The 72,089-nt window shown below is 38.0% G+C and overlaps 1 protein-coding gene across 2 annotated transcripts; it reads right to left on the bottom strand.

The window, feature by feature from the left end:
• Window positions 1-49,643: 49,643 nt before the first annotated feature.
• Window positions 49,644-55,354, bottom strand: nr2f2 (nuclear receptor subfamily 2, group F, member 2). 2 transcript variants are annotated; one of them, XM_053318615.1, is made up of 3 exons: window positions 54,159-55,354; window positions 52,609-53,154; window positions 49,644-50,575 (listed from the first exon to the last, which is right to left on the bottom strand). In XM_053318615.1, the coding sequence occupies exons 1-3, from the start codon at window positions 54,607-54,609 to the stop codon at window positions 50,301-50,303; spliced, it is 1,272 nt and encodes a 423-aa protein (XP_053174590.1). In that variant the 5' UTR covers window positions 54,610-55,354; the 3' UTR covers window positions 49,644-50,300. The 2 variants fall into 2 exon arrangements, with proteins under 2 accessions (XP_053174590.1, XP_053174591.1); XM_053318616.1 differs by having other exon boundaries at window positions 52,609-53,136.
• Between the last annotated feature and the right edge of the window lie 16,735 nt (window positions 55,355-72,089).

Here is a 72,089-nt window from a genome sequence, read left to right as displayed (position 1 = left end):
AAAAAGAGGCCTGTTTGTTCAAGTCATAAACCATAAACAAATAAAGGTTTAAACTGTTGAATGGGTGCTGAATGAGTACTATGAAAACTTATATTTTTTCACATAATTGCTAGAAATTCCTTTTTATACTGACATGATTAATTGTTGACACTACAAAAAGCTCAAAGCATCTCAGACTGTGTGTGTGAGCATATTTTTCATTCTTATGAAGCTTTGGTTTGGAAATTGAATCCATTCCAACATTTCTTTTTTGTCAAACGAACCCTCGTTTCCTTTGCACAAACCAAATTGACAATTTGTTCAGTAATAAAAGAATCTCTCTTTAATGTGGATCGGTTCATGGCACACAAAGTAGAGAGGAGGCAATTTCTGGACATATCATGAGATTATATCCGTTTGACAGTTGCGTTATTCTATGTGGTTTCCATGACAACTGTGGGTGAGGCCTCCAATAAAACCAACCTCAGCTGTCATCTCTTCACCTAAAAGCTTTGTAATTGCTCTCATTTGCATACTACAATTAAGTGTGTTAGCTCACAGCAAGAACAATCAACCTCCACTAAAGACTGGGGATAGTATAATTATTATATCAGTGGATTTGTATAAAACATTACTGACGAGCCTTTGTTTGACGTCGGTATTGTACTGTCAGGCTTGTTCCCCCATTTATTTTAATAAATATACATATTTCACAGACAGTGATGGATAATGTATAGGCACAGTTTAAAATGTTGTGATTGCAATTTTCAATATTTCGGTGTCGCTTTATTGCCACATAAAGGTGTCTTTTTTATTTTAGAAATTATCTTTTAGGTTTGTGTTGGTCGGTTAATACAGTGAAAGATATTTTTATCTATTTTTGATAGGAGGCTTTTTGACTCAGTGGTGCACTTGACTAGCTAGAAACAGAATGATTTGCAGTAGTGGGAGACAGTTTGAACTGCTGATTGAATGGAAAGGTTATGTGCACGGGGCTCTAAGCATTGTTTCTCTTTCCCTCAGATGCGCAGAGGCTGTAATGAAGAGCTCTTGAACTCCCAGTCAGAGAAGCTGTGACAGGAGTTCAGGAGGATGCCTCTTTGGCTCTACTGGACGTACGACACACACGAACACACACACACACACACACACACACACACACACACAAGCACCCAGAGACACACACAGACAGCAAAAACACAGGTAATACAGGAATCTGAATGGAGCTGTCGTTCATGCATTGTTTCACAAATCATCACATTTTCATTTAAAGTATTCAATGTCCAGGCTTCCTACTGATATTGGAAAAAACATCAAAATTTGCCCCTGTGCTTCCATGCTTTTGCTGTCTGTTTTTCCTTGTTATTTATTTTATTGTTATTTATTTTTATATATATATATATAATACATTATTTATTTATTTTTTGGGCAGGACAGCTCTGACATGAAATTAGAGGTTATAAACTTTATATAAGAAATATCTTCAGATAGGCATACCTTCAGTTTGTGAACTATACAAGCGGCCTCGTTTCCAGCTTTCTAAGGCTTATTATCAAGCCTGTGATACTGCAGCACATCTTTGTCAGGTACATTTTATTTGAAGTTTTTGCCTTCAGGCCCTGAATTGAAATGGAAGACCAAATGGCACAAATGGCAAGTGCACCATTCCTAGCTCTCTGCATCTCTGCAGCCTCCCAACACAAACTGGTCAAGCAGAAATGAGACCTGCATCAATTTTAATTTGTATTTATCCTGCTGATGACCCGCTCCTTTCACTCTGCCGTTGGAGGCACAAATTACACCCATCATAACTCTGATTCTAACAGCCCACGGTGTGCTATCAGAAAATTAACATGGTTATATACCACCGGCGGGTTCAAGGTGTCACAACACAATTATACAATCATGCAACCTGACCAGCTCTGACTGGTCGCCAATGTATGACAACTAAGCTGGAGGGCTACACTGTCTGTCACATCCAGGCGGGTAAGATAAGTTCACTGAAGAGTTGACTGTGCCTCAGTGTCTGCTTCTCTCTATCTAAATCAGTTAAATATCACAGGGCTGGTGCAGTCTGAGGTGATTTTTTTTTTTTGGGAGGGGGTGAGTATAAAGACCTACATCTGAACTTATCTTTGGCTTGTCATGTCTTTATTTGGCACAGCAAATTGAGCTTGCAGAATTTGTAAAAACATAGATCAAAGTGATATAGCATGGGCTGTCTGTGTATCATTAATACAATTAAGTAATCAATGAGGAAAGTTTAATGTTAAGCCGTATACATACTGGGGTGCTGTGTAGCAGCTCACTGTGACTTTCAATCAACCCTAATCCTTGTATCTCATAAAACTTAGACCAAAAAAAAAAATGAAGGGAAGCTCCCCTGCCTGGATCCCCAGTGTGCTCTCTGTGTCAAGCCATTAGGCTGTGTGAAATGAGGTGCCACTCATGAGTTATAATGCTGCACATCTATAGATGCAATGGTAAAATATAGCCCTTCAATGCTCAGTTCTCTGTTGCAGTTGGGAAAATAATTCTACTCTGATAGTGGTCCATCCAGCAATATCCCAATTGAAAGTCACAAAGATATGAAAAGGGCTGCTGGATAAATTCAAAATAATCCACTTCAGGATAGTTGGGAGATTAATGGAAAGATGTGTGTATGTGTGTGTTTGCTTGTGTGTCTGTGTGAGGATGCTAACTGATGAATAAAATATATCAAAACCCATTGTAACACCAAAAACTTCTGCATACTGTAGGATGATATTACTAATAAGATTATCAACCTTGGCAATGGAAAGAAAAGACACACAGAGGAATAAGGAAACTCACAGCTATGTGTGTGCTCCCAGAAGAAAGAAAATGCCCCAAACTATTCCTTAAGAGTCAACAGAAGAGCTGGATATAGGCTTTCAGGAACTCTAGTTGTATTCTAAAGTTTGCTTGTTGAATCCAATTTGAAAGCACGTCAACAGAAAACACACATTTCTACAACCAGTTACAATCAATAAAAGTTTCACTGACTACTGCGATACTTAGAAGCACATAACAAAAGCTTGCAAGCAGCAGTCTTGTTCTCTGAAATATTTACCCAGAGGTACTGTAGATGTAACAATGATAAGGAAATAAAGCTAATAAGTGTCACTTTGATGTGACAACAAATTATACATGGTTCTATCAGATCTCATTTCCATTCCACAACACAGAGACAGAGAATACCCTGAAGCATGGCTGTTAATGGGAGCCTCTATCAGCCATCGTGGAAAGCCTGCCTCATTACTCACTCCAGCACAACTGTGCCCAGGGTGGTCGATTTCCCCAACGGACACTGGTTCACAGACCGGAGAGGCACTGTGAGGCATATGACTTGTTTTTCAATGCGCAGGGCACAGATGCCGTTATGCTGCAATTGTGTGAAATTGTATTATCAGGAAATTCACTTTACACGAAAAAAAGAAAGGATTGAAGAGAATCAACAAAATTAAAAAAAAACATTTTAAAATATTGGCTTAACACTGTTTTTAAATGCTTTATATTGTTCCTATGTTATGTTGTTATTATTGAGCTGAAAATGTATAGTTGAAATTCAGCTTTCTATAAAATTGCCCTACAAATAACCAGCTACCACTCATCTTCTTTGTCATTATATGTCTGATTCTATACCGCCTGATTGTTATTCAGAGAGTATTTTCCATTTGGGAAGGTGCCAAATACACACATAACCTTCTATCCCTTCCAACCTGTGCAATGAATATTTTAAAACCTTAATGTGTATTGGCCATCAGAATTTTCACCCGAGTCTTCCCTTTGTCCACATTATCTTTTGGACCTGTTTCCCACTACTGGGGTTGTAACTGAGCTTCTTGCACTTGGGTTATTCCACTTCACAATTTTGAAATCACTGTTGCTCCCTGGTTTTACTCTCTCTACCCCTGTTTTAGCTTCCCTGACAAAGTCAATAGGGGGCATCCCTCATCTGTCAAAAACAAACATCAGAATACTTCTCATGCTATTGGCCTCTTTTCTCGTCCTCTCTTTTTGTGTAGTCTCTCTTTCCGCCTGTCGCGCTCACTGCAGCTCCGCAGTTTGTCGCTAAGTGTAGATTATGAGATTATTGGTTGGGTTGCCTGGCGACCCTAATCAACATAAGCAAGTAAGAGCAGTCAAAACATATAAGAGAGAAAGTCCTGAAGAAGTAGCTGACCCTCTGGTGACTCTCGCACCCAGAGGGGTGGCAGCAGCACTTGCTGTGTGTGTTTCAGTGCAATCTGTGGAGCAGATGGCTGGAGTCCTGGGCAGAGAGCAGCAGGTCTCAGCCTGCATGTCACCAGGATGATGTGAGCTGGCTCCCTCTGAGCTTTAGTTAATACCTTCCTGTATCATAGACTTGTTAAGGGTCTGGGCAAAACTTACCGATGCCTCACAAAAGAACAATACCCTCTCTCTGTGTCTGTCTCCTCGTCCTTTTGCTTTGTGCTCTCCCTCCCTGGTGGTAAATGCTTACTGGTATGTTTTACCCTTAACTTCTGTGTGAATATATAGATTTTCTGATTAGGTAAGACTCCTTTTGACATGCTTGTATTTATAGAATATTACCAAAATATATATAATTTTATGATATGGTAACTTTTTGATAAAGAATATGTTTCTTTTTTTTGGAAGAAATACCTGACAAATCAAGGAATTGATGCAAAAATTGTATTAAAATCTAACATTGCTATAAAACAGTCCTGCTCATACCTACAATGGACTAATATATCCAGAGATATTAAAGGAATAGCTACCATAGTCTAAAAGGTATGACAAATTATCATCTCACAGCAAAAAAAATAATATCACCCATAGATAGACTTGTGATTGATTAATATGACACACATTAAAGATGTGAAGCAGTATAAACTGACTGAGTAGTGTAGCTTCAATCTACAAAGTCAGAGCAATTACGGACATTAATGCTTCTCTATTATATGATAATATCCCTGACTAAATGGTTTTACATTGACTTTGACTGAGAAGTTCCTTGATATGATAAAATAATTAAAGGGAAATTCCAAGCAAGGTAAACAAATATTCGCTCGACTTTTGTTCATCCCACATTTTAGGCTTTAATCTTGCTTACTGGCAGGTAGAGCAGGGAAGGCCATGCCTTGCGAGGTGGAAGTGGTGCTGCCTCTCCTTCTCTCTCTCCTTCTCTCTCTCCTCATTTTATATAAAGAGTGGCAGCAGGCAGAGTGACAGACTGCCCCAAGAGATGACACCTGTCACTGAGGGGAGTGCTGCTAATCTACAAGCCTCATTTTGTTTGAACTCTTTGTCACCTTGCCGTCAAATCCTCATCTTCTCAGTCACTGCCAGCTTCCCTCCCCTCTGCCTCTCTCCTTGCTCTGCTTTGCCCAATCTCTACACACTATACAGTACCTCCACCATTACCACACATAACACGCTCCTGAAGACAAACCAGTGTTCTCTGGTGTAACATATTGCAGCCTACAAACAGTTATTTATTGTATGAGTATTGTACATGCTTGTATTATTGTGTATTTTGGAATATTTATAGATAAATACAGAAACAGAACGTTCTTAAAAAGTAAAAAAAAAAGTAAAATCTTGGCAGCTCAATGTCTTATTCAGACATGTAAAATTGCTTATGTACCCACAGCGCATGAGAAGATGAGGCGTCCTTGTTCAAATGTTTTTATTTTCCGAACAAAGCCCCATTCATTCATATTGAGATTTGTCTAAGTTAAAGTGATCTGAATAGAAATGCAGTCTGGAGTGGCCCAGTCTCTATGGAGCAGCACACTCCACCCCCTGGCCAAATATCTATATTGTCCACTTCTACAGACTGTGCTTTGTAATTATAATATAATTCATTATGTCTATGCCGCATGTGTCACAAAGGAGGAGTCCTCCCCAAAATCCTCCTGCGCTGTTCAAGCTGACCGAACACATTCTTGTTCCCATTTTGAACGCTGCTGCTTGGAAATACCCTCTCACACCCCCATAAACAATAGATTTTCCTATTTTGCTTAATTGAGATATCACCCGCAAATCTGACAGCTCACACCAGCCCCTTCCTCAGGTTGAGAGAAATCTATAGGAAGTGGACGAAAAGAAGAACATAAATGACAAAGAATATAATCATATTAATAATATAAATATGAATAATAATAACGATAATAATCAAAATATACAATACATCATGCATGTCAGAATATAGAATATACCTCAATACTCACTGCATCTTTAAAAATGATTAAATGTTTCAAAGTACAAATTGTGGTAAACATTCCTGTTCATGTTTTTTCCTCCTTTTTTAAGATAAATTAAGACAGCAGAAAAAAAAACACACACACAATATAATTCAAGTTGCGATGGAGGCATCAGCCAACTTCTTTAAATGCTTCCATTAAGTGGAATTATCTTTTCCAGACACATTTTGTGTGAATGCGTCCAAAAATCCCCATTTCATTTGGATTGCATGGGGTTTAATTTAATCCTTTTGCTTATTAAAAAAAAAAAAAAGATGCAGCATCTTTAACAATAGAAAGGCCAGTCTGCATCGAACACAATGGCTAAGGTTAAATTGAAGGTTGTGTATACCCTTTGCTGTGTTAGAGAGTATTCATATTCAAATAAAAACAGACATCACTGGTCCCTATTGCATAGCAATGTGCAATTTTGCATTGTACACACAAAGAAAACATGCAATGCAGAGTTACAGTTTTATGATATTAAAAAGGAAAACATTTTTAATCCATTTTTTATTTCACAGTGTGTTTAAATTGTTAAAGGCAATCCTAACTTAATGCCTTTCTATGTTATAGTTCTTTAATATCCGGTATATGTAAACATTCAGATAAACAATGGAAAATATTGTAGAAGTCATCATTTTCACACATTTTCTCACTGTCAGCCTGCTAACTGGAGACACATAGCCACGTCAACATCCTACATCTGAATCCTCAATAAATCTTTAAGTCATCCACATGTTGTTGTTGTTGATGTCTGAGATATTTTCAAAAACATGGGTCAAGAATGTGGCATCCTTATAGATAATTGATAGAGATTCTTCCCATTCTCCAGTAAAGTAATGTTTTAGAGCCTGATGTGTGAAATGAATTAGAACTCCTGATAGATGAGGAACTATGAAAAACTATGAAAATCTATCTCTAATCCAGTCTAACTAAAAATATCTTGAACATCTGGATAAGACTTCTTATTTTAGGATATTCTGTGTATACAATTATAAAATATACACATTTAAGCATTTTAATTCAAATTAAACATTTTTATTTTATTTTAATTATACATATATTTATTTTAACAGAAAATATCAATATCTAACATGCTTAACAAATGCAGTCCATTGCTACTGACAGTGATAATGCCTGAATTCCAGCTGTGTTTTCTCATTAGATAGCAGAAAATAATGTTTGTAACCAGTTTGCAAAACAAAATTGAGGAATCTCATTTAGACAAAAAATCTAAATTTAAAAAGGCACTTCAAAAAAGGGGAGTTTTTCCTTTGCCACTGTCATTGCTTGCTTTTGTGGGGATGTTGGTTCTCTAAAATAAAGAGTGAGGTCTGGATGTGCTATTTGTGAAAAGTGTGATTTGGAGCTATATAAATAAAATTGAAGATTGATAGAATTGAAATACGTGTCATACAACTAGTCACTGGCAATATTCGCCAATGTGAATTCAAATGAAATCTTCAAACCAAGTATGTAAAGTCTCTTGCTACTGTATTGGACATCATACTTTTGTCTGTTATAGTCTTACAGTGCAATGTCAGCAACAGGATCAAGTAGCTAATTAATCAATCAAATAACCAGCTAGCTTCAAGAATGCTGCAACTCCACCTTCAGCAGAAAATGACACTTCCAGCATTCATAGTCAAGCTTCGGTCTGAATGATGTTTTCTGGTACCATAACTATTATCATATCTGGCAAGTCGCAAGAATGTGTATGCTAGATGTGCATGTTGAAATGTGTTCATTTTGCATAAAATATTTGATCTTGCAGTACAATATCAGCTCATAGGGACAACAGTATTATTTTTTAGGAATTTGGTTCTTTTTAGATAGCAATTTGACCAAAAGGTTAGACAAAGATCATAATATACATACTGTACATGAATATAGTAAAAGTCATCAATGACTTGATGCATGCGACTGGTGTCAGAGTCCTAAACTTTGGACGTCAACCATCCACCCTATTCTCCTCCCTGCGACTCCGCTGCAGTATATAAATGTAGCACAAAAAAACATACCTCTGAACATAAGTTTTTTAAATTAATAATTACATTCTAAACTTAATTATCACAATGATTATCTTTGTCATCACAACATAATCTGTTAAGTAATGAAGTAATATGTAAACACAATTTCTAGGAGACAGTTAGCATGTGCACCAGCTGTTTTAATCCAAAAAGAACCATGGGCATAACCATTTAAGTTAATTACAGTGTAATATTTAGGTTAAAACACTGTATAAATGTAAATTAACAAAGTTGCATGTGCCAACAGTGACACACAAGCCGTTTAATACCAGATATCATACAATGGTCAACAACTTGCCAGTCGTTACTGCAATGTAGTCAACTGTGTTGTCTTGGACTTAAATAAATCATGCCTCCAAGAAAGCTGCAGGGCATGACAACGATGATAGTATATTTCTTCCTATTATGGCTATTATGTTCTAATTACTGACGGCACAATTACATTTATTAACTAACTAATCACAAATTAGGATCTCACAAACATGTTTGACTTCATATTCTAAGTTATAAACAAACTTGTGTCCAGCAGCATTTCCATACCCATACACACACAAACACAGTGAATTATTACCAGTCCAAATAACCTCCATTTTAGCCTAGAGAGGCTCTACCTTCTGATGCATTGTCTTTCCCATCCCCCTGTCTTTGTGTCTGGGGAAAGTCACGTGGCTGTTGGGAAACAAATAATTTCATTGGCTATATTCAGAGCATGTCTAAGAGGAGCACAGCAGCTTGTCTTGGGAGTCAAGAACTAGGTACAATGTCTTCTGCGATGGGATGGCCAACACAAATGGGCTGGCGCACCTATCCAATTAACACCCTGCCTGCCAATCCCTGTCAGGTCACATGCTGACTCCCATGGCATGCTCTACCTGTCTCTGCTGCTCTCAACACATGCCCAGCTCCAATATAGAATTAACGCCACTTTTCACCTGGTCACGCTTACATGCCATAGATTAGACTGGTGCAGCATGGAGATATGCAAGGCACTCCAAATGAGGGCACCTGGGGTTAAGATTTCAAATGCAGTGGGGCTATTGTTTTGCCACTCCTTTAATATTAATTAAACTCTGAGGTGAAAATGTTCTTTACCAAACTGCCTCTTAATTCTTCCACAAGTGAAAACCTGATAAGAGATTTTACTTAATGACCACCTGGATGTTACAACTTATCACACCAGTAAAGACCTTAATAAGACCAATAATCTACTGGGGCTAAGTGGTTCTTTTGTACTTTAACATTTTAAAGATATATGCATTTTATACAATACTAGGCAAAGATTGTTCTTGTTTTGCTTCTGCTGTACTCCCTAAACAAAAAATAATACAAGTGATTAGTGGCCCTGTCAAAAGACCCCGCATTTCATTCAGTAATTCTCAGAGATCATTTCAGCTCATTTCTGCACATACTTTTGTATATGTAGATTTGTTTGTGTTTGCATAACTAGTCCAGATATGAAGCATTCAGCAGGATGTGTTTAAAATAGTTGAATAAGTTAGAAATACTTTCTTTTGTTTCATATTTGTAGACGCAGCTGTTGTGGGGGGCAAAACAAAAGTTCAAACAGGAAAAGTTAATATAGTCCACTTCCTGTTTGTGTCTACGCTGCCAAGTTTTGGTCCTCTTTCGTATTGAACTAAGCCTTATCCAGGTAGCAGCATGTCTAATAATATGCAAGCAACATTTACTTTAGCATTTGCTTGAGTTCTCCTTGCCAGAACTTCTCGAACATATGGAAAACATGACTGAACAGAACCATGGAGGACAAAAACAAAAATGTGTCCACTAAGCAGGAGAAGAAATCCAAAACAAGATGACAGATACACAGCTCCGGCATATCATGACTGTGTTCACAAACGTGTTTCCACTTAGACATCTTGCAGACAAGGAGCAACATTGTCATCTCATTTGAGATGTGTTTCTGTTCACCTGACAGACGTAAATCCAGTATTCAGTATTTTTCTCTTTACTTAGTCTTCACCAACTCCTGATAAAAATAACTGTCTTTGGCTGATTGATGTTTCACAGTCAGCTAGTAGCTAACTTTCTACAGTGAGTTTATCTAAGCTAAAAAAAAAGAGTTGATGAGAGCTATGAGACTCAACCACATAGTAGATGTGAAGGTTGTAAAACCAGAGCAATGAACTACGCTACAAACCACCATAGACATGTGAGTGATAATTCTCTGTGGTTCTGTCACTGTAAGCTACCTCTTGAACATTATTTGTAGTCCTTTGATTCTATGTTAATATAAAACATATCAACTAATGCAAATTTAAACAGTACACTAGATCTCATCATGGTTATCTACACAAGGTGTTGTTATATTAAAAACTGTCCTTAATTATGTAATACCTCTACTATCTGTCCCTTCCTTTACCTTTTAAGACATAATGCCAAGCATTGATAAAAACTGAGCCTCTTTTTCAAAACTTACATTTCTTCTATAGAATACAAAACTGAAACCAATTTCACATTACAAGATGTTTTCTCGCTTCATACTTAAAATTGTGCCAATTGTCTAGGGGTACTGAACATATTTCTCGAGCAGCATTTACCAACACAGAAAGTTTTGATTTGCAAATTCTCTTCAGTTTCCAGCCATTTATAAATTGCTCTCTCCACCACATAATGGTCAACTTTCACAAGTTAACAATTTTATAACTAGAGCAGGGGTAATATCCACCAAACATACTGTAGGCTATAATAACCTTTTGAGGCAGCTGGATTTGTGAGATCTCAACATCATAAGATCACACGAGAATCCATCATTTCATGCTTCAAGTTATGCTCTTGTGTCCAAACCATCAGTGGTTGGGACAAATCGACGCCCTTTGAAGATCCTTGCTATGTCACGAATCCAGCTGCCTCACAAAGTAAGACGATGATAGACAGTGATAGACAGATGGTTCAGCCAATCACCTTTTTTGAAAGTGCCTGCCCTTTTCCAAACAGTTCCCATGGACAACTTCTCAGTGTAACAAACCATCTGGCGTTTCAGGTTAAGGTTGTATAAGAGCAGTGTGCAACGTTCAGTAGGCTATATTATTATGGAATATACTGTACCTATATTATTTTATGAAAGCAAAATAAACCTCATAAGTTATGTTTCAACAGAACGATAATAATTAAAGTAATGCAATAACTGGTATGAAATCACACTTAATAAAAACTGCAGTATTTGAAAATGTTACATCAAAATACATGTAAATGATTCAACTACACAACTTAACAATATACCCAAAGATAAAGCTGATTAGCACTACACTGAAACTTGCATATAAACATTTTATATCTATGTTTCAGTGCAGTAAGTCCTGAATGGCTGGCAGGTTAGTATTGTATTGTAGGACCCATCAAACTATTTAAGCTAATTAGAAGGAAATCAATCTAATTATTCATAGGAGTAAGCCATGTAAACACAAACAGGTCATTTTCTGAAAGCACAATATAAACATATTTAGAAACTCTCAATGACAAAAGCCCACATTTAGTAAAAATGATGCATACAACCTAAAAATACATACAACCAGCAGGATTTCTACCAGAAAAAATGTTAAGCGCAGTGAGGTGTAAAGGTTTCATTGATAAACAGTGTTCAGGCATATGTACACCAATTACATTAATGGCCCACCATCCCCACCATTGCTTTGCACTTATTTAATAGAAATAAAAAACAATTTAGTTTATCAAATGAAAAAAAAAGATAAACTGAAAGTATCTGGTATGTGCTGAGAGAGTTGCTGCATAGAGTAGTAGACCGATGCTTCTGTCCTCCCTCCTGCTCTCTGCTGTAAACACGCTTAACTTCAAGTGTCTCTCCCTGGATGGCGGGTGGGTTGCTCCTCTGGCCTATCTTCGCATCTGTGTGCGTTGTAGCCTAAATGTTACACACACACACACACACTGTTTCTCTCAACTGCACACTCACTTTGTAAGGTGGTAAACGGAGCTACACCACTTGTATAACACTGTTTAGATACAATACACTGGTTGAAACCCTGACCTGATACCCTGGTTAAGTTCCTGATATTGTTACCCCTAGTTTGTTGTGCAAGTTCCAACAAACATACATGGGCATAGGTGGGAAGCTGGTGCGGGCTCAGGGGAATAAAGTTGGCACAATAACATGTTTTTATCAGTGTTGTTGAACAATGACCGTTTATTTGTTCAAAATGTTGTTCTATAAGACAGAGTTCTGATAAAGTGAAGCTGAAAAATTCTTAGCGACAGACTTGTAATCAGTAAGTGTCTCAGGTGTTTCTAAGTATCTGAGAATTGAACGATCAAATTGGGTTATTAGATCATTCTTATTTTCTGTACCTTCAATTCAGATTTGAGTGGGTATGTTTGCTCCAAAGATTTGTGCCTTGCATATGAGACGAGCTGGTTTTGTAACTGCCTGTGAGAGTATTTGTTCAGTTTTATGCATTTAATTACAGTCATTTTGTATTGGGCTCTGAGCACTTACAGAATATAGGTGACTTACACTCAACCATGTACCTGAACACCTTCTCTGTACCAACTGCTACTGCTGCCACCGCTACATGTGCTGCTAACACTACACTTTCTGTCTAGACAGAGTCAGAGTGTCCATTCTTGATTAAAAGTCATACCTTGTCTTTAACTCTGAAACTCCACCCCTGCCCCTGCCCAGAGCAGAGTTAATTGCTGATCACTGGTTTATTCAAAATGCTTTAATATAAAACATATTATGTGTCCAAATTGCACCAAATTAGACACTTGCACTTCTTTAGATCCCCAGCCATATCCCAAGTTAAAAGTTGATGGGATGAACATGAACAGTTCAAGAGATGCACAAAGGACAAATAGAATAATAGATGTAGACAGATATTCAGACAGAGATTCCTTCCTTTATTAGATAGATTCATCAGAGTGGACATTTGTAAACTTGGATTGGGATACCCTGCATATGGTTCTACTGTCATGACATCTTCTCTGGAGAAAATCACAATATGTTGGTTGCAAAGATCACTTTTACACAACCCACTAACCCATAGACAGACCACAAACACTGGACAGCCCCCCCCCACACACACACACACACAAACGTGCACTAGTATATAGTTATATAGTTATAGATATATAGTTTTCTTTTTCCCCGTGGGAATGGCTGCAGGTGGAAGCTGTGGCCCGCTTTTGTCGGTCATTGTCAGTCGTTACTGTCTGTTTACGGCTATCTCCGTGGATCATGGATGTATTATAATGCCGTGGACCGGCAACAGACTCTCTTCCGGGTGGGGGTACGCTCACGCAATTACGTAATGCGGAAGGGGAAAACAGGCAGGTCGCTCGGTCAATCATATCATGCGGTCCGAATGATATGATTGGTCAGAGTTTTCACAGAACCATATGAGAATGGAATAATGATTCATTTCTATGCCTGGTGGATCTCTCTAACATTTTAGAGTGCCATTAGCGTATTAATAGCATTTTAATCTAGACAAAAAATGTGTGAAAATGTAACAAAGGTAAGGGTAGCTTTAAAGGTCCAGTGTGTAGGATTTCGTGGCATTTAGTGGTGAGGATGCACATTGCAACCAAATGAATAACCCCCACCCCTCTTCTTCTAAGCTTATATGAGAACTAGAAGTGGCCATGAAAGTCACAAAAAACCCTTTTTAGAGCCAATGTTTGGTTTGTCATTCTAAGGTAACGAAAACCATTTTTATTTTTAGGTGATTATGCATTAATTAAAACATATTTATGAATATTATGGTTTATTTCTGCCTGGTCTGTTCCAGTAATATCTGGACCATGGAGTTTTTTAAGTAGTACTGTTTAACTTATACAGTAATTGTTGTTGTTTGGTTCTGTAACTTGGAAGAAGGTAAATAAAGTACCCCCCACCCCCAACACCATCCCCCTAAAAAGCCTCAGGTGGTCCTCTGTGTAGATAAGAGTTGGTAGAATCTGATACACCAGTCCCTGTGTGCATGTGTAAAAATTCAATAATACTTTAACCATGTCTTTTTTCTTTCTCAACTTGAACAAGAGAAATATCATTAGGCCAGGTTAACCAGAGAGAAATTTTGCTATCTTGGGATTTTAACAAACCATTAACATCGAGCAAAGACGTATCACTTTCCAGGACTGAGTATTGTATGTGAAAGACTACACTCACCTCTGTGGATCCCAGTGGATATTAAGCTAACAGTTCTGGATTCCAGTGGACATCTTAACAAAGACGTCCTCTTTATTGCACTGCAAGTCAATGGCAAAAATATGATCTGGCTTTTTAAAGAGAACTCATCCCAGCAGCTTTGTAGGAAGGGGTGCAGGTTGTCTACACTGCATGTAATTTGGGAATTCTTTACGCTGTATTATGTACAATGACGGGTTTGTGATTTGTTTGCACTTCATGGGTGTCTAATTGATTAAGATTAAAGGAGGACGGTTTGTCTGGATGTTGAAGAAAATGCCTGGCTGATTTGTGTTTGCTGTGCCCCTCCTTTTTAAGTGCAAGTACACCCTCTAACTACACACCTAACATGAGCCAACACAGGCCACATGCTGGTCTGCATGCTGGTTCACATGTACCACATGACACAGCAACTGAATAATGCCATCACTTACTTACTGAACAACTGGGCTTGTGGCATTGGTCTCTCTTCCAGGGAGCTGTATGATTTCCACATACTGAACATAATCTGCTCCTAGTGTTATTTACAAAATTGAATTGAATTGGGAATGTGACACAATTTGAAAGGGTATTTTATATGCTTAATGTTTGATATTCATCCTGAACGATTTCTTTTATTAAAAACACATTTCAATTATGAGCAGAGATTAAGTAATCTATAGACGAAATGAAATTACAGTAATAGCAAAAAGTGATCGTATTTCTTGACGATATTAACATTTGCAGTGAGGGCTCTGTAATATAATTGAATGAGCAAAATCCCTGAAACTGTTGTTTTAATTAAACCATACATTTGAAAGGTAGGGATGAAGTGGATTGAATAACAAAGGAAAATATTATGTCAAAGTCAGAGAAGTGGTTTTATTTTCTGCTGCAAGCTAAAGCTAAACTACAAAGTACCAGAACTGAATCCTGTCCTACTTCACTTGCTTTGATAGTGGACCACCGTGTTATAAATAATGTATTAAAGGGTTTACAATGCAAAGAAAGAGAGCTGCTTTCAGAAGAATGAAAGTTCCTTTACTAGTGCATGAAAAAAACATGTTAACTCTTTGCAGTCCGGACCCAATCTGAGTTATAAAAGACTTCATATATTTTCTTTTGTATTGTCCAGGTTAAGAGAGTGTTTGGTTTCCTTTTTACAGTTTGTGGTAGCTTATTTTTTCTGCCAAAAGGTGGTTGAGGCCTACTGGGACCACTTAAAAGTTTATGCAGAGCACTAGCCAAGTTGGACAAAAAAGCCTTGAAGTATACACACACTGGCCCCTTTCTCAGAACCTCTCAGCTCTGGCTAGGGGGAGTGTTGTTGGTTTATGAGAGGGAAAATAGCCCCAGCCTTCTGCAAAAGTGAAATGGGATTAAGGCCTTTGTTCAGCCCACAATGGTGAGGGGAATTAGCAATAGTTGTAGGCACTTAGAAGAGCTCTCACACAGAAGCTTATCCCAGATTTTGCACAATAATCATTTGAATATCAACAGTGTTTTGCAACTACAGCGCTAATGTATAAACCTTCCTCTCTTTTAGATATCGAAATCCCCAAAAAGGATTTTTACCAATGGCTACATCACAAATATTCACGCTCTTTATGAAGAATCATATTTTTGAGTGTCATTATGCTTCATGTAGCAGAAAACAAAATGACTTTATAAAAGTGGTGAGGAGAAGTTAACATTTAAGACAGATTGTTTTTATATATAAGTTATGGTTCAAGCTTTCTATAGAATTCAAATTTAATTAGAATACAGATGCGATTAAGCACAGTTGAAGGGCTTGAAGGGTTTTGTATCCAAAAATGTTCAACCAAACATGACAAATATTGTTTTACATTATTTCAACTATACAACTATATTATTGCCCCATTTCATAGAACTTTTCAATATAAGCAATGTTACCATATAGTGATTTGCTATTTCTTGACAGTATTGCTGACTTTATATTCAAAATAACGTAAGTAGCTATAGAGTAAGATTAGATCTGTAAGTCATAAATATTGAAAGCAACAAAACTCAGTAATGCACCATAATGTGTAACTTAAAGATTGAGTTGCATTGGACATGTTTTTAAAAGTACATTATAAGTATGTTTCCTGTAGTGTGAGATTCATATTAAACAGTGATATCATAATATCCTAGAAACACAGGATTACATACTTTAAGTTTGACTGCATCGTCAGACTTGACTTGGTTCAAGCGGATGCACTGACAAGCATAACTCTCGTAGAGGAGGAATAATTCAGGGCTTCTGCCTCAGTTGAGTCTCACAAGACTGGCCTCAAGGAGTGTGATGGCCTCAGCATTTTTGCCCACACAGTGAAAACGTATTGTCCAAATCACAAAACATTGAGTGAGATCAGCAGACTTGTCAAGAGGCCCTGGCTTGAATATGAATGATGAGAGAAGAGCAGGGTGGTCCTAGTGCTGTTTTGGTGTTAGGCAGGTGAAAATAAGCTCAACTGTCCCTGCCAGCTGCCCATCGCTAAATCAGAAATAGGAGTGCAGAGTTTACCAAATTAGATAAAGGGATGGAGGGAGGGGCTCTTTAGCAGTTTTGTAAATTAACTCCAGTACACAGAATCATCTGCAGACATTGGTGTAATTGTCTAAATGTATTGAATCTCTCGACCATGATAACATATCTTAAGTCCCAACATATAATCATGACGCTGTCTTCCTCAAATTAGATACTTCAGGTAGCACTCGTACTGAAATGAAAAGGCTGAAGGTGGTTTTCAAAGTGAACCCATGCATGCGTTTTCTGTCAAAATGAAGAAATTAAGACATAACACCTCCCCTTCTTTCCTGTCCTTAACACATGCACGCACGCTAGCTCAATTCACTCGAGTGTCTGCATAGTTTCTGCATTCAACTGGATACAATGATGCACAAGATGAATAAAGTTATCTCTGCAGCTGAATGGGATGTTGGTGGTGGGAGGGAACAGGGAGGGTCCCTATACGCTTGGCCTGAAAGGAGCTCAGCTTTGAGGGCCAAAGCTGCAGGGTCAGGGTCCAGCTGCTTTTAGGGGTGAAAGGGACACCAGCGGGCTGGACTGGCTCAAGGAACCTAACAAAACCAATCGTGTCAAATAAAGACATCCCAGATTGGACGTTGACAGATCCCTTCCCGAAGTTGCTGAACACACTTCACACATTCAAACTTTGCTCTGGTTTGTATCATGTGTAACAGTCAGTGTCCAATTTCACTTGTTAAGTTAAAGGTTATTATCTGTAAATTGATATATTTTTTTGGTTTCTTTGTTTTTACTTTGCTTTGCTTTATTTTGTTTTGTTTTCTGCGCTCTGTTACTTTGGTGAAATCAACATTTCTACACAGGTAGGATATATAATTTGAATCATTTTATGGTGCCAATATGTTTTGTTAAACATAAAAGTAATACTCAAATTGTGATGACTATAGACCCACCAGATCAATATAGTCAAAGTCCAAAGTATTTTTAATTTGTTTGATGACCTTGTTCAACACAAATGTTTGATATCAGATTTTGAGGATTATTATCAGATAATGGTTTTGATATGTTTAAGGTTGTTGGTAAAACAACCTTACGCTATTCCAACTGTTATTTTTTGCAAGGTTTATTTTACTTTGGGATGTGCTATGGTGTTGGTGCTACTATTTGACTGTACTTTGAAGAAGAAGAAAAAACACTCTATATATGTATATATATATATATATATATATACATTTGTGTGTGTGTGTGTGTGTATATATATATATATATATATATATATATATATATATATATATATATATATATATATATATATATATATATATACATATATATATATATACATTTGTGTGTGTGTGTGTGTGTGAGTTTACAGATATCTTAGCATGCAAAAATTCACTAAGTTTGAATTTGTGGGGGGTAAGTAGGATAATAATTAGGCCACATTATAAGGAATTGATGGTTCATTTTCCCTGTCAGCAGTAGCAGAGCTTTGCCCAAAGATGTGCCGACCTGTGCAGATGGGGTTCAAAGCCAATTTCCATGTTAAAAACTCTGCACGCTTCAGAAATCCCTGACTGACTCTTGTTGATCAGAGCATGTGACAAGCCTGTCTTTTAAAACAGGTCTGCTCATGTCAGTAGATGGAAGTGTACAACTGTACAACAAACAGCCTGGACACGTTTGAATGTAGTAATAGTGTTGTTTTCATGCATAGCCAGAGGCAATAACATAAAGACAAAAGATGGCTGTGGAGTGTGCTGTCAAAATGGGAAATATGGCCCATTATAAGTGTCATTCAGTAATTACACAAACTGTAAAAAGTATTCCTTTTTTTATTATTTAGTTTTTCTCCCCCTTTCATCAAATGTGTGTCAAGTGTCATTACAAAGCTTTAATTCTTGCCAGAAAATCAGTTCAACCATTCATCATCAGCTCACATTTAAATTCATTTTCCTTCAGGCTTTTTTTTTTTTATGCTTATGTGCCGCATTTACTCAGACACAGAAAATCTGTGAGAAGAATAAAGCGATCATTTGGATGGCGGGAATTTGATGAGTTATGAGATGAACCATTTTTTTTTAAAACAGAGAAAAACATCATCCTCCTCAGCCTGCTGCAGACCACAACGTTTACGTCACTCTTTATCTTGCTGTCCACTGCTGTCTGAATGCTGTGTGTTTGCGCACATGCACAGACACATACTTGTACTGTGTATTGTGCATGGAAGGAGAATTTTACTTGCAAGTTCTTCACATAATTACCATGTCCCAGAAATGTCCTTTTTTTTAGGAGGGGGGGGGGATAAAGCCATCTATCTTAATTGCAATCACATATTCTTCAAGAAGAGAGGCGACTGTAGAACAGTCTCATTTTTTAGACTTTGTTCTTTGTTCACTGTTATCACACGACTCTGTGTAATGGTGTCTGTGCTATAAGCTGCTAGCCTGCTGCTGTGCTGGATATATTATATCCATTGAAATGCCTGCTAGCTGAGCAGAGTATTAAGCATGGTGAAAACACAATCTTGGTGGGGTCTACGCTACTAACAATAGATAGAGGCATGATGACTTATTAAACATAGCCAACCTGCAGCATGGCTTTTCTCATTACCTTTTCAATTCCCAGCCCATAAAGCCTATGGGTCTGGTGACAAAACTCTTGCCATGTAATTCTCTCGCAGGCTGCTTTCATCAGCCGATTTCGTGGAGAAATATGAAGCTGATTTTATCTCACTCTATAAATTCACAAAAGGCCCTGAAGTTGCCCCCATGGAAGACATACCTCATCTCAGTCATGTGCCACCACTATTGCTGATCCCAAGCATTTGATAACAGTACCTCTCCTTTTTAATGATTTGACAGGCATCAGACATGAGCCCTGTAGACACAGCATTTTTAATACACCTTTCTTGCTTGTTTACACCAAGCTGCTCAGATGAAAGAACATATCTATCATCTCTCTCTTAATAAGTTATATATATTAAAACCTACAGCGGCTTTCCACTGATATCAATTGTGCGCTGTTGTTACCCCTAAAAAGGTTTGCAGTAGTAAAAATAATGAACACATTTAATTCTATATCTTAATTTTTATAGAAAAAAAAAATGGTTTCATTTCATCCATCTAAATCTCATGCAGAGTTGTTGTGCTCTACAAGTCTTTGTTCATGCAGATGTCGTTTTATTAATACAAAAACAGGTAAATAACAACAATTCATGGCTGTCAAATCACATGTAAATTATGACACATTACACACATTACAAATTAGTTATTGGAGAACCAGAGGAAAATAAGAAATAATAAGACAGTTACTGTCATATATTGTTAGATTGAAAATGTTTTACCCAGTTGTATTCACTTTCTTCTCATCTACTGTACTTCTCTCATGTGGTTTCTGGCACATTTGCAGTATACTGGCATACAGCAGGGATTGTTTCCTTTGAAATGTTTTGACTATGGTGTCATTTATAAAAACTTTCATCATGCATGGGTACCTAATCAATTGAAATTCAGCTGCCTTAGCCCCCAAGCTTGGGTGTAACTTAGCTCAGCTTTCATCAGCTCAGCCTTTTAAAAATAGAAATCCTGCTATGATGAACATTTCAGTTTGAAATGGATGTTCAGCTTCCCCACTGTGCTGCATTTAAAGCAAGAGTGGTTTAGACAACAATGGTAAACATTAAACTTATAAGTTTAAGTTTCTATACTTAGTTTTATTTTCATAATATTATGTAATTAGCATTGCAAGGACTTGTCTCTCAGGATGGTTAAAATTAGTGGAGATGTTTATGGTTTATGATATGTCAGAATATAAACAAAAATATAGCCTGCGTTAGTCTGAGCAGTTTATTGAGTCTGGTTTTGATCAGTGCATCTTGGAGAAAACATCCCCCCCCCTCAGTCCTAATTAGATGTCCTACATTATAATGTTTGATAATGCCTCAAGGTTTTGGTCCCTTCTATCAAAACATTTCTGCAAATATTCCCTCATGTTAACTCTTTGTGGGCCCGCGTTACATAATTATTTCATATTTGCTATCTTCACCTCCATAGGGAAAATATTATCTGCAATAATCATTGTCATCATCATGATTCTCTTCGTGGTCTGTTGGCTCCAAATAAGTAATTTAGTTGTAAAGTAGCTTCATTTATTTTGCCTATTCATTTTTCTTCCTATCATATATCTAAATACAAATCTTCATTTTATAACTGACAGCTTATTACCTCTGAGCACATGCTGATAAATTTAATTCCAATGAGTTAGCTTCCATTTTCGGATCCCATTATCCACTAATATGGCAGCAGCGTGTGGGAGGATAAAATTTACAGGACAAGGAATCAGAAAATAAAACATATGTCCTTACATATAAATATAACTGTTTTAGGTGTGTGTCTTTCACTTATTATTATTGTCATTATTATTATTATTGTCATTATTATTATTATTATTATTATTACTATTATTATTATTATTATTATTATCATAATTATGTGTTGTTGCACACGTGTAAAAACCTACTTTTTTAAGTGTATCTGACCTTTTTTAAATTAACATAATCTATATATGCTTTATTTTATCTTATAAGGTGAAACATTTTTTATTTCAGGATATTAAAAAATATCCAAATTTCAAGCACAAAATTGAGCGGTGATTTTCAAATTTATTGTTTGTTTTTTTTAATTACTTTTCAAGTTTTTCATCCAACCAAATTGCAGCAGTGCAGTTTTCAAACCCCCATTTAAAGCAGAACTTTTAGTTTTTTTATTTTCTGAAGTGAAACTTTAAAGTGTTTTTTTTTTTCTTTAGGTTACACTTGGAAATATAAATCCCCTTTATGTAAACATATATACCATGAAGAGAGCAGCATTATGCCACTGTTTTGTCTATTTTAGAGAAGTGAGTAAGTAAGTAAACAATTATTATTAGCTTTGATGTTGGCCTGAATAGCACTCAATTAACAATGTAGCTAATGAGCCCATTAAGGATGAAAGTGTTCTCAACAGGTATGAGAGGATACTGCTGTTTTTGGAGTCTCAGTTCTCAGCATTGAATGCAGCATGAATAACGGTGCTCTTTCTCAATCGCTTCAAAGGCCAAATCTCTACAGCCTAGAGAGCAGAGTTAAATAAAGGTTTGCTTGCAATTGAAAAAAATATATAGTTAAGTATTTTAAACATTATGAATTTCAGAACAACAAACATTTTATGTAAATAGTATTATGTCATGTGAATAAATCTCTCTTTTGATTTTTTTCTTTTGCTGCTTGATGCCTCATAAAACATGAGAATTAATGTGTATGTTTTTCAAATTTTAGCTAATTTTGCATTGATTGTGTTCAAGTTAAAATAAATATGATCTTGCCTCAGTCTAATTACTCTGCAGTACAAATAGGGCTTGTCTGCTGTGAGGACACAGAGCTGAAAGAGAGGCTGCAAGTTATTCTGCAGCCCCAGCGTTTTTTCTGAAGGACTTCCCACTGAAACGCACTGAAAGCCTCACGCGTGGATTATCTCCACATTATTTGCTGCTGGATTCCAAAAAGTTCTCGTTAACTAGCAACAACAATTCTTTCATAGGGATATTTTTTTTTTGTTTGAATATTTGTTTTATATCCAGGAAACCTTCTTTTTCTTTACACAAAATAAATATATATATATATGATAAAGTATCATTCCCCCTTTTTTAACCATAAAAAATGTGACCTTACAAAAATTATATTACATGATGGCAAATCTATCAATGTGACTTTTACTTATCTGCAGTAAAGCAATTAGACTCTTTCTGCTAAATATTTAAATCTGCTTTTATTCACATGCAGGTAGAAAGAAACAATTATGTCTAAAAGAAAAAAAACAAATACTGCAGAAAAATGGTATTTAAAAATAGCCAGTGTGCACCAAAAAAATGACAATAAGTAAATAAAATGATACAAGAATATGTTGAATGAATTTATCTATTTGTAAAACCTGCTTGTCTGCACAAGTTTCAGAATGTTATCAGGAGTTTCAGCTCAAGAATAGCTTGAGGTGTTTTGAGTGTAAATCCGTCTAAAGCTGCCAGCACTGACATACACAGCATATGCTAAATACAGATAAGAGTATTTTTAATAGATCTGCAAAAAGTCTCCCCACATAGCTCAATGGATGTGCTTTGAATGTAGTTGATAAGTTGGCTTAAGCTTGAATGCTGTATCCCAATGCAACATTGTGCTACTGGGTGAGTCCATCACAAACTAGCCTTCCAGTAAAGACCACTTCCAGGGGAGGGATTATAGAAAAGCCTTCGAGATCAGCTTCATGTCTTACTAGAGTTTCTGATTATAAATAGTGCAATGTTACAGGAAAAACTAGGCATTGCCAAGGATCATATGGAAAATATTTATTTAAGACATTTATTTACCTACAATGTCAAACCAAAAAGAAAGAGTAGCGTGAGGGATATGTTTCAAATTTTCCATAAAAAATACATTTTATTCTCTTTAACTTAAAATGATTCTAGTTTTGATGATTTACATCTTTTCTTTGTGTAAATACATTTAGTCTTCCCCCTTTTAGAAAAAACAAACATGGTGTGAACGGAGTGAATCTGTGAAGCTGAATTCATTCATAAGAGACAGAAACCTGCAGAAATGAATTCTACGCAATCCAGCCCTTATATTCCCAAAGTTACCATGTGGTCAGACTGTGTATTAATTTATGTCTGCACTCCAAGTTTGGTGAACTCAGGTCATGAACTCTGCCTCCTATTATTTCAAATGTAAGGGAGGGGGTGAATTCTGTTACTTTAGGTTGTATTTCTTTACAATGATTTGTCTTCTTTAAGTCAGATATAAACTCACTGTTAAACTGCCTGACGAGAAGAAGTTACCATGGATTCAACATAGATAGATAGATAGATAGATAGATAGATAGATAGATAGATAGATAGATAGATACTTAGTGTAGTAACTGTCTTTGTTTCTTTTTAGCTTTCGTCAGGTCATCTGATTACGTGGCTGAAGAAATGAGGGGCAGATAAGCCTCTTTTATGCTTTCAAGCCACTTAAAGAGCTGAAGCACCAGCTTCTGTTGCTACACTGTGAGGGAAGAAAACAAGTCATTTGTGTACTAACTACAAAATGGCTTCTCTCTGAAATATGTTCCCTCAAATCCTAAATATTTGAGCTCTGGCTTAATGCTTTGAATTTATAAAAAGTAAGGTTCACTCTCGATGCAGTTTGTGCAGTTTGAATAAGCTTTCCTTTGTAATATATTATATTTATAATTTTAAAATGTTATCGATCCAGAAATAATCAATAACAGCGAGTTTGATTTAATTATTATTCATTATTTATTTTTACATGCCATGTTCTGATGTTTTAAACTTACCTCGTTATAATTAAATACATTTTGGACACTTTTCTTTCTTTTTTCTAAATAATTAACTGTAGTTAATTATTAAGTTCATGTTCATGTAAAAAATTTCATTGACTTTTATTGCATTGCAAAGTATTAAAATAAAATAAAATAAAATAGTATTTTATTCAGTAATATGGAAATATCCTCAGCTCCTGCTGTATGTCATGAGGGCATCGCTTCTCTGCCTTCTTAATAAGGTAGTTCTGCAGGCCTCTACTGTAATATATTTCACCAATAAAGCAATTCCAAAGCCAGCCTGGCCTTTTGACCACCACTGAGAACGTGGAAAGTAGCAGGCTGCCTTTGCTAACTAGGCTTACTCTCTAATATTAGATACCTGTCCCCTGGCTTTTCAGAGGGGGGCTTAGCAGTTGATATTTTCATTTGGTCCTGCCAAGATGCGACACCCCCGCTTTAATCTTGTGTTTGACGTTAAGCGCTCTGTTCATGAAAAGTCTGGCTGAACTTCAACCTTAGGGTGGTGCTGTCATACAAAAATGATGTGGTGGGGGAGTGAAACTGGCTGGTCTATCCTTGACCTCTCCCATTGGCCTGCCAAAGTCTTTCCCCTGCCCTTCTTAATCAGGTGGGACCCTTCCCTTTTAGAGTGGAAGATAGTATATTCTCTGCATCCAGCTGCGGCTTTTATACTAACTGGCACAGATGTCCTCGGATAAAGACATAACAGATACATTTTGATGGAAGAAAGTGATGCTGCTTTGTGCGTTTTCTTAGTAAGAAAAAAGAAAAGAAACCATCAGAAGTCTATAAGGAAAAGATTTATACACACAAAATCAAACCTAAATATTAAGAAATAAATACAGTAAAAGACATTCTTTGATATCTTATTTTCCCCCTTAATATTACATTTTCAAGTATTCATTTAAAAAATCCAACATTAATGTTTTAAAAATATTGCTAATAGGACAAATGAATAGACTGAATTTACTCTACTGTGGAGAGGCACCATTTCATCACAGCTACAGAACATCAGTACACATTTAACATATTTGAAAATATCAGAAGGAAGCAACAGGCAAAGTAAGAGCAGACTAATGAATTTCTTATGATGGGTAACTAACCCTTCATTCAGCTGCAGGCACTGCTGCTGCTTCCATGTTAGCGTTTATTGTGATGTTGAGGACAAACAAGCCACTTCTCCGCAATCGTTCAGATGAGTTTCCCTACTGATTGATGTGTGGAATCAATTGCTCCCCATAGCATCCATGTCAGTCTATTACCACACTGCCTGGTAATGATAGGCTGTTCCCCGCAAGATTATAGAGCTCTGTCACAAAGCAACAAAGACTTGCTTCCCTGTGTCTGACCTGGTCTACTATAATTGAGAATGGCTTCATTTTTACTCTGTAGGTAAACAGAGAAAAAAATTACAATGTTGATGGAAGGATGTTTTTATTATATTTAAAATAGTATTTTTTTTATGGTGTAATGTGTTGAATTATTTACATGATGGAATGACTGAATTAAAAGCCCATTTTTATTGCAGTGAGCCTTTAAAGTCTAAACATTTGATTCTATTTGCCTTGAAAATGAAAACAAAAAGGCAATATCTCAACAATCAGGATGACATGAAAAAAGTCCACACTTTCCAATGCAAACATATTTGAAGTCATCAAAACAACAGGTGTTTTCTCCTAGAAATGCCCCTCTGTGTAACTGTCCTTTTTTTGTCATGTGAATACACTACAGCTCTCTTACTGCCAAGCTGACTACCATCCAAACCAGCAAAGTGCCAGCAGCACTGCAACTCATTTAGTTTGTGGCCCAGAGATGTACCGCACAGCCCTGATCCTGATTACACATGATCAAAGATGAGTTCTTCAACAATTTGATTACTTATTTGAGCTTGAATAAAATTGACATGGCCCAGTGCTACGAAGTGTTCCTCTGAAACGACTAATTGAAAAGACTAAGAGTTTTATAATGGTTTAATACAACAATTGGCGTTTTCTTCAGGTTGACCTCAATCATTGGAGTAGGACTACAGTATGTGCTGCATTTAATTACCTACAGTGAAATTTGATTATCAGAAAATATGGTGCATATCAAGTGATTTCTTGCCCTAAGTAATATTATTCTGTATAGTCAGAGTTGGAAAAAGATGACATGGGAACTTCAGTCAAGACAAAAGGCACAAGCTAATGAGACTGGTTAGTGATTCAAATTTATGGAAATTTTATTAATTACAGGCACCTATCTTTCATCTGTACCATTTGGTGGTGAAGTAATTAAAACCAACAATGACAGTCCCAGCAGTGGAAAAAGCAAACAAGATCAAAGAAAGCGCGAGCAGTCAGGAGAAAGTCCTGTATACTGAACTGGGCCTGGCCGTGGGCAACAGGGCCTCATTAAAGTCAGACTGTGTTGATCATCAATTAACCTGCTTTGTTTTGCTTCTGATTTAAACTTGCGTAACACCATTTTTTTTCCCTCTGCACTTCAATGATTAAGGTTTGCTTATAATGTTTGGCTGGAGGTGACCGAGACACATCATATGGTAAGTTCTGCCTTGTGTCACGGGCGAGTGTTTGATTGGTTGATTGGAGGATAATTGACCCAGTGGAATTAACAGGCCTTGGTATATAAATGGTTAAAATAATATGATTTTGTGAAAAGAATCTGCTCACATAATCTGCTAATCAGTCTCCAAGATGGTATTGTATAAATAAAAATTATATAAGTTATTCGCTTTTTTCCTTCCTGTTGAGAAAATAATAATAATATATTTGAGGAGAACATCATTACACATTTTTTGCACTGCCATTCCAAATCATGTTTTAAAGCGTTCATATGTAAAACAGAGAAAAAATATATGATACAAAATATTTTTTTTCTGGACTGAGTGATGTCATGAACGTTTAGAGCATTCACTGATCAAGATATTTAAGCTGTTTAATTGAGTCAAACTCTGCAGGGAAGATTAGCACTCAAAGCAGACGGAAAGATCACAAAACCTGGCTGCTGACAGAGAGACCCTGCTATATGGGCAACAAATGGACGGCCAGTCTTAACTTTCATTATGAGCAGTGGAGGTCACATTTAAAATGAAAGATTAGCTGCTCATCACAATATTGGTGGATTATCAACTACCTGCAATGAAAGCAACCCCTGGCTCTTGGTCGATAAGAGTTTGACTGCATTTCGAATTAATTTTCCTCAGCTTAGAGAGCCGGACTCCTATCTTGTTATTGATCAGAGCGTTAATCCATAACCAAGCTCATCCTCTCCCCCGTGGAACGAGCAGAAAAATATAAAACGATCACTGTGGAGGACTCTTGACTCCGTATAAAAACTGGAAGAGACGTACAAGTGATTAGAGGTCATTATTTAAGAATGCATTCCCAGACTATTGTTTCATGTGTCACTTCATCTCGTATTGATCGCTATTCATTTGTACTTATTGTTCCTTTTTTCCAACTTTATACCAACATTCATTTTTCTCTGTATTCCTTTGGTCTGAGTTGTGTTTATACATGACGATTGATTGATTTCCCCGACAGCAGGAACACTTCACACCTCAGCTGCTTTCTCTGTTTGTCTTTTCCAACAGAGGGACCTCCACTGTGGATGAAATTTAGCCCCGACCTCTAACCTTTGGGTTCAGCGTTTGTCTCCAGTCCAGTGACCACAAACAACTCCTGGATTGCTGTAAATGTCAGTGCAGCGGTGTCTCCGCCCTCTCCCCTGTGAACCATAGTGCTGCACTCAACCTGCACTAATAGGACACTTTCATGAGAGCTCCATTATCAGTTATGCTGTATTTGATATCTCAGATTTCCTACTGATAATACCTCTATATATTGAACGACTGACATCAAACAAACAGCAATAAGTTTATTTTTTTGGACTTTTTAAATCAGCTCTTTAAAACATAAAATTTGGTATCATCAAAGCTGAGGAAAGTTCATAAAATCTTGAAATGTAAAGTATTGTATGAATTCTGAATTTATTTGAGACATTTCAGATGCAAAACTTTAAAAAAAAAATAGCCTAAAGAGTGCAGGGGGACTTGGTAGAAGTGACCTATTTAGCACACAAAGCAGCTGGTTCCATCTATCATAAGGCTCGGTTATAATAGATTGTAATTCATGTTCTGAAGACATTGGTTGTAATGCATCCCATTTTGAAGCACTTTGGCTCACCCTTCCCCCACCCATAAACACACACGCTCCCTTTTTCTCCTCTCCGGGCCTCCCGAGGTTGGTGTCTCTGCGTTAGGACTCTATTGTTGCCTACCGCTGGATAATGCCCTTATTAATTGTACCTCTTTGTAAGGTGTCAGCTGTAGCCTCAGATTGAGATGGATGGATCTCTGGAGTCTGCTCTCTGGCCCTCCACAGACGCTCTATCTCTGCACAACACACAGATGCAACAGTGAGTGCTTGCCACACTATGACTAAAAGCTGAGATAAAACAGGCTTTTTTTTATAAATTATTACACCAAAAAAAAGGAAAAGGAAACATGTTTCCAAACTGAAAAGCCTATTTCTGTCATTGGTAAGGTGAGCTTGCATGTAATGAGTTTTAATTATCTAAATATCTGAGCATACGATCCATAGCAGTGATGAAATATCTTTTTTTATTGATTATTTTAGTGTGTTGCAGAAATACTGGTTAATTAGGTGGATTGAAGCCTCCGTGAGATCAACAGCATTAACATCAAATCCTTTCCCTCTCATTAAAGGAAACAGAGTCAGTTTAATTAATGCATATTAATCCCCGCTGATGCTCATTTTAGCTTTAGGAAAGCGTGGCAGTTTGGACGTCAGATTCATCCTTTTCACAAAACTCAGGTTTTAATCGCTTTCTGAATCAACCTCAGCCTGAACATTTTGACAGCATTTTTCATCATTTTCAGCTCCCAATAACTGAACTGCAGGTGGGGAGATTGTTTGTAGACATGATCACCAACAATGCTGCAAATTGGATTTTTTTGTGTGTGAATGTTCAATTAGAACTATAGGTGATAATTCGATAATGTGATTTATCGTCTCTGGATATAATCTCAGTAATAAATGCCCATAGTGATATTATGGGCTCATTTTTGCATCTACATAGAAAATATACCATTTAAAACATTAGCTTTAATGGGGAAAACATGGATTTGACATCATCATGTGATTTTATAATTTCTAGTAAATACACTGATATCGAGAAAGGCTGTGATAATTATGACAATATCCATGTTGCTTGTGTTGCCCCCCTCTAGCTTTGATTATATTGACTGGCTTAATTTCTTGTTTGACTGTTCCCTGCTGTTTATTCTCTTAGCGGCTTTATGAATGTCACTGGATGCCACTTAAAGTGACTCAGTCATCATGATCACACAGTTAACCACAGTGGGTGAAGTTACAATAATGATTTAATCTGAAGCCCCTCTGACAACAGATGTGTTTTTTTTATATTCAAAATAAAACCAAAGAGCAACATTTTTAGTTGTTTGTTGGTGTCTAGAGTGAAACAGTCCTCACTTTTCCTGTGTGCTCGTGAGCAAGGCACCTATATGCTTACAAAACCCAAGACAAGCTGTTGTAAAACCAGCCTGCTCCTGAGTAATTCCTCATTGATGTTACAATGAGGAATTGTTATTTGATTTTTTGTAGTGTTTTTTTTTCATTGTCATATTTTGTAAGATTGTTTTTTTTTTTGCATCCACATTTGAGTTAAAGGGAAAAAAAGTAATTTTGTCCTTCTGAGAATTAACAAATTCCTCTCAGAGAATTCAACATATTGTTATTCTTTTAAAGCACTTTATCTGCCATTCTTCTCAGAAATAACATGATAACTGCACAAGCTGGAGACTGAAGAAGGAGAAATGGGGGGTGGGGGGGGGGGGCACAGACCAGAAAATGTAGATCCATTCCTTTCAGATCCCATTTAAGGAGGCCCTGCACATTTTTAAAGTGTCAATTGTTTTTGTCTCTTGAAGTGTAGATGGAATGTTTGAATTCCAGTATTAACTGTAGAGCCTGCTGAGTTAAATTATGGTCCCTGGGCTGTGGGGTGGGAGTAATCAATAAGAATACACGAGGCAGTGTGTAATGTGTCTGCTCCTAGCAGCAGGGACACTGTCCCCCTTACCCTGTCCCCCAGCAGGTTAGATAAATATGATACTGAAACAGGGCACACTGGATTATATGATATCAATGTAGAATCAGGGAAGTGCTATTACACTCCCCTAGCCCACTGTGAGTACTATTGACAAGGTTGGCTTTGAACACGGTAGTGTATTGCTCTCTCTCTCTTTCTGTGTGTGTGTGTGTGTGTTTCTTCTCTTTTTCCTCTCTCTCTCTCTGCATAATGTGAAGAACCACGGGAGGAAAGGGATCTATATTTCACTTTGCTTTGATTAAAATGGCTATTTTATGCCTGTGCCTTGAAGTTGTGTTTGTTGCACTCACAAGTTAATCTGTGAAGGGCATGCTGTGATCATAATTTCTAAATTTGCGGATGCTTCTTTTTGCATAAAGAGCCAATAACATTATGTACAATCAATACACAATTGATTAAATTTCCGTGACATGGTGCTCATAACATTTTTCTATTGATAAGCGGGTCTTTTCTCTTTCTCATGTTTACCCTGTCAAATGTCCTACCAATTAACCATTGTGCTGATGCTGATGCTGTTGGTGTTGTTGCTAGCTGCTTAGCAGTTGCTCATACAGTAACCTCATATCACTGATCTACTCAGAGTATTGATTAACTTTCCCTCTTCAGTGGTGAAAGGATCAAACCTGGCATGTCTAAAAGGCCATTATCAGCATCCACTTCAGATAACCTGCTACAACCTGATACAGCCCTTTCCACAGGTCGCAACCTCTCTGCCCTCTCCAGCCATCTAACCCCAACCCCACCCTCCTAACCATCATTATCATTCTTGTGTTAAATGACACACAGGTCAAGAAACCTGCACCTTGTTGATGTCTCATATGTGAATAAACCATGTTCTTGCAAGACATCTCCTGCAAAATGTCATGCTGCTAGTTTATCAAGTCGATTCCACATTAATGAGAGTGTATTATTAAAGATGCATCACTTTGTCCAAATAAGATGTAATATACTGCATAGGTGTAGGAGAATTGTCATGCACAAGGACAATTTCGAAAGCATGTCAGCTCCTTAAGTTCTTATTGTTTCTTGTACAAAAAACATGTGCATAGCAGACAAAGTAAATTCAATTAAAGGTTTATAGCAGCAACCCTCAGTCTTCATTTGCACACTTCATTTAGACATTCAGTCATTCTATTATTTCAATTAAAACCCTTGTGAGTCTGGATTTGTTGCACTGTAACACTTTCCAAAGTGCATTTTGCATTCTGAGAGGAATCTAGATATTGAAGTATTTTTTTAGGCCAGGTATTAGTGACATTGCGGCTGCTTTCACACAAAAGATTTGGCAGAAGCTAATTTGCATAAAGGTCAGAGTCAAGCTCCTGATGGAAGTTGTGCAGCATCCCTGTCTCTTAGCAACACTCTTTCACTCTTGGTGTCTGTGTTGAATTGACTGGTCCTTGGCACTCATCTTTCACCAAGAAATTCATAATGAAAAGCCACCCTGCAACCTGCGTCTATCACCAAGAGACACTCCTCACTATCCTCTCTGGGATGCAATACTTTTACACTGACATCAGTAGTAAATGTGCACATTGTTTAATGGCACAGTGAAGGAGAATGTCACTGCTTTGTGTTTACTCTTTCTTAGATTTACTACAACTTTGGTTTTAGGGGGGATATACATGTTTATTAAGAATTGTGCCAAGATTAGAGGCAAATTAGCAGGTAATTGGAGGCACCTGCAAAACAAAGGGGAGGAGAGGTGGTAATGTGGTGAGTGATAAAGGAAGAGATTGGGCTTCTGGGCTGTCCTCCACTCCTCTATTGGTGGGGGAGGCATTTAAAAAGAGGGGATTTGGTATGTTACGAAAATGACTTTTGTCCTTTTCCATGGTGACAGGATCCAGATGCAGCCAAGAGATGTTAATAGAGGGTCAAATTTTGGACAATAGTATCCATCATTGCTTTCACAAGTGCTTCCATCCTCCTAGCTGAAGGCTTTCTGTGGTTAAAAGAGGAGATATGCTCCAATTACTGTTTTTGGCAAAGGCAGCCAACCATAAACTATACTGTAATTACCGCTCTGATTATGATTTCTATCATCATGGCCACCTTGGTCATATGTGGTCCATGCCCAGCACATTTCAACTTTCAGTGAAAGGTCAAATCCATACACACTTATCGCCCACTCACTTCACTTCCTCCTCCTCGTGTCTTTGTCGTCGCGCAGGTCCTCTTCTTCTACATCCTGCTCGTCAACAACATCTAAGTCAGTGACTGGTGCTGGGCGGACATTAAACCTGCTGTTTTCTGTGTCCATGTCCGCCGTGTTTCACGACTCATTTCCAAGCAAAGTGGAACAAGAAACTGGATCAGAGCAGCCTGAGGAAATGTTTCTGCACACTGGGAAAAATTTCAGCTCTCCCTGCAGCTGCACCCAGACACACGTCACTGCGCTACTGAAAATAAAGCTATTATTATTGTTGTTATTATTATTATTATTATTGTTATTATTATTATTATTATTATTATTATTATTAACATATGTTATTTATACTTTAAGAAAAAAGATGATAAAATAAATATTGTTCAAATATTGTATTGGCACAATTATGCAGTGATACATTTTAATTAACTACTGGAAACTATGGAGAGTCATGGAAATTTTTTTTTTGTCTAAATGTATTTCTTATTATTTTTATTTGCTTCAATGTAGCTCAGATATATTTTTAACATTTGGATTATAATCTATATCTATAATATAATATGAACCTTGGATTATTTCAGTAATCGGCGGAATGCCCTTTAAACGATCTCTGAATCTATTAACTGCTCTATTTCTAGGTATTTCTCAGCATGTCACACATAGACATGCAGCCTTTTGCAAACCCTGTGTATCCTGCATGCTTTGCTGCTCTGCTACATCAGTATTTTCTCTCTTCTGTTCCGCTGCCAGAGGTCGTCCACTTCTGTCGCACGGCTTTAAAAGGAGCCCAGTGACCAAACGACTCATTAATTGCGACCTAATTTGCCCTCTTCATGCTCATGCAAAGCTGTGTAAAATTGTACCCACACAGACTATTGTGAATAACAAACCCTCTTTGTGTGAACCTTATCGATTGATGCACGTGTGAGAGTGGGAAAGCACCTACTCTATCTGTCCATCTCGGGATCATGAACACACCAAGTAGGTCTAATTTCTGAGACATTCTGCTGGGATGTGTCTCAATTGGGACTGAGATCAGAGGCTGTGATTGTCTATTGGTTTAGATTGGGTTTCTCAGTGCAATTCTGGGAACTTTTATTGCAATCTACAGATTGTAATGATGGAGAGCCCTCGATGTGGCAGCGCTGATTACATCAGCCAGCCTCTGTGTCTACCTTTCATCTCAGGTATTTATTCGCTCTCTGCGCGCCATAAATTGCTACAGTGTCCATACGTCTTTGTCACTGCTCATGTAGGAGTGGACTCTCCATTGCTAAAGGTAGGATTGACAACCTGACAGGTTCATTTCACTCGTTCATTTATAGATCTTCTATGTTTAATTAGAGAACAGACTAAACACAGTGCATGCCTTAAAATGTAATTCTCATTTCCTATTGGCTGCTTAGTAATTAACTATAGAAAGTTTTTCTGGGTGGAGTTGGAGGGCAGGAGGCTCCTCCTCAGCACTTTAAATGGCCAAGTTATTCTCCACCCTTCACTACAGTTAAGTTACACTGTACTTTTGCTTCATAACGTCTATGTATTTCACTATATATATATGTAAATAGTATTATATAAATTCCAGGGTTTTTTGAGTGTGTTTTCTATACCAGTATGTTCCTTGTTAAAATGATACATTCCCACTGAACCTAATGTTTAAGTCTTTTACTGGAGTGAAAGTTATAATACAATATAACTAACTACTTTCTTCTTAAAAGTTGTACTTGATGAATGAAATGACTGTTAAGTCAAATATTGATTAAATATTAAAAGTTCTTAATATGTGTTGTATTACTAGGCTATTGCTAATATTAGTTATTTTGTATTATTATTGTATTATTATTATTATTATTGTTGTTGTTGATGATGATAATGATACGTGTATTTCCATTGTAGTTATTTTCATAGTGAAGTGGGGCTGACTGTATATTGTTGAATTGAATCTATAACAATGCATCATATTATACAAACTCAACATGTTTTACATGTAAAATGTGCAAAGTGTAAAATAAATGAAGTGGAGTAAATGTGCAATATTTCCCTCTGAAGTGTAGTGGAGTCGACAAAAACAGCAAAGAATGGAAATACTTAGGTGCCTCAAATTGTACTTTAGTACAGTACTTGGGTAAATAAAATTTCAGTTACTTTCCACCACTCTAACTTATAATAGATCACCCGCATCTGTCTACTGGTCTTATTATAACCGTTCTGGTAACATATGGAGGGGCTTCCTCCTACAGTCACACCTGACTGCTGTTCTCCTCTCTGCACACACGATATCACACGGCTATCTGCGACAAGATTCCCAAATGGCTCTCCTTTACAGTGAAACGTGTCGTCTGACCATGTCACCCAGCTAAACCCAAATATTGTGCATTGTTGGTAAAGAGAGGTCAGGCAACTTGTGAGCCGGGTATTTCAGGATGTGCTCTCTAATTAAGTATTCATGAAGCAGCAGTGGGAGCAGAGTATTGCTTTACACGACACTGGTGGTTCCGACGGCATCATCCACTCCCCCACCCCCCCCCTCCACCTCCCCATGTGTAATGCTCGACTTTCCCCCGCCGGCAGACAGGCCATCATTCCTAGTGTACTTCCAGCAATGATATCAAAAAGGTTTTTTGGTCAAGCCAAAGAGAGGTCACTGTAATAATACCCAAGGTCAGCGGTGGGAGCCAGCGAGTCTCCCAGTCATCATTCATTTGTTCACAGAGTTAATGACAGTTGCAGGGGGACGAGAACTTGGAGCCAGTAGCCACGTGATGTCACCAACACATGCCAAGGGATTAGGAGGGCAGGCAGGGGACAAGAAGTGTGGATTATACAGCAAAAAAAAAAAAAAGAAAAACAACAACCTTCCCTGCTCCGTCACTCAGTTCTTCTTGTTAACTGCTGGAGATCTAACAAATAAATGGAGATGTCAGGGACTTATGAGAAGTGGCTGATACCACTGAGACTGACCTGCCAAATATAAAAGGAAGCTTGTATTTGCATCTTTGGTTCATTCATGTCCACAATGCACAACTTTAATGTTCTTTTGGCGGATTTTTTTTAAACACGTTTCATGCCCTGAGTTTAATAAGAGAACACGTGTTTAAACCAAACACAATCACATTCATTTGCAGTCTTTGGGTAAATGACAAAATATTATGGGTGTTTTCATGGTGAAAGGTGATCCAGCAATTTCACTTTGTCTCATTTATCTCTCTTTTACAAATGACAGTGTTTTATAGGCACCAGATTATGTGTGATGGTGTAGTGAAGCACAGTGACGGAGAGCTGGAGCCTGTGGCTTTCACACACAGAGAATGAACAATGAACACACCTTATTCAGTCATTGGGCAGCCTGCGCACAGTAAACAATGAACCCCTCCCTCTCGTCCAGCACCATGTCTGATAATGACCACATCCACCACCGCTGATAGCGCTCCTCTTTTATGACCTACATGAGCATAAACGCGGCTCAGATAAAACATTTCAGGAAGGATATTGAGAATATGATCAGCTGCACTCGTGTAGCAACAGAAACTGTGTTTTCATGTGCGTGTGTTTTTTTCTTTTGTTTTCCCCTCCCATAACGTTATATTAAAATAGCCATATGTTGCACATGTACCTGCTGGTCACTTGATCCATGAAGTGAAAAGATGTGGATTTGCTTTCTGCACCAAAAAACGCTCCATATGTTGTTTTGTTTAAACAGCATTTAGTCCAACTCTTTGTTGCAGAGTAACTGTTAAAGGAGTTGCTCTCTTGTTCTTTCAGATACATCTGCTGAATAATTAGTCTGAAAGTAATACACATTTAGACACATTATTCTCCAGGAATCCACCATTTTTTGGCCTTTTGCCTGCACATCTAACATGTAGATACAGTAGATTCCCTGTTTGAGCATAAGGTCAGAGTATAAATATGAACTGCATTTTGCATTACTTTCAGATGAGTGAAGCTGTCAGACCAATAATATGAGCTTTCAGTCCTACTTTCTGCCACTTATCCCCCATTCTAGGACCAAGGGGTCATGTGAAAATTGAAAGTGACAGTCAAACCAGCATGTTGAACAGGCTGATTGGACTAAGCTGTCATGGCCCAGATCAGAGCTCTTTAACACCAGGCCTATCAGAGGTATTTCTGTTGAAGCCACTGGATCCCAGTACAGACTCAGCCCTTAGATAAAAATCCTGATGAGGAGGAAAAATGATTAAACAGCCACATAAACACAACATGAAATAAGAAATCAATGCAATGAGCTCTGAATGATCAACAGAAGTAATTCTCAATAAAGTTTTATTGAATTGTCTAATAAACTTGAGGGACACTAAAAGCTTTTAGAGTTCATTTGAGGGCTTATTTAACTCTCATTTCCAGTTTCAGATGAATGAAGTCAGCTGTTTTTTTTCCTTTGTGGTTGTTTGAATGAAAATATTTGTATCACCTGTTTTGTGGATGATTTAATGAGCACATGATGCTGTCACATGAAAGACTGCTTTACTCCATCCAAAGCATTCCCTGTCAATTTATATTTGGTTTCATATGCAGCATTGCATGAAGCTCTGTCGAAAGCAATCAGCTCTCCGTCACCCATTCAGATGATAATAAATCATGTCATTATCACTTTTACTTGGGTCCATCTTTGAAACGAGGGGGGGCTGAGAATGAAATATTTTTGTCAGGTGGAAGAATAACTTATGATCCTTTTATGTCCTGCTGAGAACCCTTGAAAATAATAATACACCACAGCAGAAGCACATGAACACTGAAAAGGCACCGAGTGTTATAAATCTGATGGGATTTGCATATTTTGCCTCCCTAGTAGGAAGCAGGCAAAAGAAATCACATGGCTTATAATAAAAAAAGAGAAGCTGTTACAAAACACGCTCAGAAGTTAGAGTTCACGTTAAGACGGATGTGTTCCTCCAGAACTCACTTGTGATTGAAAATCTGAGGTATTCAAGGTAAAAGCTTCTTGAAGAACAGATTTTTTAAATTCTTGTATCTGAAGGACTCCCACTCACAAAGATTATTAACTAAATAATCAGTCATACTGTGCTTATTTGACTTTTGCTCCTTTTTTCTTTTACCCTAACAGTTTCTCTTTAGTTCACTTCTCTCTTCTTTCATCTTGAACAGGTTTACTTTATTCCAGCATTCAGAAATGCTTCAAGTGCCTCAAAATGCACTGAAAACCTTGCTGTCAGATAATATTAGTCCTTGCTGAGGGAACACTGTCATTTCAGTAAAGAATCAAAGTCTCACATCTTTTCTTAACTGTCTGTAGAGTCACGGTGGGAGTGAAGGATTAGTCAAAGGTTTGAATTGTTACAGGTTTAAAAGAAAAAAATCTGTCAAGTGTATTAATTTATTCATGTGAATCATTCTGGCAAAACTGCACTGATTGTTCTGCAGGTATGTGGCAGAAGAGCCCAGAAAACCTTAAACTATTGACTCAAGTTTGAAAAACACCAGTTTTCTTGACTTAGATTGTGTAAAAAGAAAATTATGAAAATACATACTTTAACATTATACACATTTTTTTCATAACCTCACAGCCTTGAGATGCAAAACCTTAAACTTTAAAACAGAGTTCATGCTGCTCTGATTGGCTGAATCAGCTCAACTCAATACTTTGACTACAATTGCAGACTTGTGTGTGTGTGTGTGTGTGTGTGTGTGTGTGTGAGGGACAAAGAGAGAGGAGACTGTATGTGTCAGGAGAAGATATAACCTTGTTACTTTAAGTTAAAATGGACAACCTGTTTTAGCTTATTTGTTGTAATTGGATTCATTTAGCTTCCTCTAAAGCTCTAAAGCTGTTGAACACCTAAAACTTGCTTCTAGTTGCAGAACCTGTGATGTCATCTGTAAAAAAAAAGGCTTGCAAATAAGAATTAGCAAATGATCACCACAAAATATCAGCTCAGCTACAGCTTGGCATCCTGTTTGGCAAAAAGATCAAAAGTAGCTGAAAAGCACAGCAAAGCAACTGAGGAAAGGTGAGTTATATTATGAGTTATATCCTGAAAGAACATTTTAAAAAGCTTTCAGTTTAATTTGCTCATTTCTGTTCTTGTGTGCTGAAGTTTTACACGCTGAGAAGAGTTTCCCCACATTTTAACTATAAAGCACCTGCAAACTGTGAGAAGCATGAAACACTTCAGAGTTTGTTTGCTCCACTCCTTCCTCTCTGTACACACACACACACACACACACACACACACACACACACACACACACACACACACACACACACACACACACACACACACACACACACACACACACACACACACACACACACACACACACACACACACACACACACACACACAGAGCAAATTAGAGGTGGTAGAGCAGGTTTTGTACATTAGATTTCCTCTCTCTCTCTCTCTCTCTCTCTCTCTCAATCTCTCTCTCTATCTCTCTCTCTCTCTCATTCTCTCTCTCTCTCTCACACACACACACACACACACACACACACACACACACACACACACACACACACACACACACACAGACATTTGAGACACTGTTGCGTTAATTGTGTGATACATGTTTTAATGTAAGAACAAAAACTCGGGCTCTCCTCCTTCCTCTAAAGGATCAGGTAAAAAAAAAAAAAAGAGGCTCGTCTCCTGCTTTCCAATCCCGTGTCCATCCCAACATCACAACTCTCCAACCCATGTTCTCCTCTCTTTTTTTCTGATTCCACTGATCTGAGCTTGAAATGCGAAGACAGCAAAGCACTAAGCCTTCAAACGTGTGATTTTTTCAAAAGATCTCTAGAAGCAATCTCTGCCTGACTGACCCCTGACAGCTGCAGATCTCTTTATTTCTCTCTCTGCTGGCACTTCATTTGGTAGAAAAGCTCTCAGATTCACACCTCTGTCAGGCAGCACAAGTGTTTATTATGTGCATACACACAGAATATCCCATATAGTGCACACCTCAAAAGCATGTCTGTAGTCCTTTAATAAACATCCTGGACATTTTCATACACACACACACACACACACACACACACACACACACACACACACACATACATATGTTACAGTAGTTTTTCCTTGTTATATTTATTGCAGATAAAATCACCAACATCTAATTTCTTGCTAAGCTAAACCTGGATAAATATTATTACAGGAACACAGTTTTTTGTATTTATATTCATTTCAGAGGTTTTGGAGTCAAGAAACCCAGTGTGATCCATGAAATGTGTTTCCTTAACACCAACGAAGAAGCTGAACTGTGTGCTCTGCTCTGGTTTATCTGCTCCTCAGTGCAGACACATCAAGTAAAATGGTTTGACTTCCCTCATTTTTGCATTTCTTTTTCCTACCCCCTTTTTTAAAGATCTTACACACTTAAAATAACTATAACAGCAAGCAAAAAAAAAATAGATTTAAAAAACTGACAGTTGTGTCCAAAATGAGGAGGGGGGGGGAGAGAGGCCGGCATCACGGTATGATAACATGGTTGAAAACAGATGATTTGATTTGAGGTATACATACTGTAAGTAGCAGTTAAATTTAAGTACACTCCCCCCCCCCCCCAGATTATAAATATCCACACCACAACAAATTACCTGAACAATAACATATATTTTAAATGCAGTTTGTCTTGGTTGTATTATGGCAGCCTCTCCTCCGTCACGCAGAGAGCAGGGTTTGCTGGTGCCTCCCTCTCTGGAAATGAGACTGCAGGCTCTATCATTAGATCGGATGGCAAGTCTTTATGCAAAGTGTTTTGCATAATTACATACCAAAGCCAGAATAGCCACCCTCAAATTTTATGGGTCACAAAGCATCAACAATTGCCGCATTATTGTCCACCAAAGTCCAGCCCCACCAATGACAAGGAACGAGAAAAAAGAAGAAGAAGAGAGGAGAGAAAGAAGAAAAAACTCGTCTGCCTAATCTAAGCTTGGGAGATTGAATTTTCATTCCAATAAAAAAAAGTAAAGAAGATTATTCCCAAACTGACAACTTGTTTACACAGGACTCGCCAAGGCTGCAGGGAGCTTCATGACTGAGTCCACAACATGTAAGCTTCATGAAATGGCTCAATTTAAGTCCTTCATATTATTCACCTACTCAGAAAAAGAAATGGGAAACTTCAAAATTAACAAGTTTTTTTCTGATTTTGTTGATTTGTAACTGGTTTTAAAACATTTAGAGTGAAAAATACACAATTATAAAAATAACGAAATTAGTAACTGTGTGTATTTATAGCACAGTAGCTAATTATAAGTATAATTGTGGTTTTAAAAAAAGAAATAAGTAAATCTGCCCCAATATGTAAAGCCTGTTGGAGAAATTTCGGCAGCTTTCATTTCAGATTTCAGATCACAACGCGTTAATTGATCCAATTTAGGAGCTTCATTTACACTAAATTCTACCTACGTAAAAACGTAAATAAGAATAATAATAGTTAGTGGAAGTAACAAATTTCGATTGCATTAATTGTATTGCAACTTTTAAGGCACATAGAGGAGTAAATCTTAAAATAAAATCTAATTAAAATCACCAAATATATCAAAATGATCTCATTTTATTTTCTGTTATCCGAAACAGAAATTAAGTGTTCGTTTTTCAACACATTAAAAAAGATCCAAGATGAAAACAGATGGAGATTTCATTTGTTTCTTGTTAAGGGCAATAAAGAAATGAAAGAATGAAATAAAACACGAAGCTGCTCACAGCTGAGCGTGTCTTCAGTTTCAGAAGATGTGAGAGCTGAACATCTTCAGTGGGTGAAAAAAGGTTTTGCGATGGTTTTGAGGGAAAATCCAATTTATAATTTGCTGGGTGAAACACATAAAGTGTAAAAACAGAATTCGATACATGAGGCTCAGATTTGTTTAACAGATCCGGTTTGTGTAAAAATATTTAACAGGAACATCTGATTTTAAATCAAATCGAAATAAAGAACGTCGGCTCTGCAGGCTGCAGTTACAAAGTCTTTTTGTTTGGTTTTTTAAATCAAAAACATAAAGTGTCTGAACTTTACCTTCACTGTGCTTCATCAAGGTGCTTATGTCTATTATTGTTTCTAATTTAATCTAAATCCAATCATTCATTTTTAATTAAACAATTAAATGAACGACAGAATGTATTTAGGGATTTCAAAAATGTGCAATTTAAATAAAAAGTCAGTAAAATATGTGAAAATCCAAAATTAAACCCGCCTCACATGTTACTGCACATCGAGTACATGTATTTAATAATATATAACATTTATTAATTGAATCAGTTTGCAGAAAAAAGAAGAACCGCAGGTGGAGATGTGAGATGTGAGACTGAGCAGCCAGTCCGGAGCACCGGAGCACCGAGGTTAAACGTGCAGAATAGCGCCATCTCGCTGTTGCATGACGTTATTTCTTCACTTTTTTCCCTCTTCCACTGCAGAGACCCTCCGTGAAGATTTGTCCTCTCTTAAGGTTGACCGATTTCTGTGTGTATAGCCAGCTATGACAACAGCCTGCGTGCCGCTGTCTTTTGGCGGCCACCAGTTATATGTGTTATCGCTGTTCATTAGTGCAGGGGGGGTCCCAACGCGGGTCCCAGGACCTGCGGGGGTCAGTGAGGGGAAGAGGAGGAGGAGGAAGAGGAGGAGGGGTGAGGTGCGTCCCCTGCAACTTGACAAGTAGTGTCATTTCACTGTAATCTAATTCACTTGAATTGTCCCAGCTGAACATATAAACTAGTTCCCAAAGTGAAGTCCCGGGACGCTCACAGAGGGAGACGAAGCAGAAATCACAGAAATCATTTCATTTCACTATATGCAGCTGCACATTTACAGGAGGTAGAAATTTGGAAATGTTGATCCCGGATTCAGTTTCTCACTTGTTATCTGCCCGTCTGCAGTATGCGAACAATGTGCACAAAATCCCACCAAGCCACACTAAATGTCAGATGTGGGTCCCTGTGACAAAATCTTATCAAGCAGGGATCCAGAGGCTGTAACGCGTATCTGCGGCGCCTTCTTTACATGATACGGTCTGAGAACAAAAAAATGTATTTGAACATGAGGAAAGAGAGAAAAAAACACGCTTTCAAAAATATATATAAAGCCTATATATAAAGGCCTGATGTGTCTATACAGTTTCTGCAATAACATAATTACAGTCAATAGTAATCGAGGGTACAGAAATGACTGGAGACTTTCTGAAAAGTGGGATGGTTGAATGATAAAAGTTTTCCTGTATTTATTTATTTAGCCATTTTTTGAACCCGTTCTGGACCCTGTGAGACTTTTTTTTCCCCCACCAGAAAAGACCGCTCACGAATAAATATTCACCTTCTGCAGCACATAGGGCACACGGGTCAAATAAACGGAGCTAAATAACGCGGGAAAATGAAGCCAAAGTCATTTCAGGTTTAACTGGAAACAGGCCTGTGTATTTTTCAGCCCAGAGCTCCGTCCTACACAAGTGTCTCTGTGCCATTTGTGTGTAGATGAACATTAGAGGAAAAGGAGAAATCAATCTTCACTGGACGCTGTTTTTGTTTGTGCTAATAATAATAATAAGACTCTAACTTTTTTTTTTTTGTATAATGGGAAAAGTTGCATGAAATTTGTACATTTGATTAATTAAAAACTGTGAAGATTAGATTAGATTTCCTTTTTTTTCTGACTTTTTTTTTCACCTGTGGAATATGTGAACGTGTGGGCAGCCCGGTTGTGTTGGTGGTGGTGGTGGTGGTGCTGCTGGTGGTGGTGGAAATGGGAAATGATGATGATGATGATAATAATGATGATGATGATGGTGATGGCGGTGATAATGATGATGATGATGTTGGTGGCGATGGTGGTGGTGATGATGAAGACCGCACGAGAGAATAACGCTCGGGGTGTGAGGTTTATTGTTAAAGCACCTTCAGTCTACCACCAGCATCGACCAGAATTACGCCAAATTAATTTCACAGTTCGGGGGAGCTTTGCCAAGTGCGCGTTTGAAGTTTCGGCAAAACACACACACACACACACACACACACACACACACACACACACACACACACACACACACACACACACACACACACAGAGAGAGAGAGAGAGAGAGAGACACAGACACACACACACACACACACACAGACACACACACACACGGTTCTCTAGAAATAGCATTTGCAGGAAAGAAAATAGAAAACATCTCCATCAGTGGCGGATGAGGACAGAGCCGCGCGTGGATTGACACGAGCTAGACGTGGCAGGCCTTCCCGCCTAATGAATGCCAAATTGATTAAACATTTAACTCTTATTTGGGCAATTTATGTGTCATTTTACATCGGCATAAGCTAATGTCCAGCATCTTCAATATTATACATCCCCACTGAGGCAACCATCCTTAACGTGTGGCTTGAGCCGCACACACGGACCTGTACACACGGACCTGTACACCCATCATGCATGTGCGCGTGAAAGGTGAAAGATTTGAATAAACAGACCTGCGCAATTGACATTATTAATTACGTTTTCTTAATCAGCCTTTTCGCAGTAACACACACACACACACATACACGGGTCGAAAAACACACACGTGATCTCTAAGTTAACTTGCGTGTTACAGCTGAGGCTCCTTCTCCAAACTCATTCAGAGTGACGAGCCTGTATCATTAATACTGCGACCCCTGGAAGACTGACAACCACTGCGGTGCGCCTAATGGGGATCTTAATAAAGTATCTATGTACCCCAAGTAACAAATCAATACAAGATGTAGGCCTATATCGATCAATACCTATGAAGTAGTCCTGATGAAATAATGCGTTAGGGTTTGGGGAGGCTGAGGGGGGCTGACTAATATCCAGGAGAGTGTTTGCGGTCTCTTCATCATCCCTTTGGCTCACCGCTCGTCTCGGTCCTCTGTGTGTGTGTGATCGTGTGTGTTAAGACAAATCAAACTGCATACCTCATTTCTTTTTTTCTTTTTTTTTTTTTTTAAAGTGCTGCTTTAAAACGGTGTGCAAGCCGTTATTTGACTCCCACCTACTGGCCCGCGTCTCCAAAGTTAGGTCCCTCTTACGGCTATAAATACTTTTTTTTTTTTCATTTTTAAAAATAATAGAGTGTAAGTCATGCTACACAGTGGCCAAATAGTAGTTTGCGATTTGACATGCAATATTCAAAGTATCATAGTGGATGTTGGCTGCTCCACTGGCACTGAGATAGCCTCTCTGTGAGCGCGCCTGAGTTAAAAAGAAAACTGAAATAGGCTTCTCAAAATGGGGGAAATTCAACATGGGGTATATTCACACTCTTGGTCTACATCAGCTGCAGTTGTCTTTATCTCCCCTATTTATGTCGCCACAAAGCGTTGCGCCCCTCTTGAAAGTCTGGTTTTTCTTTTTCTTTTTTTTTTCTCAAATGAACTTTGCCTTGTTGGTGTTGATTGGCCCTTCTTTCTGCATTTTTCCCCCCCACAATTTCGCTTTTTTTCCCCTCGACTATAACACGAATGAAAACTCCTTGAAAAGAGGAGGTTTAGTTAAGTAAGACACATCCAGCTCTGTATTATTCTTGTTTAAAAGATCCTTAAGATCCTTACTTTTTCATATCTGGACGGCTTGGTGCAGACAGGTCCTTCATTACATGCGTCATTAAATATACTTTTTTTTGCCAACTACAACTTTCAAACGCGAGCATAGCGACTAATATCTGGAGACAAAAACAGCAATGACTGATGTCAACATGATCATATTGTTTTTGCTCTGCGTTATAAATTATATATTCGCATGATGTTCAGAGAAAAACTACGTAGAAAAAAACTCTGCTGTTGTTTTATATTAAATAAGCTTTCCAAACAGATTCCTGCTGAATCCCTGCTTCTGCTTATCATGTTCAAATTTACAAGACCACATTTGGACTCTCCTCCAGGCAGAGGTAGCTGGCGGCCATATACTACCTTCCCATGCGCACAGACAGACAGACGCAGTGGGATACAGAGCAGATGACAGGTGCTTAAAACACACATTACTTGTAAAGTTACAGCCTAATAGCAGTCGGCAGCTGCTGTCGTGGATGTGTGAGGAGGCGCCTGCGTGTGCTGCGCTGATCTCTTTTTCCCTTTGTGTTAAAAGTGAGCTGAGGTCTCGGAGGTCTTGGGAAGCTACAGTTCCGTGGATAGCGGGTAGATGGCACAATTTTCTTACATTTATGGGCAGAATGCAAGACGCCCTGTGCACTAAGTGTGAGTGAGAAGCAATTTATTTTAATGATAGAAGATAAAGTGAGCAAATGTAAAAACAACAACAACAACAACAACAGATAAAGTAAATAAAATAATAAAGTGAAAGAAAAACACACTTTTAATTCAGCCTATATTACTAATATGTGTTAGAAAAGAGAAAACAACAACAGCAAAAAACAAACAAAAAACCATAAATCATAATAATGATGACGATGTTTCTTAAAGCCAGTGTACTAACATAAGGAACAGGTGCCCCACCTTGCCAAGCGTTTGACTCATAGCTACATTGTAAACGAGCTGCGGTGTCTGAGCCTATATAGGCTATGCAATAAAGCGCATGCTGTATGGGGATAATTTGTCATAGTGATAGTGCCAAAGTGCAAATAATGTGCATATTTGTCGCTTAACTGTGCGGGCGTGCATGTGTGTGTGAGAGAGACAGAGAGGGAGAGAGAGACTGCAAACCATATCCTCATCTTATTAAACAAATAGCCTCACTAATAGCCTGTGAGCCCTAAATAAGTTCTCAGCTTCAGTGTAAACCCCAACAAACACACAGACTGCACTGTACACACGCCTCCTCTGCAGCCTGTGGGATTTTTCCTCTTTATATATTACATTTTTTTTTTATGGTCCTATGAGCTCGTGTGTCAAAAAGTTCTCACGTCACACATACGTAAATAAAAGTGACGTTGCAGCGAGTTACACCTCATTAGTTTTTTTGTGCAATGCTAATAAATGAGCAGAAGTGCAAATTACAGAGTCCAGTGTATACATCACGCTCTGTCAACTAAAATCAGCCCCTGACGGGATCCGAGCAGTCCAAACCTATTCTCAAACTCTGCATTTGATTTCTGGGTGAATTGAGCGTCTTTTATTGGAAGGAGGTGGAGGATGTGATGGAGGTTTTCCGTGACGGGTGCTTGGGTCCAGTGAGATCATACTGGCTCAGGGGTGATGCTGGCTGGTGTGTATCGTGGTGTGTATCGTGGGTTCACCTTTAATTATCAATATGAGCTCGTAGTGGCCCGAGTGTGATATACGCCTCAGAGACAGTTTAGTTAGACGGGCAGTGAAAGCATCACTGTATGGATAAATAGAGCTTTCAGCATGAAGCTGAGGATAAAAGACCATCAGCATCACATCACATCATCATAATCATCATTTTTATCAGTATCAACAGCAACAGAAACCACACACACACACACACACACACACACACACACACACACACACACACACACACACACACACACACACACACACACACACACACACACACACACACACACACACACACACACATCAGCAGCAGCAGCAGCAGCAGAAACCATGGTAAAGTTGGCTTGTATGACCATCCTGATTCCAGATTAAGCCTATAGGCTAATTCTATTTCAGGCCCAACTCTCAACTAAGCCAATACTACTAATAATTACTGATAGGCTAGTGGCATGCCCGTAAGTAATTGTCATTAAAAACCCATCACATCCACTTCTTGGATATTGACATGTTAATACATTTAAAAAATAAAAATAAATAAAATGCATCAGTAGTGTTTAGCAAGTATACAAAACACACCCAGCAAGAAATGTATTATCTATTTTTTTTAATAATGTAAGCTTCTCTATATTTTTTCAGTAGTATTTATGATTTATACTATATGAATTCTCCCCATTAATATTTATAGGAACGTCCAAAGGTGAAACTGCGTTCTGCAGACGAAGCTGAGCTGGGTATTTCCTCCACTATATGGTCCCTTTTCCGGGTGAGGGGGGTGAGGGGGGGTGTATATACTGTTATGAAATGTTATCTGTCGAGACAGGGCGTTGTATCCTATTTCTGAAGTATCAATCATTATTATCTTTAATAGTGAATTACTGATCGGCGTTTTTATCGAAATAAAAACATATCATAACCTTGTAGCAAAAAAGTGAAGCGAGCCTGTTGGGTGACTGATTAATTATTTTGTAATTCATTAATCACTCTCATAGGGCAAAAGGGCAACATCCTGCCACAGCAAATTGACTCCAGTACCCACCCCTCCGCCCCCTTCTCCACCACCACCACCACCACCACCCCCCTTCCCCTCCAGCCGACCGCACACCGCACCGCACGCACGCACGCACGCAAACAAACACACGCACATTCATGGACAAGTTCAAACAAGTGCGTTTGGGAAGTAAAAAAACAATGAAAAGCTCGTGATTTTCAAATTCATAAATTATAATTTAATACCAAGAACAAATTTACAGCAGAATGCTTGTTTACAATAAGCTAACACAAACAAACAAGAATTGTGTTCAACTATAAACTTTCACACACACTCACATATATCACTTGCAATTAATAATAATAATAATAATAATCATAATAATAATCATCATCATCATCATCATAAAAAAAGTATCTATACGTTATCAATACCCTGCAGTCATATATTTTTATATATTTATATAAAAACGTGGGTCAGTTTAAACTGTTCATAATTACAATCATGTATCATTCTCTGGTCCATATGTGGCTACGCACAGCCAAAGATCAGTGTTCAATCAGTGATCCCTTTTAATTCAACCACAACATGGTGTTTTTGTGTGTGTTGAAGAAAAGCCTCAAAACAAGGACAAAATTGCTAGCTTCCAAATACACACACACACACGCACACACACGTTTACGCACACACACGCGCGCGCACACGCTCATGCACACCACGGCACCTGTCAAAGACCAAAAGGAGCAATAACACTAAAGTTAAAATATCAACTCCTTTTCCAAACCTGCACACCCTGTTTAAGTCTGTAGCCTAATAATGAACGTTGTTTCTTTTCTTTTTTCTTTTTTTTTTGTTTCTTTAAATACAAGGGCTGATTACAGATTATATCTATACAGTCAAAAAAAAAAAGAGAGAGAGAAAACATTTACATTTATATATCAAAGGTAAAATAGGTTAGCGACCTGTGGCCATGCATTCACAGTCTAAATATACATGAAAAAGAAAACATTTTGTAGTAATATGTATATACATTAAAAACATAACTTTCAGTGCTACTAGCTAAGTCTGCCACTCAATTTGAAGACGTTGTATTACCGAAAAAAATGGCAACCACAGATTTTTCTTAATCACATATACTTTTGTATAAAGGAAAAACTCGTTGAATGAATTGACCTATATTTACAAGAATACTGCCTCTAATCCCGTGTTGTTCAAGTGAAACACACGACTGAAAACTTTTCAAATCTAATTGTGTTCCCCCCCAAAAGATGTTGCAGGCCTACTTTAACAACGTTTTGATAAGAAGCCACATCATGCTTGTCAGGCACTTAATGCTTGAAGTGAATAAAGGGTGACATTTCAGGGACGCTTTAATAATACTGCTATTAAACACTACTCTGGCTAGGCTTCAAAACTTTTATGACCCTTGACCTCTCCATCAAAAAATAAACAACTAGTCAGTTATGCTTTAAGTGCAGTTTGAGTGACTGCAAACGCCCGCAAAAGGCGCAAATTACGCATTTAGAGCAACTTGTGTTTAATATCTTTATAATAGTGCATCCAGGCAAATTGTTGGATTTTTCTAAAAAAAAAAAAAAGTTTTATCCAATTGGGGAACTGGTGCCAAATATTCAAAGAGGTGGTTGAAATTGTGTAAACTCTTGCGAGGGTCAAAACAAATCCCTATTTTTCTTAAAGAGAGTTTATGTGGCTCCCAGTCGAAAATAGTATTGGAAAACAAGTGGATCCTGTAACTTCATATTAATAAAGAGCAAATGTTTCCGCTGGGCCAAAAGTTGAAAATGAACACCCCCCCCCCCCCCCCTCCCAAAAAAAACAAAACAAAACAACAAGTCCCCTTTTCCTCCCCAGATGGTATTGGTCGTCCTAAGAATATAAGTGCGCTTGCAGCATTAAGCCTAGATTATAAGCCTATACTCCTATTGCTGTGGTTTTAATTCTTTTTAGAACTTTTTTTGTACATTATTTCACCTTCTTAAAATAAATCATTGTCTTAAAAAATAACACCAACTGTACTACAGAAATCACCGGTTTGGAACCAGAAAGGAGGAACAAAGAAAGTACAAAAACACAGCTATACATGGACACAGGACAAGTCATCTGAGAAAAGAAAATTCACGTTTCGTATTTTCCCTTTCTCCAGTTTTTTTTCTTTTTACCCAAATTATCATTTTAAATGCACTTAATACTTAAAATTTCCGTATGAGGATCAACAAAATCCCTTTTCCTTTTTTTTCTCATTTTCTTCTTTCATTAAAAAAAATGGATCGAAGCAGGTTGTTCTGCATGAACACTGGGAGCTTGTATCTGCCATTTTGAAAGTTCAGTGGATGTCTCAATTTTTTTTTTTTCGGAGTAGGGGGGAATTCACAGTCATTTACGTCAATGTCTTTCTTCATGAAAGCCAGCCCCGTGTAACAGCCGGTTGGTTTTTTATTCCTTCCACAAAAGCAGCTATAATCATTGTAGTCTCGCAGCCTCCCCCAACCCCTCAACCCCACCTTTTGTTTGTTCGTCTCCTTCTTGGTTTACTGAATTGACATGTAAGGCCAGTTAAAACTGCTCCCCGAAAGCAACATATCCCTGATGAGAGTTTCAATTGGGGTTTTACCTACCAATCGGACGAAAAATAACTGTTCTATGACCGAGGAAGAGACTGTGCGGAGGGAAGGCAAGCGGAGTAACAACTTCCCAAACCGTGTTGGCTGGTTGGGATACTGGCTCCGGACATATTCCTCCAGGGCGCACTGGGACTTCTCCTGCAAACTTTCCACATGGGCCACATCTGAGAGGCCACAAGCATCTGAGAGGGGGGAAAGCAAATAAACATTAATAAAGTGTAACCTAAAGTGTTCCTCTCACTAGGAGTTTTTTTTTCTCCTACTGTGGCTAAAACTGATAGCCTGTCAGAGTTTGAGAAAGCAATTATTTTTAGGAATTTATTCTTATCTAATTATATCTAAAAATTCGGATTATTCGTCTCAAGGCTTGTTTTCATAAATAACTGAGTGCACATATTTTCAATGTGTGTGAATCATTTAACTATAACTTGTAATAATAAAAAGAAATGTTGCGCTAGATGAATAATTGCCACATCACATGCAAAAAAAAAAAATATGTCTACGCTGTGATGGCAGCTGATGTTGCTTTAACAATAATATAATGTTTGTATAAAAATGATGATAAAATTAGAATTATAATTTTCTAAAGTCATGATGAAGATGAGAGTTTTGCTTCAGTGATATCTTCATTGGCTGTTTGTCGCTGTTATGAGTAGCTTATTTCTCTCTCGAAGCCACTTACAGGTAAACTAAATAATTAAGCATATTCATAGCTAAAGACTGTGTTTAAGATGGGCCCATCTCTCACAGCCAGAGGGAGAGCGAGGTGGAGAGGAGGGGGGGGAGGGAGAGAGAGGGAAAGACAGGGAGACCTGCTGACCTTTAGTGAGCAGAGATTTAGCTTGGAAAAAAAGGCCCCATAGCCTACGGAGATGCCGTCATACTATACCATCAGAGACGCATAATCACTATCTGTGCTGCTGCAATGTGGGCGGCAGCTGACTATGTGCCAAAAACGCTTGTACGCGCATTGGTTAAGTTTGTAAAGTTTATGCTTGACAACAACCAAACCACCAGCAAAGGCGTGTCATTCAAGCTACAACACACAGCTCATGTTCAAGCCTCCGGGACTCAGGTATGGAGAGGACAAATTAAGCCATAGTGGCCCTATCAGGGTTTAATAATAAAATGTAATGACCTGAAATATGTTTTTTTTTATTAACGAAAAGCCTAACAAGCCACCAGAAGAACAATGGCGGGCAGATAAAGCTGAGTAAAATACAAGGCTGATGGCTCGCAGGTATGATATAATTTCAAAGACATGCATCAATTCTACGGTGAAACCTTGTAAATCTCTTCCACATTTGTTTTATTTCCCCGCTTTAATGGTGTAGCTAATGTAACAAAATATCTGGGAAGTTTAGGTCATGACCTAGTTCTGGAGCAAGTCCAGAGACGCCTTGGATCCTACAAGGCGCAGAGAATATTTCTGCAAATAAAAATTAAAGCCGCCCCTCCTGTCACTGCTCAGTATCACACAATACTGCTCCATACTGACATATTTGCAATTACAGGCAGTGCATAGGCTCTACATGCTTTTTCTCGGACATGCCTGTCCCCCAAATGACAAGAGAGCGTTGAAACCTGCGCTTTGCTTTTACTGTGTGCAAATAGGACATTAGGCTTGTCTTTCTTTTTTTCTATTCCCCTCCCCCTTTAGAGCCTGACATCATTTATATCTGTCATTGCCTACAAACAAGACGTGGGGTATACACACATTGATAAATGCCGGGAGAAAAAAATCAAAGTGTAGCAATTAATCTGCAAGCTATTGGACTCTCCAAAAGTGTAGTAAAAGCTAGATTTCAGGATGCTTAAGGCTATTATCGTTATCAGTCTTGTTTAACTCGAGCTTATTTACTGTTTCCATCAGGCTGTATGATTTCCTCTGTTTTGCCTTCAATTAAATTAAAAAAAAATTCTTGCGTGGTCATGCCACAAATGTTCAGTTTAGCCCTGTGTGTGTGTCTGATAAATCAGCTGATTAATCAAATGGTTTTATAATTTAGTAGCCTAAGGCCTTTCTAAAAGCGCCTGACCATGAAGGCAACATACGTGAACATTTAGGCAGGATATTCATCTAAGACAAGCAACAACCTCTATAGCCAGTGCAGATATATTTAGGTCAGCGTTGATTTAGCTGATGTCAGTGTGCATGTTATAGTGACATTCACAGAGGCTGAACTTAGGAGTGTGTGCCAGTCTATTGTCTTACCTGTGGTGAAGAGCACAATTGCCTTTAAGCAGCTATATTCAGCAGAGTCAACGTGCAAAGCTTTGAGCTTTTCCACTTGTTCTTGGAAGATCCTAATGTGGTCCATAAAGGCCACCACTCTGTCCGCAGACATGGGGGAGGCGTGAAGGCCAGCCGCCGCCAGGAGAGGAGCCACATGCAGGGGCATGGAGCACTGCGCGGCGTTGAGCACAAATAACTCACTCCACGTCAACCTCAGCAGAGCCACCTGGTCGGTGATCTGAAGGTCTGGAAAGAAGGGAATATTCCTGGCCCACTCCACGGCACTGAAGAGCATCCTGGCTGCTAGTTCACAAATGTTCTCGATGCCCATGATGTTGTTGGGTTGCATGCATTGACTGCCATACCGGGACGTCGGGTAGGGCTCCGCTCTCAACAGGAGAGAGATATATCCGGATAAGTAGGAATGGCAGTGGAGTGGGTCTCCATTTGTCAAGGCGAACTGACCATGGTGTGGCTGTGTGGGTGGCACCCGTCCCCTTTGCACGGCTGCAGTAAAAAGAGAAACTACAGATATTGAAGCCTGAATTCTACAAATCTTCAAACAATCATTGTGAGCATGCTATATATTTTTTTTAAAGTGCAGAATCAAGGGTTTACACCATCAGAAAATATATGACACACAGCATGTTTGCTGTATCAAAACACACACACACACACACACACACACACACACACACACACACACACACACACACACACACACACACACACTGTAGCCTAAGCACACGAGTTTAAAAACAGACAGGTTGCACTGATAATAATGAAGCCTCGGTGTGACAAAGCATACAGAAACACCAGATATGGCTTTGAACACGTTTAACACAAGCCATGCATATGTCGAGCTTTAAAATTATGTTCTTTAGCAACAGCAACATGAGCTGGCTATGAAGGAACACAAAGAGGGCAAGGGAGACCTTGCATGTTTAACCCTTAACCTACTTAGCAATTCATCTCGTTTTACCATACATGCAGGCCCGTTTCCAAACCAATATTCAAATAAATTCTCGAGGTTATGTGAAGGCTTCGTATGCATAATTCACGCTGATGTCCAGTTTTAGATACAGTGGAGGAGGCAGGCAGCATAGATGTGGAGATGTAGCCTGAACACGCTCTCTCTCTCTCTTAATTCGACACTCGCCATAATAGCGCAGAAGGCTATATTGTATCATCTATTCAACACAGATGTATCTATACGCCCATAGCTTTGTCTACATATAAATTCGATAGCCTTAGCGTGGATTTGGGTCGGATCTTATTTGTGTATTGCTGAGCTATTAATGCGCTGTAGCTGGATAATAAAATGCAAAGGACGATCCGGCGAGCCCCGTCTCCACCACAGCAGAGAGCGGCTCCATGGCGTGCTCCAGCCTCACAGCCTTGGAGGGAACAGTCGGGAGGGAGAACAGGCAATATGAGGGGAGGGGGTCGACATAAGATGGTTTCATGTTGGAAATCCTATAAACGCACAAACACATACACATCAATAAGAAAACAAAAAGTCCCAATACCTTCCCGTCTCATGCCGACTTTGAGGCATTTTTTGAGGCGGCAGTACTGACACTGATTGCGGTGGTGTTGGTCGATTGGACAATTCCTGTTGGCACGGCATGTGTAAGTGAGGTTCCGCCGTACGCTCCGTTTGAAGAAGCTTTTGCACCCCTCGCAAGTAAACTGGCCATAGTGTTTGCCACTGGATTTATCCCCGCACACCACGCATTCAATGTGCTGTGGCTGTTTCTCTGACTGCTGCGTCGTCTGGTTCGTCGGCGTGGACTGTGTGTTGTTCGGGGGTCCTTGGACCGGAGTCTGAGGGGTCGGAGGGGCGACCTGAGAGGCTGTCAGATTCAACTGGCCTGGTTGAGGGGTGGGAAGAGATAGTCCTCCTTGGGTTTGCGAGGAAAGGGCGCCTTGGGTGTCAGCCACATCGTCCTGGGAGCCTCTCCACACTACCATTGCCATATCTATCAGTCAACGTAAAGAAACTTTTTGTCTGCCGTTTTGGTGTCGCGGTGAATAACGTCTCAAGGAAACGCGGTAAACTGTGATTAACAGCCGGACACACACAATGTCAAATCTAGCCTACGTTGAATCCACTCTGGATCTCCCGAAAACTGTCGATTTATTGCTGTTGGAGACGTTGCGAAGCACGTTTTCAAAACTGATGCGATGGCGAGCTGAGTCGCTGCCTTGCGCTTAAAGGCCAAGTCCAGGGGCGCTTACAGTCAGCCATCCAGTACACCCATCAATGGGGAAGGTGGGCTAAATATTCAAATAATCAGCCGAGGTAGCATGGACTAGTCAGTAAATGATGGAGCAGGTTGGTGAGACCGTGCCTGCAAGCAGCATAAAACAATTGGTCAGCACACTGTAGCAGCTACTATTAAGTTCCAGCACAAGTCTTGAAGAAAATCACCAACTGGGTAAAAAAAATAGCGTCTTCTTCCTTTAATTCTTGTGAGGTAGCGCCAGCAAGCGCGCAGCTGAAGCCAATGTTTTGAGAGCTTTGGAATATGAAGACAACTCTCCTCCAGAAAAGCGAAAGCACTAAAACAAAAAACAAAAAAAACAAAGATCACAACCTACAAACCTCCTCCGTGCGCTGAAAAATAATAGGAAAAAGGAGTAGAGAATCAAAGTGATCAAATATGTTAAAAAGGCGGAGGTTAGGAAGTGATTTGCGATTGGTAGGAGCCGGGCTGGCAGAATGCTTTCTCTCTGATCAGCTCACTGAGCTCTCTATATAGTGAACTTTGACACGACTGCTGCAACTTAGCACACGTTACCATGGAGATCAGCTGCCATATAAGGAAGGAGAGTGTGTTTGACTGGTCAGAGCTCAGGGACCTCCCCCTCAACCTCATTGGCTAGTCGGCACTTGTGCTACTTGGTACCTTGCCAGAGCCAGCATGGAGGTCGAGAGGGCCGCTTGGTCCTAAAAGGAGACGTATTTTCGGTATGAAGAATCATTTCTAGTCACTCGGATTGCCCAGACTATAGGTTTTACTCACATGCATACCCGGTAAAAACCTTAGCAAATTCATGAAAAAGGAAAAATCTTAATTCAGCCTCATATCGCTTTACAGTATTCTAACAAGCTAAAATATCCCAAATATATATATATTTTTTAATCCTGAGACACACTCGCGCCTTTTCGACATGATATGTGCTCATTTCAATAAAAGTGTCCATCTATTGTGCCATTATGTTGATCCTTTAGGTCCACTGATATGTATAGAGTAAAAAAAACACACACAAAAGAAGACAAAAGGGGGAAAAAAGGCACTGACTGTATGCTGCTGTAAATGAGGATTGTTAATATTGTAGGATAATAGTAAATAAAACTACATGTGCACACTTTTTGGTCTGTTCATATACACTAAATAAAGTAGACACCAGGTAAGCAAGGCAATCATAAAGCTTTTACTGTGAATTTCTACATTTTACGACATGTTTTTGTAAATTCCCGGGATTAGTTTCGGCTAATTTATCTGTTAGTGCTTCTAATGACACCAGGTGCATTCATCACAATCCACACCTCTTTTAAAAATATTATGATAGGCTACTGACATCGTCTGGACACCCGCTGCAGCCTGTTAATCCCCCCGGTCACAAATATCCCCAATCAGGCAGGTCAGAAAGGCCAAATGTGAGTCTTAAAAGTCAGAGCTTTGAGTGCATGGTCAAAAACGTGAAATGACTATGGCTTTAAACAGGGACTACATTTAAAAATGTAATTTGAGGTCAAAGGCTACGGCCCCTCACATTAAAAGTAAGGATGCCACTCCCTGATAAACAACACTATAAACGCTGTTTGTGGTCATTTAGATGCTTTTTAATACCTGTCAGATGTTGCTCTATAATACATTTAATCGGAAGTTTATGATAATAACAAAGGTGGTGAAGGATGCAAATAAAACGGGGTCAGTGGTTGTTCAGAGTTCCCGTCTGTATAACATATATATATATTAGCTTGTATTTAAAGATATACTTTTACTATGCTTGAAGCTATCAAACTTATACTGCAGGTAGAACTTACACAGACAAACAGATGAACATAGCTTGAGCTGTGTGTTAGTGAGTAGCAGCAGCAGCAGCAGCATGCATGCATTGTTCAGGATGTATTACAGTATATGGGTGCCCCCTAGCGTATGAATTTCTCGCTTCAAATAAGATTCAATTTAGAGGAGCCATCCGACACGGAAACCGCTTCAGTCTTGTCTCTCGCATCGACCAAACTAACGAGCCCCATTTTAAACTGACGGCTGTTTGTTTAAATTCTGTTTTACATGACTTGGACGGCAAAGCTTTGAGAGTTGCCAAAGTTGGATTTACTTTTTGCCACTTCAGGCACTCCCAGCGGTGGTATTTAGACCAATTATGTCTTTATTCTAAAACAAATGAGCCGATCATATTTTGCCTGCATGACTATTTTGTCGGTTTTTTATTTACAGATCCCGAAATCACGGAGAGTCTGTAAATAAAATACTGTGCAAGGTCTCGACAAGGATCCAGCTTAGCTCCGAATGGTAAGTATACATTTTACAACCTTTATTAGGATAAATCAGCCAAGCAGCAATACTTTATTCCTCGGCTCTGAATTAAAGCCGATCTAAATGAAGCTTATCTGAAATATAAAGACGGGCTGTTGCAGACTGAGCCTATATAACGTTACTGATACGGAATTTCTACGGTGCGTACAGAAAACGGGCGACTCTGTCAGTCATTTACGCTTATTATACGAGTGTTCATTTATATGATGACCACAATAAGCTGTGCTACTTTGCAAATACTCATTCATAAAGTTATTTGCTAGTGATAGTGAGGCAGGAGGCTGTATTCTGATAGTAACAGACCTACCAAATGCATACGTTGCTGATTCGTCCACGGCGGGATGCATCTTCTCTCTTATTCAGAATATATTAAGTCTTCTCTCTTTTTCGAAACAATACTCAGATTGAAACTGGCAAAGCTTCCTCTTCAACAGACGGGATCAACCCCCCAAAAAAACAGCCACACGTTGTTTATTTAGGAAAACTGCAAATGTCTGATCATGCAAAAACTTTGGAGAGCCGAAACAAACAACTGATTCACGTCAATATGTTGCTGAGCGAGGAAATTTGGAATATAAACTGATGTGTCGTCCGAGCAGAGTATCATTTGACTGCCTCTGGAAATGATAAGTAGGCTTTACAGCAGCAGAGATCCTGTGCGCCTTTTTCTCTCCTACAGTAATATGGCCAAAACGCGTTTGCACGCCGCTGCTTTGTGTGGGCTACAGAGGAGAGAGGGAGGGGGTGAAGGCAGAACAGACACCTGTCTTTAAGTATGGCGAGCATGCATTATGAGACTCTGCATATTAGAAATTATATGAGGCTGACAGTAAAGACGCAACAAGAGCTGGGATTAGAGATGCAATTAAAAAATTACTAAATTTAATTTGTGCGTAAAACAAAATTAAAAAAAAAAAATCCTGCAAGCCTATAAAAACAAGTGTGGTTTATTATAATCATCATCATCATTATTATTATTCTGTAGTATTAATAATTATAATATATATTAATTGTATATATATTTCAAAAATAAAGATATAAGCAATTCAATGATCAATCATATGTGATGTTTTTTGCAGGCACACCTCTATCAATTATACTTCATGAAGACAAAAACTATAATACATTAAATGAGTACAGCCTTAATTAACCTCGCGTAAATCATATACTACTGCGTTGTAAAATAGAGCACCTTTCACACGTATAAACATTTTCCACACTAACACAACTGATTTGCTATTAACCCTCCCTCCAAAAAAACCCTTGTACTGCAGTTTTTATTTCTCGGGTTTAAAAGTTTCCTCTGTGTGATTAGTAGCTGTTCTCCCTTCCAGCAGAGGATAAAGCACTTTCTGCTCAGCAAGCCTGCATGCACACAACAATAGCGCAGCCCAACGGGACCAGTATCGATTAAGACGAGACAGAGGATGTCGCCTGCACTAAATATTTACTGATCACACGCAAATAGCTGGATCTTTAACGATTTCCCATGCCCTGGCTGGGAGAAAGGACTAAATCACTTTATTATTGTTAGTGAAACAAAGCACACGCTCTGGAACACAGGAGAGGAGATGTGCTGATTGGGATAAGTGCGGTTAAATTAATCGATAGTGAGTAGGTAATAGTTTGAGATTTACGGGCGTGCGAAGAAAAAGCTTCCACTCATGTATCAAGTTAAACTGACACGTGCAGTGGGATTGGAAATTCTCTTTATAAACCAAAATGCGCGCAGTGGTCAAAGCAGGGAAAAAGTCAACAGATTATGAACTCAAAGTAGGAGCGTTAATTCGGTTGACAATTTTCTTGCATGTAAATCTGAATTTTTAAACACGCTTTGAGATTGATAACCTAAAATAGAAGAGTATTATCTTATTAATATCAAAAGGACCCCCTCACGCCGTGAAGTCAAAACTGGGGGGAAAAAGTTGACTTTAATCTGTTCTGTGCTCACGCAGATAGAGAGAAACTGACCCGGAGGTCTCCAAGTTCCCGGCCTGATTAACCCTTCCAGACCCGCGCAGGAGCAAAGGTTAACCAGGCTAATCAACTTCAAGAGTCTGATTGAATTAGACGACTGTGGAATCAGGAGATAAACTAAACTGTCCCACTTACAAAAAAAATAAAGATACCAAGAAGAGACACGTTGGACACTGGACGCAATTTAAATGAACTTAAAATTAATCAGAAATATAAGGGTTCATTTCAGATAACAGAGGAGATGATTTAGGTTCAGGCAACAGGTCCAGCTGTTTTTAGTATCAAATTAAACATATGCAGCATAGTTTAATTGTTAAAATGTCTTTAATACCCACAATAGTTATTTCCTGCTTAATAAAGATCACTTGATTGATGGTGATTATGTCACATGTGTCACAGTGTTTTTATCTGCAACATTGTATAATATCAATAAGTACCTTATAAATAAATCTCTTTTCTCTTTATAGTATTGTTTCATTGTGATGTTGCTTATATGCAAAATGGAAAAAATAGACCAATTAGTCTGATGTCTGCTTGTACATTTGGCTTCAAATACATTTTCTGACAAAACATAATTAAAGTTTCAATAAATTACTTTAGACACAAGATAATCAGAGAGGAACACAGTAACATGAGAAAAATAGGAATAAAATAGGATATTTTATTTTAAAATAAAATGTTAAATGGTGTTGCTAAAAGATTTTATATTTACGTGGGCTACATAATTGTTACACTTTAAACTGAAATTATTATAAAAATACTGATAATGCATGCGTATTCTGTAATATATAGAGAGTTTCTTTTGATCTGACTGCGTTACAACAACTTATTCTTACTTTTGACCAAGGTAATCACATATCCACATATTATTTCTTGATAATGTGTAATTACTAGAAAATTGCATTTGATTATCACAATTCAAACCATCTTATGGTTCATGTGTGCATGGAAGCGATTTATCTATGTGCATGCACATGTTGACTACATATACAAGCATTTACATACAATGTGAGAAAAAGAGGTGTGTACAACATTAACCTTTTTTCTTTGAAAGTGTGCGTGTAAGCAGACAAACATGTTTTGGTGGAGACAGTTAATAAAGAGTTCATTCAGTGGTGTAGATCACTTTCTCTCTGTCTGTGTGCCCTAAGGGCCGCTATCTAAAAAGGCAATAGATCCCAGATAGCTTACTGTTCAATTTGCCAATGATAGATTATAGCGCCAATTTAAACAGATAGGGATCAATTTGTCTCAATGATCACTCTTTAGGCTGACTGCCAGCGTGCTCTTAATGTATTTGTAAATGCTGGTTGTTTGAATTCACAGCTGTTGGGTTTAAAGTGATCAAAACTGTAGAATGGAGAGAAATGAGCAGTGTAAATGATAAATGATGTGCTGTTTTGGCTGCTAAAGACAGCATAGATGGAGCATTAGTGATGATTTCTTCAGGCAGCAGTGCTGTAGCAGCAATGACCAGAAGGTCAGTGGTTTAACTCTGAGGACTCGCTGGGAAAGTCTGGGTAGGGGAATTGTGTGATAAGTGCTCTCTAACCCTCAGGAACTACTGCTGAAGTGCCCTTCGGCAAAGCAGCTTACACCCCAGCTGTCTCAGTGGAGCTGCACAGTGACCAGCAACACAAGATTGCGGTTGCACTGGGTACTTGTGAGATGTGTCTCTTGTGTGAGTGAGACCTGCCCTCCCCCCACTTTTTTTTTTTTTTTTTTTTAATGTACTCAGACAGTGAAAAAGTTTGAGAGAAGACACAAGAGAGAAAACTCTGGCAGCATTCAGTCCTGCAGACATGGTTCACATGTGGCCCCAAAGGCAGCAGACAGCGTATTGAATTACTGTAACTCAAGGTGTTACATGGTAGCAGTTTGAAGTTTGAACGGCTGTAGCAGAGGATTACTTGAGCTTCAGCTTTCTGATAACTTTAAATTGTTCAGCATGTCTTCTTAAATATCAGTTACAATCATCTCTTAGTAATAATGGTCCCTATATTTTCTATAGTGAACATCAATGTCTCATGATCATTAGATTTACCAGTTATATCAAATTGCTGCAGTCATGTCAAAGCGTTTCATGTCCAGTTTTAGATATCATACATGTATTGTGTATAAAGGTGAATAAAAGACTTAATAATCATAAAGCCCTGCTGCATCAACCCATTCATGCATGGTGGTAAAGCTAAAATATAACCATGTTTGTTTTATTTGAACTTCTTTAAGATTTTTTGACATTTTGGAAATAAATGGTTTTCATGTGAGAGTGAAGTACGAGCAGTGATGGGCTGACCAATAAAGTATTGCTGTTTATAATGAAGTAGTCAATAAAGTAGTGCTGTGTATAATTGCAACTTGCGGTGTTACGTCTGCTACATCTATGACCAATAAACTGTTGTGATAACGTACCTCAGCTGTGTTTTCTTGTGCTTAATGTATTCCACATACACATCAAGTGTTTTCAGTTCATGGTAATTTACTGTAAATGTTCTAATAAAGTCTGCTTTTTTCTTTTTTTCACTGGAGCTGTTGTTTCAATTCTAGGAGACATGTTGTTAAAGTCTCTAATGATAAGTTGGAAACAGTAGGAGTGTGACTCCATATGTGTTACCCAAAATAACTTTATTCTCTGTGGTTTATGCAGCATTTCGCTTCACTGATTCTGTAGGATATCTAAAGGCTCAAAATACACTCATCAGTGTTTCTGGAAGTTTATTAAAACCACATGGGCACTGTAAATCTCCTGACAGTCAGTCTTTAACTTCTCATTTATTGAAAATAAGATAATGACGTTCAACATTTCATTAAGATTAAGAGTATTTCTGTGGTGTAAATACTGAGGACTTGAAACACATTGAATACAGTGGAGTATTATCTTGAAATTTCATCAATTAAAGCAGAAAATGTGAGGAAATGTGCCTCAAGACTTACATTCAGCGGCACGACTGAGAAAAGTATGCGTCCGTTGAACAGCACGGTATCACTTTCTGAAATAAAAGAACAGCTTGAGTTTTAACGCTGAGATAAACAGTAAAATTCACTTCTATAGCTTCAAGCATGACGACTACAGGCTGAGAAATCAGTCAGGCTGAAATGTTTTATTATATCACAAAAAGACATTTTAAGATTATGAACAAAATCAGCAGCCCATGAATACTAACAATGTTAACTTCACCTTTACTTCCACAGGTACTGATTCCCCACTGCTGTACAAAAGCCAGTATTGCCACTTGAGGTTTTTTATTTATAGAAATCCACGTGATCAATAGTCCTTGTGAACTGATGGAGGGTAGAAAAGGTAAATGGAATATGAATGTGATTTGGTACATCAGACCTTCACCACAGCAATGACTCCAAGTGAAAAAAAGACAAGGTTTTCTCGGTGTGGAGACAACTTCAAGCAATTGAGAAACAGAATTCACATATTCACAGGACTTTAGTTACTTCATTGTCACAAGACGACACCATCATGTAGGACCTGCTTGTAGAGCTCACGACATGAGCCTATACTCTGTGGATGATGTCATCAGAGTCAAAGCATTGACTTTCTCCACTGACAATAAATTGAGACGAGGTTTGTGTATGTTTGCTAGTGCCCAGAGGTTAGAAAATCTCACATAAACACTACAGAGTAAACATTAAATGTATATAATGTTCCAGTTTATGACAATAGACCTGCTAATTGACTATCATGTCTATCAAGAATCATACCATGATATGATATCATTTTACTATTTATCTGAAGTCAGGTGACATTACTTTCTCTGTAAGCGTACACTTGCCCACTTTTCTACACACAGTCTCCGTAGCAGAATTCAAACACTATTTGAGACGAGAAGACCAATTTTAATTCATTAAGATTGTAAAAGCCATTCAACACTGTGACATTGTCAGTTAGTGAATATTTCCTATTTGGCAACAGAACAGCACTCAGCAAAGTGCAAAGAGCAAATAAGGAGTAAGTATTCTCTGCTGTACATTAGCAGGATGACTGTTTGTCTACAAATAAAGGTGTACTTCCTGTCTCACTGTTCCTGAGTCCACACTGTGTGTCTCTAATTCATAATCTGTCTGCTAACAGCCTGATGACATCACAGATTAGAGTAGTATGTTCATATCTAAAATCATTAAAAAGTAGGCATCATTAACTAGGCTCACTGGCAATATCTAACCAAATAAAAGCCCTGATGATGTTTGCTCTCCACATCCTTCTGTCAGATAAGCAACAAGGTGATATATATTTACCCAACAGTAATGATAAAGGTTTAAGACTGAATCAATAGAAATCATTTTCTTCAACAAGATACAGATAAATGATCAGATAATCTGATAAATTATTTTCATAATTTATCAGATTTTCATAGTAATTATTAGTCATTTGATAACTATCTCTGTATTTGTTTTCAGCATTTTTGCAGGTGCAAGGTGGAAGCTATAAAATACATAACTTGTTTCATATTCTAAGGCTACGTTGAGCCTTTCTACAATTGGTGTGTGTGTTTAACAGCATAAATACTGTTCTCTATGCAATGGCAATATTGTTTTAAAGAATTAAACAGCAATAAACTACTCACACAGTCTCATTGCACTAGGAAGATTAAGGGGTGTTTTGCACTAGTATATATTTTATGATGAGATGATATCACAATCTAGTCCAACAGGTACGGCTAAAAACTAAAACAAAGCAAAAAAAGGCGCACACAAAAAGACAGGGCGTTGACATGCAAGGTGATTGGAAATGTGGTGAAACCACAGTAAGCACTTGTGGTAGTGGGGAATCACATTCAGTTACATCTGTTTTTGGATCAATCAACAGGCGTAACAGAGCTGTAAACAGCAACAGCGGCTGTTGAGCGCTGTGTGTGCAGCCATAGCATCTGGCAGAGAGAAACTGGAAGAAATTAAACCAAACCAAGAACAAAAATCAACTTATTTGTAAAGTGTAAACACTAGCAAGGCAAGAGCAAATGGATGATTATCACTGTCTTTGTACTAAAAACAAATGTTATAAACTGATGTAATTTCCATGACAACAGCTGGCACAGGAGTATAGCCCTCGGGCAAAACCGTAAAACAAGAGGGTGTCCACACATGTCTTGTGCTGTGATGGCTGATAAGCCTCATCCGGCTTGCAAGGCAAAATGTCAGAATGAAAAGCAGAAGAAAAACAAACAAACAATACAAATGTATCTTAAAGGCAACAAGACGAACGTTAAATTACTAATTGAGAGAAGAAAAGGCTTGGAGCAGCGGGGACACTGAGGGGGCAGGTACATACTGTACTGTAGTGAGCAGTGGGTGGGTGTATTGTGACTAAAGTTGTCATGATATCCAACTGCAGCCATTTTCTCCTCATTTCATACATCACATAATATTTTCCAATTTCTGGCTCTAAATGATTTTCTGATTTTGTAAGGAAATCATTCATGTTTTTTTTAATTATTTTTTTTACCTTCATTATTAATGAGATACATGAAAAAAGTGTCCCTATTATTTTGTCCATTCAATGTAAATCAGGTTGGGTTACTCTTCAGTTTTTTAACATCTTAAACATGCTTGAAGTTCTTTTGAATTAACATATCATTAATTAATATTAACTTAAATATTGACTGAGTATTCACTAAGACATGCTCATGTATGATTATATTACATTTTAGAACTGTTGAGCTGCATAGGCACATAACGTTTGTGTGTATTTTTGGATACATTTGTATTTGATGTCACCTACTTGCATCACTAGAGTAGTCACAGTCACTAGAATACTGTGGCTTCAATACTCTGCAGTCTGATCACTTTTTAGTCACAGAGCCATTAAGTACAATAGTTAAGGTATAATCTTTTACACAGCTTATTTCAGAAGAGGATTTATAGCTTTTCAGATCATTAGACTGCTTTAGAGTGTTACTAGTACCAACTTCTGGCTCCTTTTTTGATCCAGATTTTCCTCTTTGAATAAAACATTAGTAAAACTCAGCCTGTTAAAGAAGGGTGTGACCGATTTCATCCTGGGAAAATGGGGGACAACTTTGGACAGTCAGGTTGTATAACTGGCAGGACACAGTGCAAGGATCATGTCCCCCAGAGGAAAACTTAAAGGCAAGATGGAAACATTGTGTACACTGGCTGAAGTTTCAGGCCTGCATCACTTATTAAAGCTTTAATAATGGTTTAGCTGAAATGTATAGACATTTGACAAATGTATAAACTACTACTACTTTTTCTCAGAATATACAGTACAGGAATAATAATGAATCATAAAAGGTGTTAATTAAGTTTTGGTGTGAAATGAACGCAAAGATGAATTTAAGTCAGTACAAAACTGATGTCAGCATCCAAGTTATTTATGTGGCATTTGGAGTTGTGATACTTGCCACCATCATCACATGAAACCTTGTTTGTTTCTGAACTTGCTCTACTCAAATATAACTACACAGTGTTTGTGCTTTTAATACAGTTTATTTAAACACCATATTGTTTGCAGCTCAAGGTGAAAATAATACCATAAACTGTAAGGCTGCTCATAATAATATGGGTTCACATAACTGGGCTGCGAAAAAAGTAAGGCCCATTTCATCAAGCTAATTGCCTGTTTGTGAGCGGGAGCAAACTTTTCTACCACCACTCTATTATGGAAGCTCTTTCTTAATCATAAATAGAGCCCTTGTATCCCAGTGGGACTTGCTATTCTAATTTACAATTGAACTACAGACCAAAGCTATCAATCTTTCACAGACACTTTATTTTCTGCCCCCCTTCTCGCTTGTAATTGTGGTGACATAACCATAAACAACAGAGAAAAGGCTGCTGTGACTGATCTGTGGAAATGACAGCATTAACACATGAGCTGCACATAAGCACTCCCATCCACTGTGCATGTGGTTGTGAGCAGACATGCACGCATGCACGCACACACACACACGCACACACACACACACACACACACCACTAAAGGTGCACAAGCTTGAAATTTAATCAAGGGCTCATCGTGGCAGATTACGATTTGAAGATTTACTAAATTTCACTGTTCTGAATCAAAAGAATAATGCATGGTAGTCAATGAAACACTTGACTCAGATACCCTAAGAACTTTCATTATGGCTCTTTATAGAGAATTTATAAGTTGCAACTAATATCATTATTAATGATTAATACATAAATTACTAATGATTGACAGATTTGTTAAGCAGTTCAATAGAACAACTTTTGGGTCACCAGGATGTGAAAACTCCTCTTGGCTGATGTTGCTTCTTTCTATTAATAATGCAGTTATAAATGTTGCTAATCCAGTAATAAATGCCTTGTCTTGATAGCTTCACATCTGCAACAAAGCGCAGAGAAGGTCTCATGCTGTCAGCATGCTGCTGCAGAGCCCTGGACACATTCCTGGTTGCAGTGGCGATGCAGTGTCACCACCACTGCACCATGCCTCTGTGATGCCTTTAATGATGAGTCTTTTCGTTAATGAGTTAATGCAAAAACTCTCAATGTCATCAGCAAAGATAAGAGGGAAGAAAGCGACGCATTGTACACATAATGACAGGCTCCCTGCTTGCCCCTGAGATGTCACGGGTCAGCCATGTTAAGAATGTGTGTGCCCAATCATCCACTGATCTTTATCTGGTGGGCCTGCAGCTAACCATGACATGGGCCCAATCAGGGGTGCTGATGAATGGACAAAGGGGCCCTTGAATTGTTGAAGCTGCCACATGACTGCTTCTCTACTAAATCATGATGACACTAGCAATCAATATACCAATTACTGAACAAGATATTAAACATTCAATGATCTTTGCAAACTATATACTGTACAGGGCAAGGATTTGTGGAATTTTCTGCATCATAATGTCACTGACAAGTGCATTTCTGTTTTACAGCTTTTTACACGCTCAAGATGACTGATTCTAACAAATAACAATGACAGATTTATTTTTTGATCATGCCCTCTCAGTTTTAGAAAGCATAATCTCATTTCATGAGACCTAGCTGAAAAAATAGTTGTAATCTAATTCAGTCATCCTCACAGATTATTTATGATTCAAGTAAATTTGTGATTACACCATCTAAATTTATTTCTTCCTTTTAACAGAACCCAGATCCATGAATGATGTGCATAGTGACAAATTAGGATTTTAGATGGCTTTGGACGACACAATGAGGTGGAGTATAAAAGGTTGAAGAGATAAATTCCTGCTGTCACTGACATCATAAAACCTGACAAATTGTAATAACGGACTGTGTAATCCACACCACTGTCATTCTCATCTCTTCAAGCTCTCCCTGACACAGTCACAGTCTCAGATTCAAGTCTGCAGCCAGGTTCAGACAAAAAGCCCCATCCGGTCCAATGGCATTTGTCTCGTTCTACATTATCTGAAATCAAATGCTCTATTCCACTCCCTCCGTTCCATATAGAACAATCAGTCCAGCCCTAATGTGGGAATGTCTGTAATCCTCACAAAAGGACACTGACATTTATACCCAGCAGAAATGAATCAGACAGGGCCTGGATTCCTCCAGTGGCTTTGTGCATGGTACACTAGACTGGGTGGATAGATAATGACACTTTATTACAGGGTCATTATGGCAGGTAGCTCTCAACGATGCAAAGGCAAATCTAGTCAACATGGACAGCTGTGAGACAGGTGACCCAGCATGTTAACAAATATAGCAAATGGGCATTATGGGACTAATGAATTCAAAAGAAGCTCTGGGGAAAGATCAACATAATAGCTGGGCCCATGCAAGGATTGCCAAGAAAGATACACATCTTAAGACTGGTTTAAGGAAGTATTCTCAACTATTGTGACCTCGCTTTCCCACAGTATTGGAAGGCGAAATGGGGAAGAATCTGAAATATCACACATGTTACACGTGGTTCATAACTGCTATCCACAATATCTTGGAATAAGAGTAATGTAGTTGTTTAGTTTGGGTGTTGTCTTAATCACTGGTATCATTCTTCTTGTGTGATTGCGATTATCAGACTGATAACAGTTTGATTGATGCCACATTCTGTTAGTGTTACCAAATATATGCCTAAGTACTCTGAAATCTGAGGTAAGCTGTCAAATTTAGTGAAAGTTTGTTGGTTCAAGTTACATAGCTTGGTTTTAGCAGAGCCAAGCAAGGTGTTTCCCCCTGCTTTGAGTCTTTATGCTAAGCTAAGCTAACAGCTTCTGACTGCAGCTTCGTACTTAACACACAGACAGGAAAGTGGTATCACTCTTCTCATCCAACTCTCAGAAAGAAAGTTAAAACTATGAACAACTTCCTCAATATCTCATGAATAGGGCTAAAAGTATCCAACCAACAAGACCTGTATTTCAAGAAATTAAAATAGCTGTTGAGATAATATATTATTACAGTTAAGTTCTTTATGTGTACATATAGAAAATAAAGCAATAGAGAAGTAAAGAAAAGAGAGAGAAAAAAGAAAAAAACACTATTGAAAATAAAAACAGCAGTATATATTTGCCACAAATTAACCAACAGATATAATTTTTAAATTAATTTCCAAACATGAAAAACAACAACAACAACAAAAAGACTAAGGCAGAAAAATAATACATGTTTGCACTGCTTTCATATACTGTTATCATACCTCATTTATATAGTACTGTTATCCACGAAGAGAAGCTGTTTAAGATCTTTTCTAAAAAGGTGAAATGAGGAGTGACTGCGAACTGAAGCAGAAAAGCTGTTCCATATGAATGGAGCTCTGTACATGATTGAAAACTGGCCAGGTCTGGTTCTGTAGAACTGACTATAGAAGATCAACAGATCTGGTGTGATAACAGTGGATCTGAGACCTAGTTGCAACGAAACTATAAAAAGAAATGGGAGGTGAATTGTTAAGAAATCGGAATATAAAAGCACTTATCTGACGTTTATTGCTGTCAGATATGTTTAAGAAATAATGTGGCAGTATGAGCAATCCAGCTAGAGATAGTGACTATTCTCACACGTTTTATGGTAATAAAAAGATGTAATAGGGACTGGCTTATATGTGGAACTTTTTTTTTAAAGAAAAAAAGTCTTATTCTCTGTAAAATATCAACATTCCTTGCAACTTTATTGGACACATAAGATATGTTTTTTTAAATTAAGCTAATCATCAACAATTACACTTTCATGGGAAACATATTCAAGCACATTATGTAGCTATGAGAATAGGACGAAGGTGATCTTATAGCTTCTATTTTAAGGCTTGAATATCATATAAGCATTATATAAGACCATTAAATCATATCTCATTGCATTTGAACCAGATATCCAACATATCTAGAACACTGTTCATACTGGTTATCAACCCATGTTCACCTTTAACCTAAAAGAAAAATATTGGTATCGTCGGCATATAACATGATACCAAATCCAAATCATTGATGTATACACGAAATAAAAGAGTAACTAGTACAGATCTTTGTGGAAAACCACACTGTAAGTGGCTTTATGATGAGTTAGATCCTTTCCAAATGACACACTGCTTCCTGTTTAGCAGGATTATTAATATTAAACCATACTATAAAATATATTAACTTATTAAGGGCAATGTTTCAGCGGATGGCTTATTTACAATTTCATTAATGATACTGACAATACTTTTAATATAATCTTTTATACGTATTTCATTTATATTGATAAAACCGTCTTAGCATATGATTACGTTTATTTCTGTATTTGTAATAATTGTTAAAATTTAAAGGAGGAAATTTGCTTTGATAGTATTTATATGAGTTGTGTTTCCTGTAGACACATTCTTTCAACTTTTGAGTCAACCAAGATTTACAAGGTTTATGAGACTTTACAAGGTGTGATGGATTAAAATATTATATGCCTTAGATGCATAATTTATTTTTGTAATTTTATCGCATTTAACACCAGAGAGACTATCAACAAAGCTTTTCACATTGGACATCTTGAAGTATGACTCCATGTACAGTTAGTATTCATATTGTCTATCAATAACTTACTAGTAAAGTGATTACCGTGGCTTGTGATATAAGAGGATAGAAGACATTGTAAATATTTCAACATGTTCCTGAGTTGGTTTGCAGTACATTAATATTGAAATCACCTAATATATGACATGTTTTTAAAGACTACAAACAAACGGGAACATTACAGCTTGGTGGTATATACACACAGCCAGTGACCGTGTGGCTTGGAAAAAAAGGTAAAATGTAATTAAATCAATAAAAATGGATTCAACATATCTATCATTAAGATTACCAATTGCTAAATCTTGTTGCAGAGTATACCTAATGACTCTTCAACAAAGAGGGGTACTTGCATTATACTTTTCTATGATTGTAGCCATTTATTAAGTAGAGAGACACTACAGAATCATTTTCAGTAAGTTTCAGTAAGATGGACAATATGATGTAATGTAAAGGTAGTGAGGCAAAGTAGTCAATTAATGAAGTGCTTTGGCATACTCCTACCATTAAGATAAAATAGTGTAAGGAAAATTAAGTCATTTATATTGTTTTCTAGACACACTGATTATAAATAGTCTTCAGTGTAATATCTGGAAACATTTAACTTCTGTTCAGAACCACTGAAGTAATCATGCAGAGAAGGGTGACAGATTTTTGTTTGGAAAATGCTGTAAAATCACTCACTTGGTGGACAGGTATATAGTATTATTGAGACCATTAGACACAATCCAATTTTGATAATATGACCCATTTTAGATTATAACAATAATACAAATATTTCTATAATGCATTTTTCCAGTTTATTCCCATGTATCTCAATGCATGATATGAACTGGGAAAAAAGGAGTGTTAAATGTATAGTGAAATGTAAAAATGGTCACATCTGCATTTGTTCTTTTCCAACCAGTCACAGGAATCAGGTTTCTGTTGGTATATCGATACTACTTACAGAACTTGGGTGTTCATTCTGTTCTTTTGTCACTGTGCCAAACGTTTACCCAATGAGATCAGTCTAGGTGGCTGCAAATCCTATAACACGAGATTAGCCCTTTTGACTTCACAGACAAGATAATGACATTAGCTAATGTATGAACAATAGAATACCTCTGTGTGCATTCTGATATTTCAGTGAGACACACACGCACTTTGTTGCTTTGAGTTCTCTGTCTCCACCTGATCACATCCACTCTATTCATTGTTGTTCAACTAACGTAAAACCTTTTTCTCAGAGCAAATTAAAAATAAAGGCTTATGTGTGTTCTGCACTGTATTAATGACTGAGCAGCACGGTTTTCTTCAAAGTGCTGACCATAGAGAGTTATTCTTATCATGTACAGAACTGCTATTAGTAGGTCACACTTAATGCACAAGTGGCTTAACACTGTACCCTGTGAATAAATGTTAACCTGACAATGGCAGGTTAACATCAGATGCTAGTAGCTCCTTCACCTGCAGTTTGATCTCTTTCCTGAGCTAAAGCTGTGTATGTATGCATTTTTCTACATGAGGATAAACTCTAATGGCCTCAAGATGTTGTTCAAATGTGAGTCATTGAAGACCTTGCAGGGAATTCTGACTACAGACCATGTGGTAAGTGGTCAAAGACAACAGTGTCCCCTCATGTGTAGCTTGTATGAGCCAGCTCTGGTACATGTTACATTGTCGGCATAGATGGTCAAATGGTAGACTTTTTTACTTTAACTTTTCTTTACTGCTGAGACTTCAAATTTTATGTGTCTTTTCACAGAAATATGTACATAAATTCTGATTTTTTTAGCACTTTTTGCACTCGCACCCCAAATACAAATGAATGTCAGTTACACCTTAAGGCAACTAAGGCAACATCAGGACTTGATTCAGTTCAAGGTTATTAAAAAAGATTTGTGATTCATTCAGCTGGATAACAGCAAAAACCATTTAAGAAGGAAGTGGCCATTGATTCTATCCAGTGGACACACACAAAAATAAA

Source organism: Scomber japonicus, chromosome 5 (assembly GCF_027409825.1).
Source record: "Scomber japonicus isolate fScoJap1 chromosome 5, fScoJap1.pri, whole genome shotgun sequence".
Taxonomy (NCBI): Eukaryota; Metazoa; Chordata; class Actinopteri; order Scombriformes; family Scombridae; genus Scomber; species Scomber japonicus.
The sequence above is the reverse complement of the archived record's forward strand: the minus strand, read 5'-3'. Positions and strand labels throughout refer to the sequence as shown.

What these genes read in the sequence shown, in the direction of transcription:
- nr2f2 (XM_053318615.1), bottom strand. Translation starts at nt 54,609, where the DNA reads ATGGCAATGGTAGTGTGGAGAGGCTCCCAGGACGATGTGGCTGACACC. An exon ending in AGTCGGCATGAGACGGGAAG is followed by an intron (nt 53,155 to 54,158) that starts GTATTGGGACTT and finishes CAATATCTGTAG; the next exon opens with TTTCTCTTTTTACTGCAGCC. An exon ending in AATTGTGCTCTTCACCACAG is followed by an intron (nt 50,576 to 52,608) that starts GTAAGACAATAG and finishes CCCCCCTCTCAG; the next exon opens with ATGCTTGTGGCCTCTCAGAT.